The 59437-nt window shown below is 46.4% G+C and overlaps 1 protein-coding gene and 2 long non-coding RNA genes across 5 annotated transcripts; 2 read left to right on the top strand and 1 right to left on the bottom strand.

The window, feature by feature from the left end:
• Window positions 1-9732: 9732 nt before the first annotated feature.
• Window positions 9733-35277, top strand: LOC149355108 (uncharacterized). Of its 2 annotated transcripts, none has more exons than XM_089577596.1 (4): window positions 9733-9862; window positions 18269-18332; window positions 18948-19110; window positions 35095-35277. In XM_089577596.1, exons 1-4 carry the CDS (start codon window positions 9761-9763, stop codon window positions 35243-35245), a joined length of 480 nt encoding a protein of 159 aa, XP_089433722.1. In that variant the 5' UTR covers window positions 9733-9760; the 3' UTR covers window positions 35246-35277. The 2 variants fall into 2 exon arrangements, with proteins under 2 accessions (XP_089433722.1, XP_089433723.1); XM_089577597.1 differs by lacking the exon at window positions 9733-9862 and adding an exon at window positions 15313-15435.
• On the bottom strand, window positions 22861-25313 carry LOC149355109 (uncharacterized). The gene is made up of 3 exons (XR_016291445.1): window positions 24473-25313; window positions 24079-24147; window positions 22861-23568 (listed from the first exon to the last, which is right to left on the bottom strand). It is a non-coding gene; the product is annotated as an uncharacterized LOC149355109 (long non-coding RNA).
• Window positions 35278-43540: 8263 nt separating the features above from the next.
• Window positions 43541-45737, top strand: LOC149355107 (uncharacterized). 2 transcript variants are annotated; one of them, XR_016289697.1, is made up of 5 exons: window positions 43541-44357; window positions 44949-45010; window positions 45075-45149; window positions 45214-45270; window positions 45384-45737. It is a non-coding gene; the product is annotated as an uncharacterized LOC149355107 (long non-coding RNA). The 2 variants fall into 2 exon arrangements; XR_016289696.1 differs by having other exon boundaries at window positions 44949-45149; window positions 45384-45736.
• The last annotated feature ends 13700 nt before the right edge of the window (window positions 45738-59437 follow it).

Below are 59437 nucleotides of genomic sequence, written 5' to 3'. Positions count from 1 at the left end.
TGTCATGTGTCAAATTTTGTTGCTTTTGTCAAATTCAGAACAAATTACAGCAGAATCTTGAATAAAGCTGCAAGTAAAATCAAGCGCCGCGGAAAAAAAAATGTCTTCATGACGATATCTTGTCAATATCCTTTTACTGACGTTTGACCGCCGAAAGTCGTCTGGATGTTGCAAGGATATCCTCAAATGATATCAGACATTGTGATTATTTGTGGACATCATATGGATATCAGTGGTTGTCTGAGACAGTACGACGTTAATACTCACTCGAGAAACGCATTTTAGTCAAATGGGCCTCCTCATCGTCGATCGTCTGCTCCACACAGTAGACGCGACTAATCAGTTTCCCTCCTTTAATTAAGTTTGCATTGCAGTACTGCGCGTCAGTCTGAACGATCGTATTGTGGCTCATGCAGGCGACACATCGCGACAGCGCTGGCGCGCGCACGTGCAAGAAAGCGCGCGTGCAAAGAAGCGTGGTGAAAACAGCGCGAGCAGCGAGCAGCGCCCCAGTTTTTACTTTTCTCCCATAGATGGCGCTGCCCATCAGGCGCAGCAGCGCCACCCGGCGATGCTTTGGGAGCCTATAGGTGGTATGCACTGGCACGCAGCCGCGCCGCGGCGCTGCGGTGCGCCGCCGCCGGCCGCCATGTTTGAGGTGCACGTAGCAGACGAACTCCTGCTCCGCAAGCATGTTTCCTTTGGGTTTCGCGTTCAGAATGCCGTTTGGAATGCGCGTGCGTCGGAAATTCGACCGCTAAGTCGCCGAGCGCTAGAGCCGCACGAAACAACGTCGTAAACGAATGCCAATTCGATTGGAAGCTGCGCTTGTTAGCGCTGCTCGAGCCGGCCGAGAAAACAGGCGCAGCGACGAAAGTTGGTCGTGTGTTTAGTTCCCCTCGATTCCGGGATATAAGCTCGGATAGCAGTCAATGGCAGCAGCGCTTCCGTTGACTGCTATCCGAGCTTCTATCCCAGAATCGAGGAACTAAACACGCGACCAACTTTCGTCGCTGCGCCTGTTTTCTCGGCCGGCTCGAGCAGCGCTAACAAGCACAGCTTCCAATCGAATTGGCATTCGTTTACGACATAGTTTCGTGCGGCTCTAGCGCTCGGCGACTTACCGGCCGCATTTCCGATGCACGCGGATTCCAAACGGCGTTCTGAACGCGACACCCGAAGGAAACATGCTTGCGGAGCAGGAGTTTGTCTGCTACGTGCACCTCAATCATGGCGGCCGACGGCGGCGCACCGCAGCGCCGCGGCGCGGCTGTGCGCCAGTGCATACCACCTATATGAACTATCTCGTTGCAATAGCAACCATGTAGATATCGCACGGCTCATGACGTCACAAAAGCAGTTCGCATAGCATGAACTGTTCCTTGCGCTGTCAGCATTGTCGTGGCACGTTAAGCAAGCTGAGTGTGGTCCACGGTGATGCTGTTTTATGCCAGTGCTTCCCCAGCGTCACGGTGGTGGTTGGTAAACAGCAGCAATGGGCCGCAAGTGCTTTGTAGAAAAATGCAACAGTGGCTTTCAGTGCATCAACATCTTTCAGTGCAATCACGTTGTTTTATTTTCAATGTTTTGATTAAACCCACTGAAACCTATACCTACTGAGCGACAATGACGAAACGTTTTGGTAAACTGTACAATGCAACTGTTCTGATCGCAAACACATTGTTAGCAATAGCTCCTGATTACAGAAAGTCTTTCGGGGTTGCCGTTCCCAAGTATAAGCCAGTAAGATGTGAGCGATTTTATTGCCTTTGTAAGTATAAGAAAAAATACTTACATGCAGTGTGACGAGTTAGTGCCATGGGTTGGAAAGGAAAGACCAGCAAAATTCAGTAACGAAAAAGTGGTACGCAATAAAGTGTGGTACGAATTAAATGTGTAACAAATGAAATGTGTAGCAAATGAAATGTGTAGCAAAAAGTAAATAAAAATCATTACATTCATCTCGTTTCAGTGCAAACTGTGCCACAGTCAAAGTTTGAGAGCACCCTTGCAGCAGTGGTAGAAGCGAAGACCAGAATAATTTCTTATTGACGTGTTAATGCTGTGAAGGTTAATCATTCCTTACGCCTCACAGCGCAGCGAGGAGTAGTTTAATGTTGCGCTTGATGTTGCAATTTGGTGGAGTGAGGAGCACATCACCCGACAATTGAGTCATAGTTATTTTCCAGTAGGCACTCTGGAAACTTGTTGCACTTTTAGTTGAAGGGACTGCTAAAAACATACCGTAAAACATGTGCGTGCTTGATTGCGCTATCCGGAGAAAGTCGAACACATCCAAATGAGCGGACAAATCAAGAACAAGCAAATGACTGAGTAAACGGACGGTATAATAAGCAAGTGCATGGAAGTATGAACCAGTGGCATGCACGAAAGCTACAGCAAATGCTACAATGATTTAAAGAACGAACTTACTAGCGAAGAAACGTGCAGGGCGCGCAGCAGGCGACCGAATGAACGGGCCAACTAACACACAAACCAAAGAGCCAAAGGTCAAGAGAACAAAAAAGTCGAGCGATGGTTACATGCTCGGCTATCAGGGTGCCGGCATTTATTCGTGTAGCAGGTTCAAAAAACCCGCCAAAACTCATCTCCTTCTTCGCCTTCAACTAAATCAGCGCGAAGTCGCTGCTTCATAAAACTGCAGCTGGCAGCGAAGCGGAATAGAAAGAAAGTGGCAAAAGTGTTTTCTCTTTTCATCGGCAACAGGTTTTGGGAAAATGGCGTTCACAAAGCGTGCATTCCCCCTAGAAAAGCATTGCCTCTCACAACGGCCCGGGCCGCCGAGCGAACAGCCATCTCGTGGCAATTCTGGAAACTAGGGGACTTTATCTGAGAGCGGCGCGGGTCGCTGTGTACTCATTCCACCGTGAGACAGGTTCTACTGCAGTGACACCAATCTTCGAGCAGCGCAGCGCGAGAGGGCATTGGCAGCCTCAAAAAATGGTGGCACAGCACCGCTGTCATGGAAGCGCGACGGCGCAAGCAAAAGACAGGTTTGCTTTTATCATCTCCCGTCTCTCTTATCCGACTCTTCGACTCAATCCGGTTTACATGCCATCTGCCGTTGGGGTCGAGCGAGTCAACCCACCCCCTGCAACGGAGTTGACTGGACTCGCTCCCTTGACTGTCGGACCCGACTCTGCCGCGTTTACATGAACCTAGTAACCGGTTTTCAACTCAACTCTTCAACTCAACCCTGTCATGCAAACGCCACTTGTGGCGTCCTCGAGTGGAGGAAAATAGAGTGAACGAATGGAGCAAATATGGAGGGAAGAGAAGAAAAGAAAAAAGAGGAGAAGGGAGAAAATCCGGAAGAGGATACAGAGCAAACGAATAGACAGAAGAAGAGAAAAGAAAAAAGAGGATAAGAGAGAAAATCCTGAGGAGGAGTACGATGCAGATCTACACATTTTTGTTTGATCCATCCACAAGTGAATTTCAGCGAATTGAACATATGAACATGCCATTAAGTGCGTGAAATAGTTGAAGCGAATTCATTATTTCAGTAATTAATGCATTAAGAGAAGTACATACTTGTCTCCGAGCGAACTGAAACGAATGCAAATATTCTGCCAGTAGCCCTGAATTTATTCACTGAGACTATTTTTCATGTTCAAGCGTTATTCTTATTGTACTTGATGCCATTTATGCATTGTTCTTGCCCATTGCATAGATGTTAATTGCTGCTGTTGTGACCCTTATGATACCGTGGCTTATATTGTTTTCTTTCTGACCCTAGTATCTTCATTGTACATTGCATATTTTTTATAACATGGTGTAATGTGTATTTCTTTTGCCTCTAATCCTGTATATTGTGACATCGCAATATTTTAATCTACACGCATTCATGATTACTTGAAAAACCGGTTCAGCATTGTTCTTGTGTATCACTTCACAACCCCTCACTCCCCTCTCACTGCCTCTGCATGGGCCCTGAAGGAACATGAAATAAATAAATAAATAAATTTAAATAGCTAATGCAGATTTGAACCAAATAGTTTAATCTGGTTCTATCCCATTAATTAAGATTAAGATTAATGGGTAAGGGTTGCCACTTTTGTGTTGCTGATTTATTGCCACTACAGAATTTCCAAGTGCTCAATTGTTTCGCACTATATACTCAAGTTTTGATGACAGCCTCTACCACTGTCCTCGCCAGAAGCAGAAAACTTTAATGAGTACACATTTGATTTTTGTGTCCTGGACCGAAGTTCTCATTTTGGTAGATCTGCTAAACATGTTCAAAACAAGTGGTCATCAGTTTATTTTTCATGTAGCAGAGCCCCCAAAACGTACCTCCTTTATATGCCCTGAGGCAATAACATTGCTTGAAGAGTATTCTGTCTTTTTTTTCTTCTGCTTTTCTAACAAATTATCTTTAAGCAATAACAAATTCAAATTCAGTAGTATTCTCCTTTGATCACCACAAAATAAATTAAAAAATCCCCTGTGTTCCTTGGTTTCTGTGGCTATTGGCTTCTCTCTCTCTCTCTCTCTCTCTCACACACACACACACACACACACACACACACACACACACACACACACACACACACACACACACACACACACACACACACACACACACACATGCTCATAATTTAGCTCTATGCAGGTGACTACATAGGTCATTCCATGCCCAACACATCAATGTTTGCACTTGACCCTCTTTGATTTTGTTCCAAAAATTCGTCTTTTATTGAACTGTCAAAGTCAATTGCCCTTGATACCTAGCAGGAAAAAATTTTCTTGTAATCTGACAGCCCTTTCAATTTTCCAGACAGTGCAAAATTCATAATAAAATGTTTATTTCCTTTCTGGCCTCCAAATTTTTTTGAACAACATATATGAGTTGTATTTTTTTATCAGGCATAAAGACAATGCCTACACAAGGTTGTTATGTTTTTGCAGTTCATATTTTTTTACCTCAAAACGCTTCATTTTGGAACTTTTTTAAAAAGTCCAAGCGACATTCGTGAGCTATAAAAACATTTCAGTTGCTCGCCTTAATGTGTACTTCATGGAGCAATTGTTTGCACTGCAATTAAAACGAACTACTTTCAGAAAAAAAATGCCAGAGTTGTAGAAAGTGCATTGTGCTGCGCATTCAGATGAAGTTATTCTGCTGTGGTGCTCACTGCAAAATTGCAGTATCAATTCCTCTAATAGCTCCGTTTTTTGTAATTTTGCTCAGCAATTTTTTTTAGGCCTTTTTCGTTTTAGTCAAGAAAAAAAAATTTTTGAAGTTGTATGCCACAGCGCTGGTCATGGTTGCCCCGCACTGCACTTCAATGCAGTACATGATCAATACATGATCATGTACCATCTGTTGCAGAAGTTTACAGCCCACCGCGCCATTGAAATAAATGGCGCGATGGGCTGTAAACTTTTGGAACAGATGGTACATGTTTGTTCCTTGTGACAAATGAAGACGATAACTGAAAATTACTACCTCATTTCCAAGACTAGAGTCCAAGAGAAGGCAAGCGTAGCAGGGGGCGACAAAATTAGGTGGGTGAATGAGGTTAGAAAATTTGCAGAGATTAAGTTCATTCATGCATTCATTTATGTACCCTTAAAGGCCCTGTTTGCGCATTACATAAGGGGGGAACAGTTGAAATACAATGTAAAGAGAAGAACAATGTTAAGACAGTAAAATACAACTCAATGCAATGCAAAAAAACTGGAATACAGTGTGAAATATTATGATGTAGTTCTAATCAATGCATGGTGGCGGATAGGCTAAAGGAGGCAATAGTAACAAGAAAAATAAATCGTAAAAATCAAAGCATTAGGTTGATTTTCCATTTGCTGCAATGTTCAATTAGTGTGTCTCTAAATTTAGTAGTGTCACACTTGTTTACATTGTGGTCTGGTAATTGCTTCTAATTTTCTATTGCTGTAGGTAGAAATGATTTATTGAAGGCTATTGTAGAGCCATGTAAATGCTGAACACTCAGGGAATTAAAGAGGCGATGCGATATTCTGATGGGAGGTAGAAGTAATGAGTCGCAGAGGTCAGGAAATCAGAAATCAGGTCAGGTTGCAATGGGCACATGGCCAATTTGATTGGAAAGATATGGGAGAGGCCCTTGCCCTGCAGTGGTCACAGTCGGAATGGTGATAGGATATGCTTTACCCTTGAACAGAATTGTGCCAACAGACATACAGAAGGGGCTGCATTATGCTGCGCAAAAGACTGCTTTGTTTAGGTGGTCCACTGGCAACTTCTGTGATAGCACTCTCTGAACATTTTTGGAGGTGTAATTCTTCCAATGCACAAAGCACACCACACCATGTTTAAGACATTTATGGTTCTGCAGGTATAACATCATATAGTTCTTTTCTTTGGCAGATGTTTAAATCTGGAGCCAAGATCACAAAATTAAGAAACTTGTGGCAGTCGAGAGCTTTGAAGATATGAAGGAGAAGGCCACAAAGGAAGGCATATGCCCTGACATCCCAAGCAGCAATCTCAAGGCAAGTTCAAGTTTGCCTACTTTTGCTCTGGCATACAGCTTAAATCATAGCAGATAAAAGGGAAGAAAAAAGCGTATGAAGTGCGATGTTTGTTATTTGCACATCTAAAATGTGGGCAAACAAACCGGAACAGAAATTTGCATTGCAAGCAACACAGTGACAAATGTAGATGCATTCTGTGGATATCTTGTTTGATTACATTGAGGAAGTTTTGTTTTGAATGGGCTACTAACAGTGCACTGGCACTTATCATTGGACCTGCCAGTTTCATGTGCTTGTGTTTTTGGTTATCTGAACTGATATATTTTCTCCCCTCAGCATGAAGTGTGTATAGAAGGTTCTGCTTAGTTTGAACATATTTTCAGTCCCTTTCAAGTCAAAATTACTGGGAGTAAGCATTGTCTCAGTTCACAAGTGGGTGGTTTTTAATGACCTTCCTTGAAATTTGGTTGGATAAGGTGTTACGTACCAGAACCTAAAGATCTTGACTTGCTGAGTTGCCAAGTAGCCATATTAAATTTTGATGCACATCATTTTTCCTACTTCTGTGGATCAGTTTGAAGAATAAGGCTTTTTTTTCACAAGAATGTTTTTAAACTAGAATATGAGTTAATCTGCATCGAGTATGTTTGAATTAATGGTCTGGCTTGCTTCTCTATTGAGTCTCAGAACAATAAAGTTTACTCTCTCTCTGTTCAGTCTTGGGATGTGCCTTCTAATGCATTAATATGCCCCTGGAGCAAGTTCATGGGGTATTTCTTTAGCCTGCTGCCTACAGAACTCCTGATTTGCTTGGGTTGCAACCTGCTTCTGGGACATGGGATTGATTACGTATAGTAATTCCCTCTCTATATTTTGTGCCATATAATATACTGCACACAAACGGGAAGATATGCAATTGATAGGCTTTAGGAACATTGGTATAACACTGGGAGAGCAGATTTAGAAAATGCTGGAGCTCACAGCCACAACTGATGGCGTGTTTCAGGCAGGGGTTAAAATGCAGGGTATTACAAAAAAAAGTAACAATGACATGAAAGATTTGCAGGCTTTATTATCATAAGTGTAGGCTGTACATTAATAAATGCATCAGTGTGACATATTTTATTGTACGGTTGTTCTCTAATTTTTCCCATATGTAGCTTAGTTTCAGTCTTGTTTCATCTCTTGTTTGTCTCTTTAGAGGCTTGTCTGTTTGGCAAATGACTTGTTTTAATGGTAGTTTTGGGAGTTGTCAAATAACATCGCATTTTTCTCATCTAGTCTTTCTACACTTTAACTGAAGACACTTGTCTTGAAAAAATGAAAAAGATGCGAAAATTTCAATTTTTCAGAAATGGCATAATCAGGTTCAATACAGTCTAAAGTACCTACCTAGCAGGTCTCAAGGTTAATTTGGCCTTTGCTAAGATGGGTGGATGGGCTTGCTGGTAATTGATCATGACAAAACAGTGCAAACAAGACAAGACGAGCACTGACTTTCAACAAGGTTGATTGGAAAGCACATCGAAATATATACCTTGCAGCCTAAAAAAACAATGCACAAAGGACGCCTTGTCATATTCACACTGGATCTGTTGAAAATAAAAACAAAAATTGATAATGCAGTATTTAACAGCATGAACTCCTTCTTAATGAGCAATACAGAAGGTGTGCTACCACACTGATTGTGGTTTCCGTGGGCTCGGTTATCTCGAGCACTTATTTTCCCTGTGTCTGGCTACCACAATACAGCGCATGAATTCTGGTACACAGTGTTCGGGATCTGGAAAATGATAGCAATTGCAACACTGAATCATCAAATTCCCCCTGACAGTTTTGTTCACATTGTAACGGTGCTCTTTTAACCTCTCATTGGCACACCTGCCAGTTTGACCAATGTGGATATGTTTACATTGGTCAAACTGGCAGGTGTGCCAATGAGAGAGTAAAAGAGCACCATTACAATGTGAACTAAGCTGTCAGGGCAAATTTGATGATTCACTGTTGCTATTGCTATAATTTGCCAGATACTGAAGGATGTGTGCCAGAATTCATGTGCTGCATTGTGCTAAACAGACACAGAGAAAAGTTGGTGCATGAGATAATCGACGGCGCAAAAATTTCAGAAAACCACAACCATTCTGTCAGCGCACCTTCTGTATCGTTCGCCAAAAAGGACTTCATGCTGTTAAATGCTTCATAATCAATTTTTGTTTTGTTTTCAACACACCCATTGTGAATGTGACAAGGCATCCTTTGTTCGGTGGTTTTTTTCAGGCCACAATGTATATATTTTGACGCGCTTTCCAAATAACCCTTGTCGAAAGTAAGTGATTGTGCCGGCATATTCCTTTCTCGTCTTTGTCTTTCTGTGCTGTGTTATCATGATAATTTGGCCTCCAGCTACCAATCTAAAAATGATATAATTGATGCCTCCAAAACACTAAAATGGCAATTTTGGAGCAAAATGTGGTAGAACAGCATATCCATTGGCCACCATTTTGCTTTTGTTTTAAAACTGGTGCACTTCCCTAATCTGGGTATTACCCACTATCGTGAAGTTCTCTCGGAATATCTGCATTGCGCCGTTTTCTGAGGAATCTACAGAGGCCTCCAGTTGGTTGGCACACGCACACCTCAAATGCTGTTTTCTCTAATTCATGTTTTTTGGCAATACCCTTACAGAAGTTTTCATTATGTTTTTGTGGTGCAATTTCAATTAAACTTATACTGTTGAGTTGAGAAAGAACTGAACCATGGAGCTATGCTATTTTTTGGTAGCTCGGTCGAACATATCAAATTTTGTGAACAATATTGTCACCTAATATTATATCATAATTATGATGCTTTGACAAAATTGATAATTTTTATGCGACGTTGTACCTCAATAACAATATAAATAGCGTAGCTCTGCATGGCAAGCGTTTGGCTATGACTGCATTCAAATTGGAACCAAGAACTGTTGAGGGAAATTGGACAACCATAAAAAATTACCTATTTGGCTTCAGTTATTTTTCCATGATATGAGAACTGATTGAGCTATACTGAAACTAATTGTATTTTTTGAAAATAGAAGGAAGCAATACATATCCACACCTAATTTCATTATGTTGTCTCTTGTAATAAACATTTTCATTTTTAAGACCCACATCTTCCCTTGAGCCCCGAGGGGAATGATTAAACGGCTTTCTAGACTGTATTGATCCTTGCTTTAAAAATTTACATTCTAGAATGTCTTCTCTGCTCTAGATATTTCGTGTAGACAGCACAGAGGTTGATGAGGAATGCTTCAAGTACATGCAAGAGAACTTTGGTGGCAATTTGGGCTGCACACTTATACTTGACTCCAGTGTTTCCACTACAGATGCTTCCAGTGCAGGTACGATGCTTTCAGTACATTGTAGTGCTACATTAAATGCATTGTTCATTGTTCAGGCTGTTGGTATGCATGATACATGCTCACCAAAATGCATGCAACACTCTGTTGCTATTCATAAGGAGATGCACCGCCTATCTTGTGGCCAATATAAATTTCGAGCCCTGATACTCAGAGGATGCCATAGATGAGGCTGGCAACATAACATTTCTCGAGTGTGCATTGAAGTGTATTGTGATATATTGCTTTACATTCATCAAGCTGGTATGGCTTGCCATCCCGAAGCTGCACATGGGCTAAGGAAGATGTCATAGTGCAGGGCTCCTGGTTAATTTCGATCATCTGGGATTCTTTAACATGCAGGCACTGGCAGTGCACAGCATACAGGCCTTTTGCATCAGTGGAATGATGCAGAGTTATGGGTCGGACCTGACTAATGTGCATATGTGCATTCTTAATATAACCTAGTGTAGACAAAGGACAGGTATGTCAATTCCGAAGGAATTTAGATTTGCTATCAGTAATTTATAACTTGAAGCAAGCATTTGCCTGAGCATCAAGTTTAGTATATGCTAACGATGGGGTCAGGTGATCAGCAACGTTTCTTAAGTGTTAAGTGGACTACAGTGGTTTGACTGTATTTGCCATATTACATGCACAAAGTGTTCTGCTTTAATAAATCTTTTCTCGTGCCTGATAAATCTTGAAGCACACAAGCTTCATGCTAAAGATGCATTTTATTGTTCTATGCATTGCTGCAGCCACTGCACCTCGTTATACTGAGTGAGAAGATTCATGAGTTTTGATTAACAGCCCTGCTACTGCATTGTGGCACCAGGGCTCCCATGTGATGGTTGTACATTCATGTAAAAAAGTTTGCAGAATGCAGATTTGCCGAAAAAAAAAACTTTTACATTACCTCGCTAGAAAGTAAGCTATTCATTCCAGCGAATGGAGCACGCATGTGTCATCATGCATCTGTACTCTTCATTTGCCTGCTTTGCCTTACCATGCAGGAATACATTTTTTCCACAAATCTGCAACCCACAAACTTTTGTCTGTGACTGTACAGAGGGCAAAACACTTGTCTAGAACACGTTCTGGGTGTGTTTCGGGATGAACACGTGATACATAGCGATAACATTTGATTAAAAATGGTCCGGATGTAAGCATGTGCAGTTAAACTAATAGGATTTAATCGTCATTTTTTGCCATCCTGGTCGGAGCTGCTTTGGGACCTGCTAAACACACAGTTCGGTCATCCTAGGCATGTGTTTTGCCCTCCGTACTTGTGAATAGACGGTGTAAGCAAAACCAGTAAAATTATAACAGCGCTATAGTTAGGATACTGTTCTCTGGACCAAGACGTCTCGGAGAAAAGATTAAAGGTGAGAAAAAAAAGAAAGACACGACAGTTTGGCGTATTGTCATTGCAAACTTGATTGTATCCTTTTCCTACAGAAATTGTATCCTTTTCCTGCAGCGCTGCAGAAATGTCTGGAAAGCAGGCCGAATGTAACTAGAAATGTTGGTGTAGTCATGATCTTAAAAGAGACCTAGGGCAATTTCTGCCAAGCAAAACTGGTACTAGCACGATATTATTTTGGTGTGGCTGCTGTTATTAGTGCTTTTCAGGTGACTGCACCTACTTGACACTAGACACAGTTAAGCAAAAGCAGCTACAAAAAGTAGAGAAGCTACATCCTTCTCATGTTATTCACCTCTGTTGCCACTATGTTGGACGCAGCAAATCACATGTCTTTGCTGCAGCAGCTGTTCATTGCGAATATTTAAAGGTGCCAAAAAACACACACACACACAAGAGAAGACAATGGGACGGAGTGCTACTCACAACTGTGTGAGTGGCACTCCGTCCCATTGTCTTCTCTTGTGTGTGTGTGTTTTTTGGCATCTTGAAATATTTACAATGAACAGCTACCAACTCACACAACTAAAAGTCTCATAAGCAGCAGCTGTTGGCTGAAAAAATTCCGGTGTGAACAGTATGTTTTTTTCTTCAACGCTCCACTGGTGCTGCCACCACTATGCACTTCTGGGGTGGCTGGTGTCCTCCGTTTCATACATCAGGTGCAGCACTGTGAAAGGTGTGAAAGTAGTCTGCATAAGAAAATATAGGGAGGCGTGTTATTCGTGCTTGTTTTGTGGCTGAGTGTTCAAAGGCGCGAAGAAAGTGATAGCATATGTCATCAGGAGTAAGAGCGCATTTAACTGAGCTCATGACAAACGCGTCATGTAATAAGGTTGCCAGAAAATAATTTATTTTGCTCTCGACAAGGAATGCAGTACTTTTTTATTGTGGTTGCAGACAGTGCAAACAAGAGCACTAACTTTGACAGCGTTGCACTGGATGCATGAAACACAGTATATGGTCGTTTCTTTGTACATTCACATTAATTTATGGCTTTTAACAAATTAAATTGTTTTTGCTAACCCCATCTTGCAGTTTGTTTCTTCACACATCATTGTCCTATGCAAAAGTCATTTTTCATTTGTTTACCAATGTAAAAATATATATTACTTTCCATGGCAGTGCAGTGGCTATAGCATTTTGTTACTGAGAATGAGGTCAGAGGCTTGATTCCTGGCCATTGCAGTCAAATTTGAACAGGGCAAAATAGAAAACCACCTGTATATTGTGTGATGCCAATAGACATTAAAGTCTCTTAGGTGGTCAGAAATGATATGAAGCTCTCCGCCACGTTTCTCATAGTTCAGGTGTAGATTTGGAACAATAAGCCCCCAAAAAGCAACATTATGGCTCAAAGTGATTTTTGCACCACATTCAAGTTAACTCAGCCACACACACATTTCTCAAGGTTATGTTCCGTTAAAATGCACAAATGCATATGGTATCGCTTCCTCTTGGCTAAAAGCAATTTTGTGTAAATTTGCGAGCATTGGTCAGAGTAACTCATCTTGTTCAAAGTGAAATGCATAGACTTGCCCAACAGTCCATCCTGCTGCCACCCTGCTAAACTGGCAATCTTGTATATGCAATGCCTCACAACCTTAAGTGTATCAGAATCTTGGAAGAACACTAATATCACCTTACTTGATAAGGAAGGGGCCATCAAGGAATTGAAGAATTGCAGAACAATCAGCTTACTTTCTGTTGTTTACAAGGTATTGACTAAGGTGATCGCTAATGTAATTAGATCAACCTTAGACTTAAGTCAGCCAAAAGACAAGGCTGGCTTTTGTAAAGGGTACTCTACAATGGGCCATATTCACACTATCAATCAGATGACAGAAAATAGTGTAAAATATAACCAACTCCTATATTTAGTCAGTGAGAAACCATTTGACGCAGTCAAAATCTCAGCAGTCCTGCAGGCATCACAGAACCAGCTTGTTGGAGAGGCATATAAGCATACTGGAAAGTATCTGCAGCGATTGCACAGTGACCATATTCCTCCTTATGGAAAGAGACAAAACACCACTTAGTACAGGTGTCAGGCAGGGAGACACTATGCACAGCGACCATATTCCTCCATATGGAAAAACACAAAACACCACTTGGTATGGGTATCAGGCAGGGAGGCACTATCTCTGCGGTAGTATTCGCCACATGTTTACAGATGATATTCAGAGATCTAGATCAGGAATAGCTGAGTATAGGAGTAATGGAGAATAAGTTAGTAATCTGCAATTCGCTGATGACATTACTTTACTATGTAAACTCGGGGGACGAATTACAGAGCATGATCAAGACAAGCAAACAAAATGGTGGGTCTAAAAATTAATGTGCAGAATTATGGTAAGGATTGGAGCTGTAAGGAATACACCTACATGGGACAGGTAATGACTGCAGACCTGGATTACGAGAGTAAAATAACTAGGTGATTAAGAATGGGGTGGAGTGCATTTGACAGGTACTCTCAGGTGATGAATGGCAGAGTACAAGTATATAACAGCTATATCTGTACTCATTTATGGGGCAGAAACGTGGAGGCTAACAATAGAGGTCGAACATTTATGGAGAGCAATGCAGCAAGCTATGGAAAGGAAAACGATAGCTGAAACGTTAGGAGACAGAAAGAAAGCAGAGTAAGTCTCAGAATAAATGCTAGTTAATGATACTTTAATCTAAATAAAAAATAATGAGCATGAACAGGACATCTAATGGGAAGGCAAGATAACTGACGTTTATTAAGGGTAACGCTACAAGGGCAAGCATAGCAGGGGTCATCTTAGTCAGGAGGCGGATGAAGTTAGGAAGTTTTCAGGGATGAAGTGTCTGCAGATGATACAAGACAAGGGTCAATAGGAGAGATATGAAAGACGCCTTTGTCCTGCAGTGGATATAGTTCGGCTGATGATGATGATGCATCATGCTAAAGACTACCTGATGATCAAAAATCTACGGTGGCTCAGTGGTTATGGCGCATCATTGCTTACCAGAAAGACTCGGGTTTGATCCTGGCTGCAGTGGTTTAATTTTGATGGAGGTGAAATTCTAGAGGCCTGTGTACTGTGCAATGTCATTGCACGTTGTTCTCAATTTATGTTCAACCTTTATTGTTAGCCTCCATGTTTCTGCCACACAAGAACTTCAGGTGGTCGAAATTTCTGGAGCCCTTCACTATGGCATCTCTCATAGCCTGAGTCACTTTGGGACGTTCAACCCCCATAACCCATAAACCCAAAAATATAGGGCACAGGTTTAAATGACTGTAAATGCTATGAATGCCATCTCATAATTTTCTCAGCTGCTGTAAGTGCTGGTGTTGTTACCATTCTTCAACTCCTTTGCAAAGCCTGATTGCATTTGAATGTTGTTTACAGAAGAGCCTTAAACATTGTCTCCCCAGCCGTCACTGGAAGATTTTCAGTCATTGTCGATTACATGGAACTCCTTGTCTCATGAAACTCTTAATAGCTCTGAGAGCATCAAACCCACTTGAACAAAGTAAATATCAAGGAGTAGTGAGACTAATTGCAACAGCAATGTGCAAAAGTGGCTCAAGGCCAACTGCAAAGCACATCTGGTCAGTGACCAGTCATGTGGGCTAGAAATATCCGTCAGCACTCTGTGATGCACTCCTCATCTCCTCAGGGTGTAGAACGTTTCATGGACTTGCTTACAAAATTCAGTGCCGAATTGAAAACACAAGGCGCGGATGTAAACGCCTTTGTGAGGAACTGTGTGGAGAGCCTCTGAAGAGGGCAACAGCAAGGATAACTTATGGCTGCATAGAATGGCAGCCACCAGTCATTACCGTAGACTGATGATTGTTAGGAGGCAAAAAAAATTCTTGCTGAAAGCCTGAACGCTCAAGAGGAGCAAGACATTCCTCTGCAAGAAGAACTCTTGATGCATGCGTATGCAACAATTCGAGTGGCTATCAACACTCAGGGCAAGCGAGCTTGTGATATGCATAAAGAGTGGTGCTTGCTGTTCACGCAGCAACACTTCCTGGCCCATTTTACAAGGTATGTATGCAACCGTATATTAAAGCTGCATTGTCAGTAAATTGAAATGCTGTTTGTGGTTTCAGGAAAAATAATGGTTACGCAGTGTGTGTTAAAGCAATGCTGGCTGCTGTATGTGCAGGGTAAGCAATGTATTTGATTAAGGCACTTTTAGTGCCGGTTCCATGTCAAAGTTTTATTTCCAACAACTCTTAAATAATAAGTCCATGAATTACAGGCCAGTGAACATTTATTATCTTGTCAAAAAAGTGAAGAAAACTGAAAAATTGGTTTGAAGTTTTATTTAATTCGAAACTCATGGCACATTCCATTGGTAGAACGAGGAGCAGACCCAACGAGCAGTGAGCAGCAGAGCAGTAGTGCAGTGAGAGTGCAGCTGAGTGCTCTTCCATCGGAACATTTCATGCTCTCTGAGAGCAGGCATGAGGGCAAAGGTGTATCACATGATCGGATCATTTACCTTCCCAGCATCCTGTGCGATGAACGCACTTGCAATGTGCAGCCGGTACAGCGGTCAGAGTAGATATACTTGATGTTCCCTACCACAACCAGCCAAAACTATGCATATTGGTGTAAAAATAACCTCTTTAGACATTACACATCGTAACGCATTCGTGACATGGTTGGAACGCTGTCACTGCAACTGTCAGTAAGTGTCACTGCTGTTGCCATCCAGCGTCTCAAATACTTCCACAATTCAACGGGGCTAGGTTCGCCGCCGCCATTTCGTGCTCACTCAACAGCAGAGGCTGAACATCCGATGCCAAGTCATTCATGTCTTCACTGCTCTCAACGGCGACAAATTCACGCTAATTACCACATGAACTTCAGTCCAGAGCCGCCATTGCTCTTGCACACAAGTCGAGCCAAAGTGTCGAAAACATGACCAAACAAAAGTATATGATGCGCTTGCACTCAGTGACTTCCTTCGCACTCTGCCTTTTGAGTGGGAGCAGCTCCAACTGCTCTCGGCATCCCCAAACTGCTTCTGTTCTGCCATTGGATCACACTGCTCCTGTTCCTGTTCGCCCACTGGAATGCAACTACTTCTGAGAGGGCACTTTTGTGATGCTTTTGAGCTCCTGTTCTGCCAGTGGAATGCGCTATTAGTCTAACAGTAGAAGCTAATATAGTCAGGAGTAGACTGCACCTATGGGTAACAGTGGATTCCAAGAGCAGGCAAGCGTAGCAGGGGGCGACAGAAAGTTATGTGGGTGGTTGAGATTAAGAAGTTTGTGAGGATACGGTGGCTAAAGCTGGCAAAGGACGGGGTTAATTGGAGAGACATGGGAGAGGCCTTTGCCCTGCAGTGTCTGGCTGATGATGATGATGGCTGCACTTGGTGCAGTTGCCTTTGTAACTCTGTTGGGCTTCCTTCTGACAGCGTTTTAAGTTTGCCCTGCAGTACAAAATTAACTAGTTTTGCAGTTCGTTTATCCTTGTTGTTGATAGTATGTCACAGCAGGCATGGGGTATCTGTGTGGTCATACATATCAGCATATACAAGGTGTTTCAGGGAAGACCTTTTTGAGGTATGAAGGCAGCTCCTGCCGCATAGCAATACCTGTATTGGCGGACATCAGAACACAGGTAAATAATGTTAACTAGTTGGCTGCTTAACTAATTTCTAACGACTTACAATTTTACAGTTAGCACATGGTTACAATTAGAGATTTGTAGTTTTTAGAATTTTCTAAACAAGATTACCCTTGGTGCGGTGACTCGAAAAGTTTGGCTATTTTGACTAGTTATGTGCACTGGAGGGATTCCTTCGCCTGCATGCATTTCAGAAATACGGGTATTTTGGCATGATGTAGCTAAAATTTGCTGGGCTACAGCATTTAGGGTAATCATGTTTTCAAAATTATAAAAACTGATATGGCTATTACTATGACTAGCTACAAATGTTTAATTGCAGTCAATTATGTAACTGCAATAGTTATAATGTTACTTGTAAGAAATTATTTAACCAGCTTACGAGCGTACTTTGTTCACCTGTTTGCATTATTTTCTTACACTGGTATTATTCTGCTGCAGAACTCAACTCAAAAAGCCCATTTTTAAAAATTAGTGGCAGGCTTCCCTGAAACACATTGTATATGACCATCAATTTCGCACTAAGATGGCAGAGTGAAAAGTGATGGTTAGGGATAATGTATGATGCACAGTTAAGAGGGCATACTCTGTAGGTGCTGGTAAATTGATTATCACTGAATCCTTACGCTGAAAATGGTGAAAGTCTTGTGCAAGCACATAAATTACCTTTCACTCACTGTTACGTGTGTTTCTAGTGATGTCAAGCTGTCTTTACAGCCAAACGCCTCATTTTGCAGGCTAACTGACATGCAGCTGGACAGATTATTGTAAATAAAGAAATTGCAGACCTCGAGCTCTTGTACACATTCCTGTGGTAGAGCCTGAAGGGAGACGAGCCACTTGAGTGGCTTCTTGTGACAGACTAGGCAGCACAGGACATTGGTCGCCAAAAAGCACTGCCTAGTGGGGTATTCCCATTGCTGTGCATTGTCTTCAAGGAAAAGACAGAGCTCCTATTTCGTGTTTTTGAGGTGAGATTTTTGCAGAAATGGACATTCAGTTGTTAGCCTCTCAGCATTAACATAACTTCTGCTTTATGACTGTTGATGAAACTTTCACGCATCTTTGCAAAACTCTTGGGCAGTTGCTCACTGAGATTGTTGCCAGTAGCAAAGAAAAAGTGAATTAATCAACAATTAACATCCATAAGTGTTTCAATAAAAATTTCTGTGCACCACCTCAAGGTTTACCAGTGTACAAAGCTGTGAACTTTCCTTTTTGTAGTCCTGCTGCTGCAGTTAAATAGATATTCATTATCCCTGTGATTCTTCAGCAAACTTGTTACCTGTCTGCCCACACGTTGAACATGCAGTTTTCTTATATTCATCTGCTTATGATAACGGCTTCTTACCTCCACAGACATCAGCCTATGTTGCTGAACTGATTAGCGACGTGCCTCCCACACCGACGGTGGTTGTACTTGGTAAGATTTTTATGATTTTCCGGATGCTTTGAGCAGTAGTATATTCCTTCTAAAAAGCATATTTATAAAATATGAAACCTCATTAACAACAAAGAACTAGACCCTGGCAACAGGAGAATGAGGCTGTTGTGAACTACCCTCTAAGTCAGACTCATTGCAGCTTCAGGAATTTGATGAGGCATGCACAGCAAGCTAAATTTACCATGCACGTGTGCAGTCTTCTCTTACAGATGGTACCTTCTCTTAGAGATGGTAATCTGCTGCCTGAATCCTCTTTGTGAAGGTATATAATTGTGGCTTGTGGGCTATAATATTAACTTCAGAGTCATCTTTAGAAAATATCACATGCATTCCCATTCATTCATCTGCTCTTGTTCATTGCTTTATAAATAACTTGAGCATCTACCATTACCGTGTTGCATAGAGGTCCTGACAAGGTTTTTTGTGAGCTGTGCTAACATTACTAGCTATATGCGAAAGATATGTATGCCTCATGTTCATATCATGCCAGAAATTATTCCTCCGAGCTGTAGCATTAAAAAAAAAAATTGCTCCACAATTGCTAACACGTAATCTGAACTCAGCTTTTGACGCTAAAAGAGATCTTCTTTTCAGGCACAAGCATCTTTGATTGTGCATGCATTGAGACACTCGATGGAGCGAGGTGCTTTGAAGGCCTGAGCTTTTTGGGTGCCATGGAGATCGTTTTTGCTGAATACTTTTGTCTCAGGATGAAATATTGTCAGAAAGTGCAAGCCACATTGAAATTTGTTCAGAGGTAGGCACATACATTTTTCTGTTGTGTATAGACAAGTCTTTACTACGTGTATCTCTTTATGACTGTTGCAGTAGCCATGTATACTCAGTAAAATGTGAGAAAAAACCATGTAAACTGCATAAGCCTGGCATCCCTCCCAGAACATCTCTGACATTTTTGCAATTCAATGTGCATGTGCATTTTGTGCATGGTTTGACAACCTTAATAATATGAACTGATGGGCGTGTTGGTCTAACATTACGGTGAAACAACACAGTGGCACATTGTGATGGACCGGTTTCTTAAATTGGCCCTGGGTCCACACTGGGCACGAGGAGATTGATGTACAGACTCCAAGAATGATTTTAGAATATGATTTAATTAATGGATCTGGCTTGATGCCGCTTACGGGAAATGCAGTAGGGCTCGTCCACGTCGGGGCTTAGTCAGCTTGTCGTGGCACGGGCTCGACGAATGGCTGGATGTCTTCTGCGGCCGGGCTGGGGACTCTTTGCGGCTGTGCAGCTCTCGTTCTCGGCCAGGCGTTGGAGGAGCTGCTGGCGTGGAAGCGTGCTGTCGGAGGTCGAATGTGGGCGAAGGCTAGACCCCGGCTCCCTGGTCGATGCGCGGCCCCGGTCTTCTGCCTTCCTCCGACTCGTCCGCTCGTTCGACTCGTCCCTCTCTGTCTGTTCCTCCCGTCGGCTCCCCCTTTTTAAGCCTTTTGCTTCTTTCTTTCTGCAGCCTCCACCTTCGCCGTAGCCGCCGGCTGCCCCACGCCGCCCCCGCGGCGCCGCCCGCTCGCCGCTTCCTTTTGTTCCCTCCGCGCAGATCTCCCCTGGAATCTTCGTGACAGCGTCGAGCCCCCCTCCGTGGCGACACGACGCCAGCCTGCCGCTTCCCGGGAAAGTCGCTGACCGGGTCCACTCCGCGCAGCTCCTCCCTGGAATCTTCGTGGCAGGCTTAATCCCCACCGTAGGAATCGTCGGCGGCCATCCTATGAGCTATGTGGCCTTGTCCGTTCGTGGCGACACGCCGCCAGGATGGCGCGGTCTGCCGCCTCCCGGGAGTCACTGATCGTGTTTGTGCGGCCACTGGTGTACGCGCACGAATCGTCACATCCGCTCCTTCTTAAAAAGAATGTTCATCGAACATTAGGAGTTCACCGCACACACACACACACACGGGCGCGCACGCTGTTCAGGACTGCACGAAAATCACGCCCTCCTTCCCAACGAGCATCGAGCCAGACCGAAGTTTAAGAACAATTCTTTCACGTAGATACCACTCGAGTGCACACAATGAAATAATAATTAACAGTATTTACAAGATTTCAAACAAGAAAACAAACAAAACGAAACTAAGAGAATCGCACTTGTACCCCAATCAACCAGTGTACATTCACTGGACGTCCGAGGTATGTCCATTACTGGATATACGGATATCCGTGGGAGATCCGCCGACGTCCAACGGCTCTCGCACGGACCTCCGACGGAGGTACAAATATAATTATTTAGACTGCCGACAGATATCCATCTCGGATATCCGCCGGCGGATCTTTTGAGGATATTTGCAGGTAATGCATTCTTCACCATTATGAGGCAAGCCAGAACTACAACCACCAATCAGTGTACCTGCCAGGGCCACTGGGCTTATTAAAAGCCCGCAGAGTGTCTGAAATCGGACATACACCTTGCTGTATGTAATCTGCATGAATCTGTAAAGCAATCGACCAAAATGGCAAAGCATATCAGTCGGGATGATTTTATTATGACATAAATGCCGTCTTCAGTCTTCATGAGGAATTCATCAAGCCGGCCATACACAGCAGCAGGAAGGGTACTGTACAGACCATGATGAATTTGTAGACAAGCCGGGGACGTATTCTGCAGAAAACAGTAAACATTAAGTTCAGAATATGTCATTAAAGCAAGCGAATTTGACAGACACCATTCAGTTGTATGCAGTAAGTCCACCGTGCCAAGTAAATTAGTCATCTGCCGCTCCGAAAGCATGTTTACATCTTGAACAACTAGTAAGTTGTAAGCAACAGAGGTGAGAATATTTCTTGCAATACAAAATATTTTGCTTTTCCAAAAAAACTGCAAAAACAAATGCCCGACTGCAAAGCTTTGTACCAGTTCATGAAAAATGCGTGTACATTGCAAGCTTGAAGGAATTGGTGAGCGCTATAAAAACACGGAAAAGGGATAAACACACAGGACAACTGTTTAATCTCAGAAGAAACATGACTAAATACACACATTTGACTTCATATCATACACAGAAGAGGGAGGAACACACGCGCTGACAAGAATGAAGGAAAAACAGGTAAAAACTATGCGAGCTTACAACAGCCGAAGATTACTATTCTTGAGGTAGGTTAATTCTGTTCCCCCTAACATCACTGAAGGGGAGCTGACGCATTGCTTATCTGGAGCAACGTGCATTGCAAAATTTTCGATAATTTCTCGTTCCCGTCAGTTTCTAGCCCTACCTATTACTTTGGTGTTTTTTTAGCAAGGGTATGCATTTACAGTGTGCGAAATGAGGTGCCAGATTACCGGACTTTGCAAGTTGTTCACTTGATCTTTCGTGTTCCCGGAGCCTCTTGTTAAGGCACCTTCCCATTTGCCCTGCGTAAGTTTGTTGGCAGCTGAGGGGAATGCTGTAAATGACGTTTTCGTCACACTTTACATAGGTGTTTTCGTGTTTGGTTTTGCACCCAGGTTTCTTTTTGTGGTCTTCATTCTCGTTGACCTTTTTACACATTCCAATGAGCTTATTGGGAGCTGAAGAAACCACCTGGACTCCGTACTTGTTAGCTGTCCTCCTTATTCTGTGGGAGATATTGTGAACATACGGCATCACGGCAGGGCGTCCCTCGTAGCTCGTTTTCTTAGTTTTGTGGGACCCAGTAAGTTCTCTTAGTAAGCTTTCAGCAGTACAGCAAAGTAACTGCTACGGGTAACCGCTCTCCTTCAATCGGGAGACCTGTTGGTCTACGCTGTGAATTATCAGTCATTCCAGAATTGTAAAGCGAGCTGTAGCTACGTCTTGCCTGAAACCAGCTATAAGAAAATCTTGCCCCCACTCGATAATTCAGAGCGTAGACCAACAGGTCTCCCAATTGAAGGAGAGCGGTTATCCGGAGCAGTTACTTTGCGGCATTGCTGAAAGCTTACTAAGAGAAGTTACTGGGTCCCACAAAACAAAGAAAATGAGCTACGAGGGACGCCCTGCCGTGATGCCGTAGGTTCACAATATCTCCCACAGAATAAGGAGGACAGCTAACAAGTACGGAGTCCAGGTGGTTTCTTCAGCTCCCAATAAGCTCATTGGAATGTGTAAAAAGGTCAACGAGAATGAAGACCACAAAAAGAAACCTGGGTGCAACACCAAACACGAAAACACCTATGTAAAGTGTGACGAAAACGTCATTTACAGCATTCCCCTCAGCTGCCAACAAACTTACGCAGGGCAAACGGGAAGGTGCCTTAACAAGAGGCTCCGGGAACACGAAAGATCAAGTGAACAACTTGCAAAGTCCGGGAATCTGGCACCTCATTTCGCACACTGTAAATGCATACCCTTGCTAAAAATCACCAAAGTAATAGGTAGGGCTAGAAACAGACGGGAACAAGAAATTATCGAAGCTTTTGCAATGCACATTGCTCCAGATAAGCAATGCGTCAGCTCCCCTTCAGTGATGTTAAGGGGAACAGAATTAACCTCCCTCAAGAACAGTAATCTTCGGCTGTTGTAAACGCGCGTAGTTTTTACCTGTTTTTCCTTCATTCTTGTCGTCAAATGTGTGTATATAGTCATGTTTCTTCTGAGATTAAACAGTAGTTAGAAAGCGCTTCGTCCTGTGCGTTTGTCCCTTTTCAGTGTTTCTATAGCGCTCACCAATTCCTTCAAGTATGTATTTCCAACTCGCCCCAGTAGTAGCTCTTTTGTCTTTTACATTGCAAGACACCACAGCTACTCCCACAGGCAGTCACTTCCACACTGATGGTCAAAAAAATTCAAGTGCAAGAGTAGGGATCCTTACCACATCGTTGCAAGCTAGCTAATGACTTAGGTTGGGCACAAGGTACACTCATAGAGAAAAGTTTGCTGGATGTCGATTTTCCGAAAATATTTATTTTTGCATTGCCTCGCCAGGCAGTCAGCTGAAAGTTGTTCAATAAGATCGAGTATCTATGTACCCTCCTGATTCTAGGCTTTTGATTAAATTTCTCTGGCTAACAGCACAGAGAAAATGTTTCACAAAGAACTCTCATACCACAAATTTTTATCCATTATTGTACAAGTACACTGCAGTATAGCTAGATACCCTCCGCTGCACAGAGCAAACAGAAGGAAAGTATCCATTATGTGACAGGGTCAAACTTGCACTGTAGTTCAAACTTACCTGAAGGTTGCTGCTGTAAGCTGCAGGTACTATATAGCTGCTAGCTTAGGTCAGTCACATCCACACTGTATGGACAAGAAAATAAAGTATGAGAGAGCACCTTATACTGCACGTTGTCAACGATGCAGCAAAACACAATCTCTGTCGAAACTACAATGCCCACAGGGTTCACTGATGAATCACGCATCAGGGCACTGACAGCATATTTGATGATCCACAGCTGCACAGGAGTAAGGAAGAGAGGTCTGGTCACAATCCAGGAACATGTGGCTCTAGGGGTGTCATATATGGTCCTGCTATCTGGCTCAGCATTGAGCCCTGTGGGCATAACATGTTTGGCAAAGTTATACCAAAGCACTGCAAGAGCTCATTGCACTCAGTGATTGGGAAGTGAAAAATGTGACTGAAGCTCGCAAATTTAACACAACAGTTAAGCTTTCCTAAACAATGCTACTGCACAGTGCAAAGTACTGTGTAGTGAGTGGATGGTTGGAGACTTCCATTTGGCAAGCCTAATAAATAAATTAATAAGCTGTGGAAGTATGCACAACTTTTATATGACATTTTCAACCTACCTGTGCTTTCCACGGCTTGGAATAATTAATGTAGGCACCAATACACTCGGTAGCCGGGCCACATCCACACTGCAAAGGCAACAGAAAAGTAAGAAAAACTAAGTCGCGAAGCACTGAAAAACTAACACCGTCCTGGCACTATGCTTTTCGTGCATTCTGTTTTATCGTAATTATGAACCTACGCGCAATTGCCTTAAGATTCACACCATGCAACTACACACCGTCTCAACTTTTTTTCACAAACACGAGAAACACGTTTGCGGCAGCTAATGCATAGTGCTTGCAACTTCCACTCCGTGGCAAACAAGTAGCGCAACAGAGTACAACTGCGTTAATGCGGTTTAGTCATCCCACAGCAACACCCTGAAAGTAATTTTCAAGCACAGTTACTTACCTCGCAAGTGTTAACACCATGGCCGTTTCTTTCATCCAAAGCAACAAAGCATGTCTCGGCAAGGGGTCAGGCGACACCGGAGCTTTTTCACGAGAGCCTCAGAATCAAACGAACGTCTTTTCGAGCACGTAGATGACACAACACATTTGTAGCACAGCCAAGCAACCACAGAGCGAACAAACCGCACATTGCAGCAAAAGTAAAGGTCGAAAGGAGCACCACGCGACGAAAACCAACGAGACCATCGCGCCACAAATATTGGCTTGGCTGATAGATTGGATTGGCTTGACTTTTAGGCTTACCGCTCTGCCGCGGCCCCTGGTAGGAGTTTATTAGGGTTTGTTTTCATGGAAGGCAGCATGCATGGCTACATGCCTCGGTTACCTCGAAGGAGTGCTGCAGGATAAAAGGGCGTTAATTATGAGCACTGGCGCCAGAAAGCCAAGCGATTCGTTTAATTCTGGTTCTTTAACATCAACACCATAGTTGAGTGATCTTAATCAATCTGAATATTAAACTAGTTGGTGGTAGAAATGTGATTGTGTGAATTTTGGCATTGGCAAAATAGAATTTGTTTTAAAATGTTCATCTGTGGGAAAACAAATTATATATGTCATGTAAGCTCACATCCCAAGAGGGATGTTTACGGATACTCCTCGGACATCCGCCGGCGGATGTCCGCCAGCCATCCAAAAACGAACGTCCCTCGTACATACACAGAATCTCCGATGCGTATATCCGAATATGGACATACGTAGGCATGCCCTATGGACATCCCAGCCTGGCACTGGAGATTCGGACCTTACTCGGATATACCACGGATATCCGTGGTTGACTGGGAGCGTACCTAACAAAACAAAAGGGAATACAGACTTAGTGAGGCAACCCCCTGTCCACTACTCTGCTACGTTGGTAGTACCTGGCTGCTGGAATGAGAGAGGGAGCAGGAACCGGTTCAGCTGACCTAGCTTGTTCGGCTGCTGTCCGTGGAATCAGGCTGCCAGATTGGGCTGCCTCCTCCTCAAGGAGGGCGCTTCCGAGCTGCGACTTTATGAAGTGTTCCAGTTCATCACAGGGACTGAACTTTTTGTGCTGGCTGCTCTGACCGCTTTTCTGCAATGCAGGGTGGTTTACAATGGCGGGCTCCGTGCGAAGATCGTCCTCCCCCTCCTGTCCCCTTGAGGTAGCCGTTTTAGAAAGAGGCGAGCATGCTGGTGCTTCCTTTAACCTGTTAGCGTGAACTACAGCTGTCGATGCCCCTGCGATATGCCGAATCCGAAAATTAACCGGCGATAGCTGCTCTACTACGCGGTAAGGTCCTTTCCATTTGGGCGTCAACTTACGGGCGAGTCCTGCCTTGACCTGCACGCACTCAAGATATACGCTGTCTCCCACCTTGAAAGGAACCGCCCTAGCCCTAGAGTCGAACCGCCTTTTCCTTTTGTCGGCTGCATCCCGTAATGTTTCGACTGTTACGTCATGGGCCACTTGCAATGGAGACGTCAGCGGAGTTTTTCTTTCCAGGCAAGAACGGCAGTTAGCGCAGTACTCTTTAACGTCGGAACGCATGCCCTGCCAGTAATAGTAACGCTCCAACCTCCGTTGCGTCTTCATTACTCCCAGATGGCCCGCGTACGGGGCATCGTGAAAAACTCTCAAGATGTGCGTCACCATTGACCGTGGCACCACCACTCTTTCCCATACTTGGCCAGCCTGCCCTCCTGACCGCGTGGGCCGGGTGCGCTTCCGTAGTGTCCCCTCGTTGTCAACAAAGTAACAGTTGTCGGGGTCTCGGGCGATCCCCCACGAAACAGCATGAAATATTTTCTCTAGCGCCTTGTCCTTCCGCTGCTCGGTGCGGAGGTCGTCTGTATCTATAGCTGGAAGAAGCTCATTCACGGTGCGCACCAAATTAGCTCCACTTAATGCGTCCGCGTTTGTGTGCGCCCTGCCTGGCTTGTGTTCTATCTCAGACCGAGGCGGCACTACCGTTTCTCTCCTTGCCCTAACACTAACACTTGCATGTGTTGGCGAGCATTGTTCCGCGCTCTGTTCCCCACAGTCCACTCGTGCAACGTACTCAGCCCCTCGGTTTGCTAATGGGACCAAAGTTCCGCGACAGGAAAGGCAGTTTTGGCTTAGTATGACATCGATGCCATGTTGCCGCAACAGGTCCTGACCTACGAGGCCCGATATGTCATCCGGCAGCGACACCGCGTCTGAACAAATGTAGCTTGGATGGTCAAAGCTACTGTTCCCAATTGTGAAGCGCAAAAGGTACAGTCCTCCTGTGCCGAGATCAGTTCCTGTAATCCCCACGAAGCGCACTTTCGGAGGTTCTCGGGCCTCTTGCACCTGCCTGTCTCCCCTCCTTGTCAGCAAATCGAAAAACTTTTCCTTGAGGAGCGTTATCCGGGAGCCAGTGTCAACCAAAAGATTGCAAGTGACCCCGTTTACCACGAATTTGGCAATCGGACAGGACTCTCCAAAAACGCTTACAATAGCGCAACTACCGTCACCCCCCTCAACCGGCTCGGCTGCGGGGGACTCTTCGAGTTTCTTTGGAGCGGTGGCTCTTTGTTCCCTCTCCGTGTCGGTCTGTGCCCGCTGCTGCCCATTTGACACACACGATTCGCGGTTTAGCTCGGGACAAAATCTAGTAATGTGACCGTACCTTTTGCAAGCATAACAGCGAACCTGCCTCCGTTCACGGTCCCCAAAATTGCTCCTGCTATTCAGCTGTACGCTTTCAGCAAGGAGCGCCTCCAGCCGATCTAGCCTACCGGTCAACTGAATAATGCCCGCGTCGGCGCTTGCGCTTTTTGGCTCCGTTACGAGCCGCACACTTTCCTCGCTAGAGACCAGCAGCTCATTACGCTCCTCTTCTACGGCTGCCTCTATCGCTCCCTCAAGAGTCGATGGTGCTCTAGACAAGACAAACCTGCGCACTGGATCCCTCAGGCCAATGAGGAACTGTGACTTCATTTGCTCCAGCAGCAGCTCTTTAGCGTACTTTTGCCTCGCACTATCAGGTCCCGGTTCTCGCGCTAGGGTTTCATTCCCCAGGAAGCGAAGGCGGGAGGCAAACGCGCGTGCGTCTTCCTTTGGCCCCTGTCGAGCGTCGAGGAACCGCCTGAGTTTTACACTGGAAGGTTTTCTGTCGAAATATTTGAACGCCAGGGTTTTGAACTCAGTCACCGTGCCAGCCTTCCTGACTTCCTCATCTCTCCAGGCAAAGTTATGTGCTGCTCCAGACATGCGACATTTCGCCATTCCCAGCTGCTGTGCATCATTTAAACCGCCCATTTTGCACACCTGCTCTAACATGTCAAAATATTCAACAATAGACGGCCCCTGACCGTCGCCAGTGAATTTCTCCACCATGCTTGACAAAGCAAATACGCTTGCCCCAAAGGGCTGTGCACTCGAGTGGGCCGCATCCATTTTAGACCGAATAGTCAGTGCCTCAAGCTCCTCTCGCTGGGGGTGCAATCCAGCTTTTGCCCAATGATTTAAGTGTGGACCCCACTTCTGACACCAATGTGATGGACCGGTTTCTTAAATTGGCCCTGGGTCCACACTGGGCACGAGGAGATTGATGCACAGACTCCAAGAATGATTTTAGAATATGATTTAATTAATGGATCTGGCTTGATGCCGCTTACGGGAAATGCAGTAGGGCTCGTCCACGTCGGGGCTTAGTCAGCTTGTCGTGGCACGGGCTCGACGAATGGCTGGATGTCTTCTGCGGCCGGGCTGGGGACTCTTTGCGGCTGTGCAGCTCTCGTTCTCGGCCAGGCGTTGGAGGAGCTGCTGGCGTGGAAGCGTGCTGTCGGAGGTCGAATGTGGGCGAAGGCTAGACCCCGGCTCCCTGGTCGATGCGCGGCCCCGGTCTTCTGCCTTCCTCCGACTCGTCCGCTCGTTCGACTCGTCCCTCTCTGTCTGTTCCTCCCGTCGGCTCCCCCTTTTTAAGCCTTTTGCTTCTTTCTTTCTGCAGCCTCCACCTTCGCCGTAGCCGCCGGCTGCCCCACGCCGCCCCCGCGGCGCCGCCCGCTCGCCGCTTCCTTTTGTTCCCTCCGCGCAGATCTCCCCTGGAATCTTCGTGACAGCGTCGAGCCCCCCTCCGTGGCGACACGACGCCAGCCTGCCGCTTCCCGGGAAAGTCGCTGACCGGGTCCACTCCGCGCAGCTCCTCCCTGGAATCTTCGTGGCAGGCTTAATCCCCACCGTAGGAATCGTCGGCGGCCATCCTATGAGCTATGTGGCCTTGTCCGTTCGTGGCGACACGCCGCCAGGATGGCGCGGTCTGCCGCCTCCCGGGAGTCACTGATCGTGTTTGTGCGGCCACTGGTGTACGCGCACGAATCGTCACAACATGGACAAAGAAAGGACGCAACTACTTAACTGTGTGGTTGGATGGCACATTGTCTCATCCAAGCTGAGCATGTGTGAAGCCGCTAGGACCTGGAAGGCTTGTGTCGGAAGTCGGGAGTCTGCTGTACTTTTCAGTGCATGCAACCATGGCTTTCATATTTTTGTTATAGTTTTTTTTATGCCATTCTCGGGTGGCAACTGCTGTTGTATCAAAGAAATAAGAAATATGAACGCAAGAAATGCGAGCAATGCTTGGTGAACCATGCAGTTTCAGGGGAGGCCAGGAAAATAGCAGGCAGGGTTTAATTAAACCCGCAGTCTGACAAGGCAGCTAGTAAAGAATATTTATTTTTATATTCTAAACATCCTTGAGCCCTCCTCCAGAGATGAGTTTTAACTGAATGGGCTGTAGTTGGAATATAAGTCCTGTGAAAGATGCTAGTCTCTTTGTATTCTCCAAAACCACAAGGAGTTGTGCTAAAGGATGACATGCACACACGTGTGCTCAACCTGTCTGCTTAATGTGTATCGTACTTTTGGGCAGTTCTTCATGGCTTTACAGAAGTCTTGAAGGCTGGAGTTTATGTGACTATGGCTCAGTTAATAACTTTCTTCAGCTATTTCAATCATTCGGCTGAGTTACAAAATCTGAGCTTGACTGCATCGGCTAGTCATGTGTAAGATCCCTAGTTTTTCACAAAAAAACCAATTGCAGCATTTTTGTGCATGGTGTGCTAGCAGCCATATAGTTGAGATTCTCTCTCTTGGATCTCATATAGGGAATTGCGTTGAAGATGATTGTTGTAGGATGCTTGTCGTCTTGCAGATTCAAATTGTTCAATCACATTACAAGAGGGCACTTCTGGAGAGGTTATAACTTTTTATAACAATTAAAAGCACAAAGGAAGATACAAGCAAGGAGAAAACATGTTTACACTTGACTGACTCGACGTGACGAAACCAGCCCTCGGTCCTGCCGAAACAGCTGGTTTTAAACCCTTTGTCCCCGCCCTCGGTGGTGAGAATAACCAATCAGGTACTGTACAGACATCCACCCAATAACTTATTGGGGAAAGGAAAACATCACCAATCAGAAATTTGGAAAGGACAGCACAACCAATCAATGATTGGGGAAAGAAGGTAACTCATTGCGACACTGTACACATGTACACTTTCTACCATCACGATTTCGGATAATTATGCTTTCCTGCTGCGAGCTTCGTGAACACTCACTTTCCCAACGTCTGGTTGCCCCAAGTTCAAGGAAAGCCTCTTCCACCCATCTGTTCCGCATCGTCGCTCCTCATGCCTGTAGCTAGCGTGGCAATATCCTGTTGACCGCGCTTCAAGCTGTCAAAGCACGCCGCTGCAGACATGGTACCAAAGCCACGCACTGTGACGCGGATCCGCCTCGCCGCAAGCACGTGCACACAGGATGCGACCTAATGAATCTGTCCCTGTCGGCAGTTTGACCTTTCCCGTAATCCTCCGCTATCCGGCGCCCCCCGTATCCCGCTGGGTTGAGCTCACCTCCTTCTGTGCAGTGTTGCGGAGGGCCCAAGAGAAAGAACGTAATGGGCATTCCACTAACATGAACCGGATGCGGCAAACGATGTACAGCACCGCGAACTTCACTCCTCCCAACCAAGAATGTCACACGGACACTTGTTGTCAGTGGGACATTAAAGTTCAGCCAAGGTGTCCGACAACAAAAGTACATACACACGCACGCACACGTATGCTGGCTGTCCATCAGTGCACCAACACGCACACATGCACGCACACAGCAGTCATTTCAACCTGCACACACAAGGCTGGAAACTAATCTGCACATTCCACAATCCACCATGTCAGACCTGTATGCCAAATTTGGCCAGTTGGCTCCCAACCATCTGAACCCCGAAATGAATGTCGCAGGGTTTACGAATCAGAGTATCACCTCCAAACAAGTACATACAACCACTATCGGTTACTCTGTGCTGCGGTCGCTAGAAGAGCAACAAAATGATTGCTCATGCCTGATAATTACAGCTCTTCCTCGCATTCTAGGTGAGGGACTGCATCAGCACATTTGTTTAGGGAACCCTTGATGTGTACAACCTCCAAGTCGTACTCTTGCAAAGCTCGTGACAATCGTATCAACCGCACACTAGTGGACGCTGAGCGGATGAGATCGGTGAGTGGGTTGTGGTCTGTTGCGACCCTCACTTTCACCCCGAATAGCCATGTATCTAGTTTTGCCAGTGCCCACACGACTGCAAAAGCTTCTCTTTCAATTTCTCATAAGAAAAGAAAATGATAAGCACAAGTTCCCTCTCTTTTGTGCTCAGGGATTAACTTTTCAGCTGCGCCCTTCTGGGTCACGTTCGTTTGACCTTCCCTTCAGCTGCGGAAGCGTGACGAATGCAGTTGCCTCTCGCGTTATTCACTCCCTGTCCCCTGTCTCCATTTCTGTGCTCCGTCCAGACACTGTGAAAGCCTCGGAAGCGCGTGCAGTGGCAAATCGTACTACACAACAATGGGCTGCGAGCAAGATGATTGCCCGCCCCCCCTTCACATTTTGAGCTGGCTGCACTGTCCCCCTTCTGACCCGTCTGCTGACACCGCAGACGCAAACAAGTTTCCCGTGCCCTTGCCTGTAGCCTGGCGCCACAAACTTGCCGTGGTGGATCTACGTCGTTTTTTTCGGGGGATCGTCCCACACATTTCGAAGAATCTCGCAGTTGAGTGCATGTGCAGCCAGAATTCTTTTTTACTTTTACTCTACTTATTTGAGAACTGACTGCATTTGTCTTAAGATAAAACGACTCTGCTATTTTTTCGCGTCGTGGCCCTTTTGTTGACTTACCACCACTTTTGCCCTTAGACGATGACTTCCTAGCAATTTTGTGGGGTTTGTTCTCTGACCTGCCCGCAAGCTTCGCACTATCAGAATCTACACTCTGATACGCTATGTGGTTCCTTTCTTTAGGCTCCAGCAGTGGTGCGCTCTTTTCTGCTTGCTGCGACCCTCCCGCGTGCACCTCGGGGTCAACAACCATCTCTTTAGGTTTCCCCCACTTTTCTCCGGGTTGGCTACGCACTGACTCCACGCAACCGACCTGCGGACATTTCACTGCCTCTGGGTTGTGCGACTTATAACTCTGAGGAAATTCCTGTCGCGTTTGCACGTCTTCCTGACTGCCTTCGAGCTCGCCTAGCTCATCTTTGAAACCAGGAGAAGAGGATGCATCTTGCGACATTGCCGGTTCCTGAGCTATGGCGAAGGCTGCGGCTACTGTTGGCTCCGCATTCTCTTCTTCCTCAAACTCTACTCTGGCCTTATCAACAATCATCTCTGATTGAGAACATCGCTTATCAGACACCAGCATCTCCACATGGGCTACTCTTTTCCACTCGTCTCTCCCCACCACAGAAACATATTGTTCTTGCTTCGAGTTCGGACAGTTAATCATTAAATGCCCGAATTTCATGCAGTGAAAACATTGAACTGCAGCAAATAACACCTCGCTATCAGCTTTCGTTCCCTGTCCTACTTTCAACTGCATCTGTGCAAGCTTTGTCTTTTCTTGCTCAGTTAGAAGTTTCAACTTCTCAGTCTCCAAATGTTGTATCATGCCCTCCTGATTGTACCGTACGGCAGCCATCTCCGTTTTCCGTGCTATCATCTCTAGTACGTAAACACTACATCGACGTGGTGAATTCGGAGGAAGCAGAAAGGTCTCCTACCTCGCTGGTTGCCCTCCAATGCCACGGAGATCTCGTTGCCCTGAATGACGACAGCGGGCTCCTCGATGCGGATGAGTTGAGCCCCAGCTCACACGGCAGCTCGCTGACTTGAACCTTCCTGATAATGTCGCCTTGCAGTTTGCAGTTTCTTGATGCGACAGCCCGGTTCATAGAGCAGCTTACTGATGTCTGCCTCGTTTGACTCGCTAGTTGCCTGGTTCTTGTCTTGAACCTCAACGTGGATGCCTGGTTCCTTCTGCAGCTCACGGACTTGGCACCTCCACGACACGTCGGTCGCCTGGCTCCTTCAGCTCCTCGCTGACTTGAGCCTCCTACGTCCCGTTGACATTGACCAGCAGTCCCGAAGCTTCCGTCACTCTATGACGCTGACTCACGGTCCTCCTTTAGGATGTACCGCTCTGCAGCTTGTCCACCGACTTGATCTTCTGCCCCTCCGTCAGATACCTCGAGCAGAAAGACGTAGCAAATCCTGCCGACTATGCCAGTTAAGATTCCCTCTCTTGGATCTCGTATAGGGAATTGCGTTGAAGATGATTGTTGTAGGATGCTTGTTGTCTTGCAGATTCGAATTGCTCAATCACATTGCAAGAGGGCACTTCTAGAGAGGTTATAACTTTTTATAACAATTAAAAGCACAAAGGAAGATACAAACAAGGAGAAACCATATTTACACTTTACTGACTCGACATGACGAAACCAGCCCTCGGTCCTGCCGAAACAGCTGGTTTTAAACCCTATGTCCCCGCCCTCGGTGGGTAGAATAACCAATCAGGTACTGTACAAACATCCACCCAATAACTTATTGGGGAAAGGAAAACATCACCAATCAGCAATTTGGAAAGGATAACACAACCAATCAATGATTGGGGAAAGAAGGTAACTCATCGCGACACCGTACACATATGTACACTTTCTACCATCACGATTTTAGATAATTATGCTTTCCTGCTGCGAGCTTCGCGAACACTCACTTTCCCAACGTCCGGTTGCCCCAACTTCAAGGAAAGCCACTTCCACCCATCTGTTCCGCATCGTAGCTCCTCATGCCTGCAGCTAGCGTGGCAATATCCTGTTGACCGCGCTTCAAGCTGTCAAAGCACGCCGCTGCAGACATGGTACCAAAGCCACGCACTGTGACGCAGGTCTGCCTCGCCGCAAGCATGTACACACAGGATGCGACCTAATGAGTCCGTCCCTGAAGGGAGTTTGACCTTTCCCGTAATCCTCCACTATCCGGCGCCCCCCGTATCTCGCTGGGTTGAGCTCACCTCCTTCTGTGCAGTGTTGCGAAGGGTCCAAGAAAGAACGTAATGGGCATTCCACTAACATGAACCGGATGTGACAAACGATGTACAGCACCGCGAACTTCACTCACATTATCTTTTTTTGGACTATAATGTGTCTGTAGAAATCAGTGTGATGACAGAACAATATGAATGTGATTGTTTTTCATGTGAATTTTCAGGAAGGGTACAGCCTGGTAATGAACAAATTTCTGCTGATGCCTTGATATGTTTGCGACTCTTCTGCTCATGCAAGCCAGCACAAGTGCTGTGGCTCTGGCAGTAACACTCTAACACGTTTGTATGAGAAATTTACAGTACGGGCACCTGCCTAAAGGAGTACTACCATATATGGATGAATGTAGGATGAGTTTTTTTTAAATATCGAATGCTTCGGAAAGCACCTCGCATTGTATTTGAACCAAGGTACAAATACAGTGCAATTTCTTTTTCTCACTTCGGTACTCCCACAGTGAGCTCACACGACAGGCTCATTAGCTGCCAGAGAAAGCCAACTTTTTGATGGCCAGAAATGCGGAAAGAAGGCTGTGCAGACTATTGAGAAAGAAGTGAAGGGACTGAAAGAGCCTTGAGTAGCAGGGAAGAGAAAAATTGGTGAATAAGCACAGGACTGTGCTGTATGAACCACGAAGCATTAAGACGGGAAGCGATGGCATGCGAGCCATTGCTGTGTGTAAGGCCATGATTGTGTGGGAGCCTTCCTCCAGAATATTGCAGAATCTTCATGTGAAAGTGACAGAATTGAAAATTTTTTTGTGAAAATTAGAAGTGAAGGCATATGGCAGTAACAGTGCTATGGCTCATTCACAAGGCATATCTCTCGTAACTGAAATCGGTTGTGAAAAGAATTCCAAATCAAAATGCACTGAGTAACTGCAGTGTCTGGAGCAAGTTACTGTTGCCTGCCTATTACTGGAGTCATTTGCTTTCTTGGCATCACAGTGTGACTCACTGTGTGTGCTTTTATTGCTTTGTGTTGCTTTGTTTTGCTTGAAAAGCTAGTATAACCATGCAAATGATGTTCATAGAAACCGTTATTTCCACAGAAGTGGCGCTAAGAGCACTGAACTGCTGGGAATCCAACTCAACCTAACAGCAGTACTAACAAAGGCAGCTCTGCATTTAGACTGACCCTAAAATTTTGCAGGTCTAAGCAGGATGATCTAGCTTCTGAATGTGTCTTTTTCTTTTCAGGCAACTGGTGGGCATGAACCCAGAGGAAGGGAGCTGGCAGTTGTCCCGGAGGATAGCCTCAGTCCATCCAAAAGTGCACAGCACCCTTCAGCAGCTTGACAAGTTCAAAAAAGTGGCAAGATTACCTGGCTCAGATTTAGTGTGCTTGTGAACTCTGATATTAGAACTTAGATATTGGATTATTGCGCAGCTCAGATTTACTGTGTTCATGAGCATGATATATGAGATTTAGTAACTTTTGCAGATAACTGTTTAATTTATATCATTCACTGTACATTCTCTGTATAGCCTTATTTTGTTATTTTTTGTATATTTTATGTTCTTAATTAAAACTTTCTCAAACTATTTCATTTCTATTCAACATTGATTCCTAGATTGTATTTCTACCTGAACATTTTTGAAGGAGATACAAAATACTACATATAGGCAAACTATTTACTTTCAAAGTGTGTTCATTTTCATATGTAATCTTTGTGCACAAGAAATATGTATGCATGCCAGGATGTGAATTTTAGCTCGTAGACTCCTCAGATACCCATATTTTTTCTTTTCCATTTATATGTATGTAATACTAGGAACAAACAAGTTATTGTGCATAGAAGACACGACATTTTTCTGCCAAAGATTTTTAGGCTTGTGTGCATTCTGTGCACTAAGACCAATTTTATTCAGTGTAAACTTTGAGAGCCACGTGAATCATATTTAGTTGGGTACCTGGCCATGAGAGTATTGTGCAATTTTAAATATGGTAATCTTGCTCTTTCATTTCTCTGCATGATTTCAGTGGAAAACCTCAGGTGGCAGTTGTTATTAACTAACTGAAAGCACATTCTTCAGATCCTTTAGATGATAGTGAATTATGTATGCTTTTTCTCTGCCAATGCTTAATACTGGATATACTGGGTTATTTTTTTTAAACTTGGTAGATTTTCATTTTAGAAACAGTGAGAGGTATGTCCGCACACATGGATTGTATGCCTCTATGTACGTGATAGAGCTCAGTTAAAATACAAATAGCACAAATTAACTAATCATCTTATTAATATTTGGTTTTAGGGTGGAAGATAATATTTAAAAATTGAAGGCTGTCATTATCACAAGTGAGGTGTTTTTAAATTTTCTGAATCAGCATTGGGGATTGAAATCTCGAGTGAAAAATGCACCTCTGAAGTCTTGTTAAGTTGGCTTTCCCACGCTGTGAATTGTTAACTTTGCACTGCTTGCATTTCTAATCCATCAAATAAGCTAATGTGTTTTCAACAATGGCACCACCCACATTGATGCCTTTTTATCAATATACTGCATGGGAAAGAACTCAGGTTTCAAAAGCCTATATTTTCGACATTCGATATTTCAAACCCACATGCCAAATCAGCAAGTTTAAAAACTGGGTTCATTTTTTATGCTGATGGCTTTTAATCTCAATCTTGTTCCCCATGATAGAAGTTTTAAAGTTTTGTACTTCGGTTGACCCTGCCGCATCTCTTGGTTTTTAAAATAAAAATTTGTTAAGGCTAAAAATTGCCCTGTACGATGCGTGCCTTGGCAACCTGTGGTCGTACATGACTTGTATAGGCACATGTGTATGTACAAATTTTGTGGCTTTTCTAGCTTTGTACACACAGATGTGTCATTGCGTCAACTAAAAGCGACAGGCTACAGACATGACACATTTATTACCATGCATAGCATGCTTCGGACCTGAATGTGGGCCTGGCCCCGATCAGAAAATACGGGAGTGTAACATTGCGTATTATGTGCCATAAAGCATTGAACAGCATATGTTCAGTCAACTTTCAAAACTGGCCATAGGCTTCTCATAAATGCTACGCGACATGCATATGTTAGCACTTTTGCTCTGTGATGTACAGTGCAGCATAAGGACTGAATACGGGATGTAGTCGTATAAACAGATAATGTCATGTTAACTCACTTGCAGCACATATGCTTTACATTATTATGATGATTGATATAACGTTAGCATAAAAACAGCACATACAGTGTGGTAGACAGAAAATTTGATGTCTTAATAGAGCATGTAGCATGTGTGCACTAACCAGGGTGTCAAACTGGAATTTTTTTGTGTTGTGTTCAGGTTCACACCTTTCAGGTTCAGTTCCGGGTCCAGCTCTGGAGCGACATTCCGTTCCAGTTTGAACCAGTTCTGATCGTGTCGAACTGGTTCAAACGGGCTCAGGCTATAAAAAATTTCTGAACACAGACAGCTCTTATTCAACCTTAATTTGCTGTTTACTTTTATGTGTGATAGCAGTGCATAATATAAAAACTGCAAAATTTGCTCAGTGCCATATGTTTCGACTTTACACATTGTAATTAGCTGTCCGTAGGAAATAAGATATAAACTTACGGCAACAGCCGCGATATAAAATGAACTCAAAATTAGTGTACATCGGCTATGTATATGCTAGAATCTATGTGATGAGGTACATAAGAAGAAAGGCTGATGGATTTTGCACCTACTAAATCCTTCAGCTTCAGCAGTTTTGGACATCCTTTCACGGCAGTAATAGCTCTCTCCTAAAGCTCGTGTAAGTCGGGAATTTCTCCGAGGCAGAGTACTTAAGCAGGCACCGTCAGGACCGTCGCATGCGCCCACTATGAGAAAAAGCTGTCCTGTATCGGCAGGTATATACAGACAAGACATCCTTCCGTCACCCTAAAACTGACTTGCCTGTCACCCCTCCCCCCTGCACACCTCCAGCATGCATCTCTAGAGCTTGCCAAAATTATTTCATTTAGATGACCTCTTCTACACCACCTTTGTAAGCCCTGTGATATATCTCCACCACCTGTAGCATAGTTTCTTCTAAAACACGGCTAATCGTGGCTTCTTGCAAGTACAGTGTAAGATTAAGACTGGACTATGCTGACATCGTTGCCATCTTTTGCTCTGATAAAAATAATGTGATAAAAAAGCAGGCTTTGATTAGGTGAGAGCACTTCGTGTCTGTAGGGACACAAATCTACATCTTCGTTGCGACGTCGCGTTGTGACACTTGCAAATGCTGCATTGTGCGAGGAAGGATGTAAATGCGCTACATAGAATTTTTGTGCCTTTTATGGGGCGCTTTCAATAGGAGCTATCTGCTAAATGCGACTAAATGCTCATTTGTCTTTTCTGTAGATAATCATGAGAAAATTTCGTGCTGATAGAATCGATTTCCTCAGTTTGCTTTGCCTAGAATACCTTACGATCTCTCCAAAAGCCTGCTGACGAAGGTTCTGACCGGTCATTACTTCCTCTATCCATACACCTGCAGCCTTACGTAGCCTTTCTTGACGCCAGTGTATTAAAGCGAGTTCAGCAGATTTAGATTCAATAGACCCCAAAACCCTTCCTTAGACTTCAAACATTAACCTTACGAGTTAGGACGTGTCATCTAGCCAGTGGGACGTTTGTGCCATGATCAGTAAATTGGTACATGTGCGAGCAACGAGAAACTTTTGAACAACGCAATTTTAATGCACAAGCATTTCTAGGCTATGTCCGCGGGGTCGTGTCTGCAAAACGTGTCCGCAGCAGTTGTGACATTCTCAAAAGAGGTAGCATGAAACGAGTGGCTGTAATTGAAAAACAATGATGTGAGGATGCTGCGAAAAAAGAAATTATATCAATAGGATGATTAGGTAATTAATTTAGAGCAAAAAATATTGAAAGAACATCGAAATAGCGCAGACGTCGGTATAGTAAGTGAACGGGAAAACAGTGCAGATGGCAAAATAGTTGGAAAATAGGCAAAATATTGAAAATAAAGTTTGAAATGAATTGAAATGTATTTGAGTGATAATTAATTGGACATAAAGTTTCATTGGCATAGATTAAATAGTTTAATTCATTATCAGCGAAAACCATTGGACGGTTGAATAGCCTGGGCGGGGAGAGTACGTGGACGAGAAAGCAACCAAAGCGCCAAATTTCAAAAACTAAAATGTTTGAGATAAAAGAAGTTATAGTTAGAGTAAATAAATCAATGTTTAATTAAAACATGCGATAATTACACTAACTCAGTAGATAAATTAACAAACAAAAAGAAAATGATAGATAGGCGATGAGTGCCAAAGAGGCGTCGATGCTTTCACATTCGACCAATGTGGGTCGCCGCAGTGATCTCTAATTTCTTGTGTTTTGTTATGACGCCATGTTCGTTTGGCACACAGCCTACATCAGCAGTCACTTAAAAAGGACATTGAGATCGCACCTTACGTTATAAGATTTCTGCCTGTGATGAAACACCTCGGAATTGAGTGTGAACTTTTCCTGTTAATAAGACTCTTTAGGAGGTTGGAAAGCCGCATGGTCGATAAACACGTCCAATAGCCGCTTTCAGCGAGGTCGCTGTTTAGGGAACAGTGCATTTTAGCTCAGAATAGATATCCTGTGCAAGTTCGACCTCCTGACTGCTTGTCCTTTCTTGACTTGTGTGCCGTCTGGAATTTTTATGTGCAGGTGGAGTAAGAGACTGATGGTGGTGTGGGGCCATATGCCGAGATCGCTGAATTCGGCCCTCTCAAGTAAGGCAGGAGGGGGTCAGGGAGGTTCCTGATACTCTATGCGACAACAATAAAAAGAACCTTCGAATGTGACCGAGTAGCCTAAGACATCAGTAGATGAAGCTTCTCTGTTGCAAGTGCCACCACTGCTCGATTGCCACTTGGGTGTAGAGTATGGTAGGTGTTTTCTTTACTGAGTTAGCAGTTTAACCTCCTTTCACAGCAATTCAAAACCTACCGTGGGGTGTGTGTGCACGTGTGCGTGTGTGTTTGTGTGTGTATGTGCGTGTGCGCAAAGCACATATGTTAGGACTCCGTCAGGATGGCCCCATGCACCTAGAGCATGTTCTTGGACCCTGCAGTGATGTGGCTTTGCTGCGCAAGGGACAAAAGCGTTATTAGTTTTTCTTAGGGATATGGGTTTGGTGGACACCCTTTGATAATTATGTGTGTTTGTGAGTGCATGAGTGTTGAGCAAGCTTGACTTAAACTTTCACCCTTTATTTTTTCCCTTTTCCTCTCTTTTTCACCCTCTTCTCTTCTTTCACCCTCACCTGGAGTCGCTTGCTAGGAAAACAACCAAGCAGACCTCTCCTGTATTCATTAGTCTCCCTCTCTTCAGCAAAGCAAGGGTCCCATGCAGCACATAAAATACTCTGTGTCAATTCTAAAGGATCACTAGGTATTTGGTTTCAGAGAAAAAGAAGTAAATAATATTAATAATAATACACTTACAGCCCTGTCCTCACCATCTGACTCCCCACTCCGCAAAAAGAAAAAGCCCTGTGGCCGTCTTCAGATCCCCAACCCCGAAGACACATCAGACTATGACACGCCCCCATTCCATAGCTTTCTCCAGTGGAACTGCTGATGCATTCGCACTGCACGTATGCCCCTTTCCCAACATGTCCTCACCCTCCCCCCTCCCCCCCCCGTCTTGTCTCCTACTCTAGAAAACCAGAGGCGAACACACCCTCCCGGGATACAGAGCGATTCATCCGAGTTCTACGGATCGAACACCACTGGTCTTAACATATATCCGACGAGACCTCAAATTCTCAGTCCTCCAAATTCCTGCTATACTCACACAGCATCCAGTTGCCATCGAGATCTTCCTTGCACCTACATCCCCTTCCACCATTCTTGTTAACTTCTACAACCCCTCCCCAAACAACTTTCTCTCCTACCCCACCTTTTCGACTTCCTCCAAACCATCACTTCCCGCTCCTTGTGGCAGGCGACTTCAACGCACCGCACACACAGTGGAGCTACAACCACACACAAAGCAGGGCGATTACTCCACAATCACATATCCTCTCGACACTACTCCTTGCTGAATGACTTTTTAGGCCCCACTAGGCAGGGTTCCTTCTATCACAGAGACACCACACCCGACGTGACCTTCGCTCTACACATTCCACATGTGACTTGGCACAATACTGACACATACCTACTTAGTGACCATTCCATCCTTGTTATCAACATACCCATAAAACATCCCCCACCGCAGGGCGAAGGTGCGAAAAAATTCGTGGTCAGACTTTCGCCGGTTCTTACCCCACCCCTGTCTCATCCCTCCGACCACACTTCATGGGTCGTTGATCTGAGAAACACCCAGTCGCAGGCCACACGTGAAATTTCCAATCCTACCTCCCGTGACAACACTGATCCTCACCTTCTACGACTGTGGAAGTGGAGAAAACATCTCCAACGTGCATTAGCTACACAACCAAACAACACACAGCTCCGCGACAGAATACAAGCACTCCGCAACAACATTATCTCCCACTGCAAGACCTCGACACTGAACACTGGACACGAACATGCGACCGCTTAGACGGAACTTTACATAAAAAATCATCATGGTACCTCCTCCGATCCCTTCTCGGATCTTACTCATCCCACAGCAACTCTCGAACGCCTCTTCGCATCCCATACTCCAACAAAGGTTTTCACTAACCTCCAACAACTTTATTTCCCACCCTCACAATCCTCTTTAAACTCACCATATCATGGCTCAGCCCTTCCCACACTAGACGTCCCCTTCGCACACACAGAACTTGACACAGCACTCACACGTTGTAACAAACACTCTGCCCCCGTTGCAGACAAAATCACATACACAACTCTCAAGAACCTTCCCCCCGAAGCCCAAACATTTCTTCTTACTGTCATCAATGACGCCTGGACTTCTGACACCCTTCCAGTGGACTGCACATTGTCCGTGGTCTCATTCATACCGAAACCCAATAAACCCTCCTCCATCAATAACCTCCGTCCTATTTCCCTCACTTCCTGCTCGGGCAAGCTCATGGAGCACATGGTGCTTGTCCGCCTCACTTCCCGTCTTCAGGCCACCGACTATCTCCCCCCCACCCTCATTGGCTTTGGTCGAGCACTATCCACCCAAGACCTTTTCCTTCTCCTTCAACACACCTTCTTTAACACAAATGCTCCAGACGCTGCGCAGGTCAAAGCCTTAATAACAGTTGACATATGCAAGGCTTTCGACTACATATCACCCGACCACATCCTCACCATACTAGCTGTCACGCAATAGAGACACAACATGTATATACAACTACATAAGAGCTTTCCTCTCCCACCGCTCCGCTCGTATCCCCTATCTACAAACTGTCTCACCCCATTCCACTCACTCGTGGCACTCCACATGCAGGGTGCCGTCCTCTCTCCCATTCTGTTCAACCTAGGCATGGTCCCTCTCGCCTGGGCCCTAGCCGATATTCCCGACATCCATTTCCTCTTCTATGCAGACGATCTCACCTTGTGGGTCACCACTGGCTCACCGGGAGAGGTCCAAACTACACTCCAACAGGCACTTAACACCATTTCCTCACACCTCTCCCAATCGGGCCTGCAACCCGCTCCGGAGAAATCTGAACTTCTACTCATAACACGCAGTAAATATCAACGTACGATGAACCCCTCCATCTCCCTCACCCTAGCCGGACAACGCATCCCCCGTGTCGACTCTTGTTGCCACTGACCTCCAACACTTTCACCTCTGCCATCAATCAGTCCATACGCACATGCCACTCAATTACACATCTTACTCCGCCGCGTAGTCTTCAAACATGCCGGCCTCTCTTAGACACATACCAGCCGCCTTGCTCAAGCGCTGGCCCTGAACAAATTTCTATATTATATCCCTTACTGCCTCCTTACAAGTACACAACAAGACAAACTAATCCGAGCCCTCAATACACTATACAAAGCAACACTAGGACTCCCCCCTCAAGCTTCTACAGACACCCTGTACAGAACAGGCCTTTTCCATCTCCTTCCAGCCCTCCTTAACCTCCACCGGGAGAGACAAATCATCCGCCTGTCCAGTTCATCAGTTGGGCGGTGGACACTATCCCAGACTCCCTACACACCCATATCTTTCCCAGACCCACCGCAGTCTCCGATCTACCCCCCTAACCTCCGCCTCGCACCCATTCCACGCAACATGTCCGCGCACAGACACGCAGGCCGCTGCCAAGCATACGCATACAACCACAAGCCACCTTTGGACACTGCGGCGGTGGCCTACACAGACGCCTGTCTCACCGAAACGGCGGGCTCCACAACAGCCTTCTTCCTCCACCCTTTCCTCTCTACAACCACCACTCACACAACCGGTCCATACACCTCCCCACCCTCCACGCTCGCCCTAGAAATCCACGGGATCGCCGATGCCATTACACACTTTACCACCCTAGCCCCTGCACCGCAATACGTTGTCTATATACAGACTCGCAGGCAGCTCTGCGTGCCTTCTATGAAAGAGCCCCCCCTTTCCCTAGCTGATCGGCCTTAGATGCCGCCCTGTTAGCATTAAGCCCACGACCGGTGACCCTTCGGTGGATCCCTGGTAATATGGGCATCCCCGGCAATGATCTGGCTCACCAGCTTGCCTTCGATACTACCCAGTCAACCACGGATATCCGTAGTACGTACGATTAAGATCCGAATCTCCAGTGCCAGGTGGGGATGTCCGTAGGGCATGCCTACGGACGTCCATATCCGGACATACGCATCGGAGATTCGGAGTATGTCCGAAGGACGTTCGTTATCGGATGGCTGGCGGATATCCGCGGACGGATGTCCGACGGGTATCCGTGAATATGCCTGTAGGGATGTGAACTTACGACGTCACATGCATATTTTGTTTTTCGTCACATAAAAAAATGAAAAGAAATTCTATTTTGCAAACGACAAATTCAGCCGATCAAATTTTTATACCGGCAATTAGTTGCATATTCGGATTAATCAATTAACATCACTCGAATATGGTGCTGATATGAAAGAACCTGAATTAAACTAATTGCGTGACTTTCTGCTATCAATGCCCTTTTCTCTTCCAGCATTCCGCCGAGGTAACCGAGGCATGCTGCCTTCCATGAAAACTAAACTCCTGCCAGAAGCCGCGGCAGGACGACACTACTTAAAGTCGATCCAATCCAATCCGTCAGCCACCAGTTCCGGCGCGGGCGGCACGGTGCACAACGGTGCGATCTTTGCGTAGTTTTTCGTGGCATCGTGCTTCTTTCGACCTTTATTTTTGCTACAGTATGCGGTTTGTTTGTTCTGCGGTTGCTTGGCTGTGCTATAAATGTGATCAATAACCTATGTGCTCGACAAGACCTTCTTCTGCACCAGAAGCTTTCGTGAAATAGCCCTGACGTCGTACTGCACCCGACTCTTTGTTGCCTCGGATGAAAGAAGCGGCGTGTTATAACTTGCAAGTAAGTAACTGTGCTTGAAGATTACTTTGATGATGTTGCCGTGGGATGAGCAAAATGCTGTAGCATATTATGCTCACTTGCACAACTTAATTGTTTGCACTGGAGTGGAAGTTACAAGTACGATGCGGTAGCTGCCGCAAACGTGTTTGCCCGCGTTCGCGAGCCTGTCGCGAAGCTCCGTAAGCCAGTGCATCGCGCCTCTCTCGTTCTACACTACGAAAAAAATTGAGACGAGGTGTACACATGCATGGTGTGAATCTTAAGGCAGTTGTACGTAAGTTCTTAATAGCGATAAAACAGAACGCACGAAAAGGATAATGTCGGGGCTGTGTGTGTTTTGCGGTGCTTCGCGACTGATTTCTTATTTTCTTACTGTCTTTGCGGTGTGTATGTGGCCCGCCTGCGGAGTGTATTGGTGCCTAAATTATGTCATGCCATGGAAAGTGCAGGTAGGTTGAAAATAATGTAAAATTCGTCTACCTTCACAGCTTATCAACTTGTTTCAACACTAGGCTTGTCAAATGGATGTTTCCAGCCATCTACAGCACAGTAATTTGCGTTTAAATTAATTTTTCATCCTTTTCCTTGCAGCGTGTATGTGGACAACTCGTGCAATTGATTGTTGCAAATGTGCCACATCGTAGTGTCAACAGGTATGTATAAGTTGCAGTGTAAGTGCATGTTGCCCACTCACAACCTGTCCACTTGTTCCCTCAGGGTTGCTGCACGGACGTGACCAGCCCATTCAGAGCAACCGTGTTGTAGCTTGCGCTGCAGAGCATTGGTCTACATGTAAGTTCAAAGTGTGTTGAAATTATCAGCTCCCTTCATGCACTCTTCATCTTTTCCTTTGCAGCACGTGTGTGGACATTTCGTGCAATTGATGGTTGCGAATGTGTGACATAGTCAGCAGGTATGTTTTAGCTATGGTATTTTTTATTATGATCTTCAGTGGCAGTATCTTGAATTGCAAAAATCATGTACCCTTTCAGTGACAGTATTTTTGCATTTTTGTTTGTTTTCCAGGGAAAAACTTTTTTACAACAGATTCAACATGAGAATACAACCTGCATACAGTAACCCGTCCTATTGCATGGGACCTCTTCCAGTGTCAAGCGTGAAGAATGCTTCTTGAAGGTTGAAAGCATGCGTTGAAGCCTTTAATAAAATTGTTTGATTTTAAGACAACTTGCTTTGTGTTTGGTTGCTTCCTATAGGCATATGCATTTGATCTACGATGAGGCCTGTGCCTGATATAAAACACTTTGTGGGCTTGTATATAAACTCATTTAGTATATGACAGTTATATTAGTGGCTGCAGTCACCAAGGCCTGCAACATGCCAATGTCCTCTTTAGGTCCGCGGCGGATATCCGCGGATATCCGTATAGGATGTCCGTGGGAGATCTTTCCAGTTACAAATGTACCTCCGTCGGACGTCCCTCGGAGATCCGTCGGAGGTCGGCGGATCTCCCACGGATATCCGTACATCCGTTAAGGGACGTACATAGTACGTCCGCTGGACGTACAGTGGTTGATTGGGTATACACCTGGCGCCGGGGATCCCACGGACGAGCCCACCGACGGAGCAGGCGCTCAGGGCTTACATACACACTGTCGATGAATACTACATGGAGCAAAAATTGGACTTAGCTGATTTAGCACCACCACACCCATCCTTATAGCTCCGTGAAGCTCGGATTCTTCGCCGAATACAGTTTAATCTCCTACATACACCAGCTAAACTTTATCTGTACCGGCACACTTCCACACCTCAGTGCCCAAACTGTCCACACACATATGCAGACATAGAACACTGCCTTACACAGTGCTACGTAGCCTTCTAGTCCCCCACCTATCCTTTTCCGCCACCCCCACCATGGCCCATCTGGCTTGCCTCCCGGGACCTGAACTTGCAACGTGCCCTCGTCACCTTGGCCCAGAACCTATTGAACGCCTATAATACAGGCTGTTAATAAAAAGTGCCACACCCCCACACCATCATCCCCACAAAGCCAGCGCTCAGACAAATGAGTTCGTGTGATGTCGTTCATGACATCCATGTACCTGAAAAACACTGCCATGGACTAACTCTGTAGCCCATAACTTTCATCGCCACGTAAAACACATGTTCCGGAGTAGCACCTCGACGCATCCGTACGCCTACATTCACGGCACGGCATAGTTAATAGTTAAAGGGGCCCAGAAACACAAACTTAGTTGACTGTTTTGCCTGTTGATCGCATACAGTGAGTTACAAAGATGCTATTTGCGTCGGTAATACCGCGTATATTCCGTTTTTTAATATTTTAATGTCCTCTCAAAAACAAATTCATGCTTCTGATGGTGTCCCCACACAGTGGCGGGTTTTAGCAGCGGATATGACATCACCTGGCGTGAGCTGATGATTGGACAAACAGTAAATTTACTGCAAAATGTGTGAATAAATAGACACACATTTTGTCGCCTGTCGGTGTTTTATATTAGATCAACAAAAACAACTTTTTTGTCTTGGATAGAAGCCCTGCAAAGCAAGTAGAGTAAAAATACACCACCAGGGGCTCTGGCATGGAAACGACGCTGCCAGTCTCAGCAAGAACGAGTTACAGAGAGTAGGCAACCATGGAGTGCAAACTTCCGCGACGTGCTCTGGCAGGCTGTTTTGATTGGTTGCGCCAGGTGCCGTCATTGGGAGAGCGAAATAGGAGTGGGTAGCCCCGCCAAAATCGAGTTGAGGGCAGCGTTTTGTTTGCTTGTATTTTGAAATTTCTTCATTGAATAACTCCCGTTCCTGTGCATCGATTCCTGTCATTCTTTTTAAGTCACCATCTGTGTGACATGAAGAATCCACCTGAAGTATAGCCAGTATCCCCTCAAGCAGTGCTTCGCAGCCCCTTTAAGGCCTCTACTCCATTCATGTTATGTGGCTCCCCAAGGTAAATTTGTGGGAACGAAAGTTCCGGTATTCACGTCGTAGAGGATGCGGCAGCCATACGACATTGCCGTTCTTCGTCAGTTTGCACCGCACACCTGTCGCGAGGGGCTTTAGCCTTGTTGCGTCGTCGATCTTCTCCTACATCGGTTGAAGTACAAGGAACCGGCTCCATCTATGTCGCACATCCAAGTCAAGGCACGAGAGGCGAACGACGCGCCTGCTCGCGCCGTGCCTCCCTCACCTTTTTTTCTTCTTTCTTCCTGATCTTACCTCCCAACTCTCCCATTTCTGTCTCCTTTACACGTGCGCAGAGCTCCTCCGCATACCATCGCCCGTCTTCATGCCTTTCTCTGACTCCCTCCATCTTTCTCCTCCCTTGCGTAGCACCCTTCCTCGCCCGCTGGCTGCCGCTTTTCCTCCCGTCCACTAGGCTGCATTTTGCATATCGACGGCTCTCGCCACATTCCTCCACAGCAACCATTGTAATGCTATAGAGCATTATTAATTAAGGTGGTCCGATTTGTACGGGCTAAGTTCGAAGCGGCGCCGGTGGTCTTCCTCTAGCTGTGTGCGAGCGGCCTATACATAGAGGGTAAGGTTCCTTGTGCTGAATATCCGGGCGTCAATGCGTACGGAGACCTGGGAGGTCTCATGCAGGTAGTTCGACGCGGTGTGCTTGTGAAGGCTCGGAAGAACGGGCGTTGAGCAACCATATTTCCTTTGACTGTCGACGTATATGTGGTTGGTAGTATCGGTTGTGTGCTGCATAGGGTGCAAGGGTCTGGTCGAAGGTAAAGCGCGCTGAGACGGCGGCAAAGTAGACCGCCGTCTCAGCGCGCTTGTGCGTGCGCAGCAGACAATGCAGCAGACGACGCCGCTGCTCCCGGCGTTACTATTGGCTGCGCCGTGGGCTGAAGATTCCCAGTATTCCTTGCGAAAGCGCGGGACTTCCGGCACACTTTTTGGCGTGCAGCTCGGATAACGAGCGCGCCTCTTGTGTTTTCCTTCCTCCATGTCGCTGGTCTACCTGTGTGTGCGACCATTGTGGCTAGTGACGTTCAGTGGAAAGCCCTCCCGATATAAGGCTGTAGCTGCAAACATAGAGCCAGTGCTATCGTCCTGGTGTAGGGCAGCGCCGATATGAATGCGCGGACCGATGCGTTGTTCCTTGGTGGCGCGTACCTGAAGGTGAAGGTGCCCTCTGCCAAGCCCTTTGGTGTTGGTTGGAAAGTGTTTGGTATCAGTTACCCGGGTATGTCCCCACTGAGATAGTGGTGACTACTGGCTGCCAACAGATGGTGCTAGATTGTGATACATGAGTCAACATCGTAGCCTGTGCTGAGGTTGTTGATTGTTTTGTGTATTGATTTGTTGGTACCGATTACATTTTGTTTTCGGCCGAGGTAGCTTGAGCGAGACGCCTAATATAAAGCGTTGGTCTAGGCATTATAGTTATCATCATCATCATTGTGATTCAAAACTTGAGTCAAGAAAACTATTCATTCAGCATCATGATCAGCATCTGATGGAAAGCAGGGCTTGTAATTAACTGCGTTTATATACCATAAAATGCTGCATTACGCGACATTACACAAAACTTCAAAGAAGGCGCGCAGTTCAAACTGTGCATCACGTAAAAGGAGAAACTCCTAGCATGGCTTTGGAACCAATGGTATCGGAGCGAAAAATGACATGCATATGCAAAGACGTCTCCACTAATGAAAAGTCGCCAGGTAAACAGTAAATGTGTTTTAGTTATGTCATTGCTACTTCGTTAATATAACACAGTTACAAAGCATTTCTGCTCAGAAATGTCACTGCACGGCAACCACTGTTAATTCAAAGAAAAAAAGAGGCATTGGGCGAGGTCGTTAAAAACTAAAACGCCGCACTTCGCCTTCTGAGACCACTGGTTCCTCCGATTACAGCCCCTCTATTCGCCGCCGTTCTCCATCTCAGCGTCGCCGCTCGGCTTCCCCGATGCGCCGTCGTCCCTCTTCCCCTTCGGAAAACTAGTGCCCGCAGTTCCGGAGGCAAGAACTGCGTGCTCGTCGCCAAGCTCAAGACCTCGACTTTCTCCGGCCAATCTGATCACCGTTTCTGTGGAAGGCACCGATGCTTTCGCGCTTATTGACACCGGTGCTGCTGTATCTGTACTCAGTGCAAAATTTTGCCGCCAGTTACGAAAAGTGATGACTCCGCTATCTGGTTTTATGCTTCGCGCCGCTAATTCGCAAATTATCGCGCCTTTGGGGGCCTGTACAGCTCGAGTTACTATTCAGGACGTTCTGTACGTTGTTGAATTCATCGTCTTCGCATCGCCGTCTCACGACGTCATCTTAGGGTAGGACTTTCTCTCGCAACATGAAGCTGTCATCGACTGCACTCGTTCCGAAGTCGCCCTTCTTCCCTTCGGCGACGCCTCGGTGAGCGCTTCCACTAACCCGTGCTCCAAGTTGACTGTGGCTGATGACGTCGTGATCCCGCCGTGCTCTGCTGTGCTCGTCTGTGTTCATTGCGACTCTGCATCCAACGGCCCTGTCATCTTTATCGCGTCCGACTCCTTCGCTTCTCGCCATTGTCTACCCCTGCCATTCGCCGTGCTTACCGTCTCAGCCGGCTGCAGCGCCTTGCCTCTGTAGAATCCATTCCTGTGCCCCTCTACTCTTCTTCGCGGTGAATGCCTGGGACGTGTCCAGCCTTTCGCCTCCATCATCGCCTGGGACCCTTATGATGATGACCCCTGCCGCATGCAAGTGTCTTCACTTACTTCTTCCCCACCGTCTCCTGATCCCGCTCCCGAAGCCGTCTACGAGCGCCCAATCGATGCGAATCTTTCGCGACCGCAGAAGACCCAGCTTGCGGCCCTGCTAAATAAGTTTCGGTCATCGTTTGACTTCTCCCACCATCATTTGGGCCGCACCTCAGCTGTTACCCATCGGATCGACACTGGCGCCCATTCGACGTTGCGCCAACGCCCATATCGCGCCTCGGCCACCGAACGCCAAGTTATCGACGCCCAGGTACATGGCATGCTAAAAAGGGGCGTCATACAACCATCGCACAGTCCTTGGGCTTCCCCCGTCGTCCCTGTCACCAAAAAAGATGGCTATATCCGCTTTTGCATTGACTACCGGCGCCTGAACAAAATCACCCGCAAAGACGTCTATCCGCTGCCCCGCATTGATGACGCACTTGACTGCTTGCAGGGAGCTGAATTCTTTTCTTCTTTAGATCTACGTTCGGGTTATTGGCAAGTCCCGATGGCCGACGCTGACCGCTCCAAGACAGCCTTTGTGACGCCTGACGGGCTGTATGAATTCAACGTCATGCCCTTCGGACTATGCAATGCCCCTGCCACTTTTGAGCGGATGATGGACACGATACTGCGTGGCCTGAAATGGAAAACATGCTTATGTTACTTGGACGATATCGTTGTTCCCAGATTTCCAGACGCACCTCGTTCGCCTGGAGCAAGTTTTGGGATGCCTCGCGGCAGCCGGGCTTCAACTCAATTTAAAGAAATGTCGCTTCGCTGCTCGTCAGTTGACGATTTTGGGCCACGTCGTGTCGAAACAGGGTGTCCTTCCAGACCCAGCAAAGCTTCGTGCTGTCTCTGAGTTTCCGAAGCCCTCTACGATGAAGGAACTTCGCAGTTTCATCGGCTTACGTTCTTACTCGTGTGTGGGAAAGCTCATGGAGACGATGGTTCGGGATCGCCTCTCTCCATACATGGAGGGTAAGGGCCTCTTTGCAGACACTATGTTCGGGTTCCGCCCGCACATGTCTGCACAGGATGTCCTACTCCAACTACACAGGGACATAATACGACCCACAGCCATGCAACAAAACGACAAGGCCATTCTCGCCCTCGATCTTAAGGGGGCGTTTGACAATGTTAAACATGGCACCATACTCTCTAACTTGAACGCCACTAACTGCGGGGCGAAGGTCTTCGCCTATGTCAGAGACTTCCTCTCTGCGCGTCAGGCACTCCTCCGGATCGAGGACGAGGAATACGGCCCGTACTCTATGGGTACACGAGGTACACCACAGGGGGCGGTGTTATCACCGCTCCTTTTCAACATCGCCATGATGCACCTGCCCGGCCGACTGGCTCAGGTGGATGGCATAAAACAGGCACTCTACGCAGACGACATTACAATCTGGACCACCGAGGGGAGCCTTGGGGAGATGGAGGACCGCCTTCAGCAGGCCGCCTCCATAGTCGAAGCATATGCTGCCGACTGTGGTCTCCAATGTGCTCCCGCCAAATCAGAGCTTCTACACGTCAGGACAAACCACAAGGACAACACGTCTCTACACATATCTCTGTCGGGCGGTCCCATCAGAGAAGTGGCGGAGCTCCGGATCCTGGGTCTGTTCATCAATAACAAACTTAGGCCGGACTCTACTATAGCGAAACTCAAGAGCATAGGTGAACAGGTAGGGCGCATGATCCGCCGTGTTTCCAACAAGCGGGGTGGTCTGCGGGGCAGGGACGCGCTACGGCTCGCCTATACCTACGTGACCAGCCGGATCCTCTACGCCGTGCCGTACCTACGCACCACCAAACAACAAGACGAGCGCATTGACGCCACCATCAGGAAGGCAACAAAACGAGCACTGGACCTCCCGGTGGCTACCTCCAACGCCAAACTGAAGGCGTTGGGAGTGGTAAACTCCTATCAGGAGTTGCGGGAGGCTCACCTCGTGAACCAATATACGCGGCTATCGCAGACGGTGCCTGGGCGCCGCCTGCTAAACCGCTTACACATCCAACACACATGCATACCAGAGGGGACGGAGAACATCCAGGTGCTGTGGCGCCACATGCTCTTGGTTGCTCCGCTCCCGCGTAACATGGACATGGCTTCACATGAAGGCAGACGACAAGCGCGGGTTCGCACGCTTGAGAGGCAATATGGCTATAAAGAGGGCGTCTATTACGTGGACATCACAGGGCCGTCGCCCGCGGGATTCTTCACGGCTGCCGTAGTCCACCGGGGAATGAATGTCGATGGGCTATCTTTTCGGGCCCCAAATTCAACACGAGCGGAGGAAGTCGCAATAGCTCTCGCTGCCGCCGATCCAAAATCGAAAACGGTTATCACAGACTCTCGCCGGGCCTGTGAACCTTATCTTGCAGGCGAAATATCACCTCTTGCCTCGCAAATTCTAAGACGCGCTCTCGCCGATCCAAATCGCACAAAAGTGATCTGGGCTCCTGGCCACCAGGGTCTACGAGGCAACGAGGCCGCTGATGCGGCCGCCCGAGCGCTCACACACCGGGCTCCTCATCCTAGCTCTCATGGCTCAGAAGCTCATAAACTGCTTCTGCGGTTCCGCGAAATCCTAATTTATTATTGCGACAGCCACCGTCTCTACCCGGCACCTGCCAAGGGGCTGAGTAAGGCGGAGGAGCGAACTCTGCGGCGCCTGCAGACAGGAACCCTTCTCTGTCCTGCAATAGCAAAACACTTAGATCCGAATACAGATGGGCGCTGCCCGCACTGTGGAGAGATCTGCGATATCTTTCACATGGTGTGGGCATGTACTCAGAATCCTCACCTTCCCCCCTCCCCCACCCCCACCCGAGAGGCATGGGAGACTGCCCTCCTCAACTGCTCCACACTGGAGTCCCAAAGGGCTCTGGTCAAGCGGGCGCGAGACGGGACCTCGTCATGCGGTGTCCCGGACTAAGGATACCGACCATGCAGCAGGGTTTTTTTTTACCCTCAAGCTCTCTTTGATTAAAGTTTTTCACCACCACCACCACTTCTCTTACTGAAATCCACACAGATGCCAGTGGCGTTGGTATCGGTGCTGTTCTTGCTCAACGCAAACCGGGGTATGCGGAGTATGTTGTTGCATACGCGAGTCGCACCCAGACGAAGCCAGAGCAAAACTACTCAGTAACTGAAAAAAGAGTGCTTGGCAATCGTTTGGGCGATGGGGAAATTTCGGCCTTACGTGTACGGGCGGCCTTAATTCGCGGTCGTCACGGACCACCATTCCCTATGCTGGCTGTCCTCCCTAAAAGACCCAAATGACCGCCTCGCCCGATGGGCCTTAGCCTTCAAGAGTACGATATTCGTGTGATCTATCGCTCTGGCAGGAAGCATAACGACGCCGACTCTTTGTCTCGTTCACCTCTAGCCAATGAAAGTGCCTCTCCTCCCGCCATCGACTGCGCCTCCTTGTCATTGGACGATATGCCCAACGAGCAGTCCAAGGACCCTTGGATCACTTCTCTTGTACGCTATCTTTCAGACCGTTATGTCGTGCCGGTACCGCGCGCAATCCGCCGTCAGGCTGCCCACTTCACTATTCATGATGGGATTTTGTACCGCCGAAATTATCTCTCTGATGGCCGCAAATCGCTCCTAGTGATCCCTGGACATTTACGCTCAGAAATATGCGCAGCCTTTCATAGCGACCCGCAAGCTGGTCACGGCGGTGGTTTTAAGACCTACAACCGGCTTCGCCTCCGCTATTACTGGCGCGGCATGTATAACTACGTACGAAAATTCGTCCGTTCCTGCCCCGATTGCCAGCGCCGCAAGCTCGGTCATCACCATTCGACCGGCCCTATGCAGCCTTTGCCTTGCCCATACAGACCATTTGACCGAGTTGGCATTGACCTGTATGGACCACTTCCCTACACTGCTGCAGGAAACCACTGGGTCATCGTCGCTGTAGACCACCTGACACGGTACGCCGAAACAGCCGCCCTCCCAGCTGCTACGGCGCGGGATGTTGCAGCCTTCCTCTTGCACCATTTCATACTTCGGCACGGAGCCCCGCGTGAACTGTTGAGCGACCGTGGGCGGGTGTTTCTGTCAGACGTAGTTTCATCTCTTCTGCAGCAATGCAACATTACTCGCCCCACCACTACTGCCTATCATCCCCAGACGAACGGCTTCACAGAACGTTTCAATCGAACATTAGGTGACATGTTGTCAATGTACGTGGCGGCAGACCATTCTAACTGGGACGTCGTCCTCCCCTTTGTCACATATGCCTACAACACCGCTGCGCAGAACACTACTGGTTTCTCACCATTCTTCCTTCTATACGGCCGTGAACCATCCTCGCCGCTCGACACTATTCTTCCGTACCATCCTGATTCGTCGGCATCCACAACCGTATCTGAAGCCTCCAGACACGCTGAAGAGTGCCGCCAGCTCGCCCGGTCATTCACGTCTGACGACCAAGGGCGCCAGAAATACCGCTTCGACCACTCACTAGCACAGACACTTTTCAGCCGCAATCCCTTGTTTGGCTCCGTGTGCCTTCTGCTGCACCAGGTCTCTCTACCAAGTTGCTGGCAAACTACCACGGACCCTACCGTGTCCTTGAGCGCATTTCTCCCGTCTTAAATCGTTGAGCCCGTGACGCCATCATCCGATCTCCGACGACGTGGGCGCGAGACCGTTCACGTTTCGTGTTTGAAGCCGTATTACGACCCCTGCGTCCTGTGGACTCCCTAAATCGCCAGGCTCTTTTTCCCCCGGGGGCAAATGCTTACGCTTAGCAGACGGAGCAACAGAACTGATGCGCGGCGCGAGGCGAGAAGACGACGATCGGCAGCTGAAGCAGCAGAACCGACGCGCGGCAAAAGCATCAACTGTTCTGGGACCGGACCTGCCCTTGCCCGCTCTAACCGGCCTTAACAACCAGTCATCTCTTGTAAATAAAGGCCGCTACAGTGTGCAGGGTGATTTTTCGCTGTCTTTACACAGATTTACTTTAAAAACCGTGAGAGATAGGTGGGTGTGGTCTGCGCAGTTGGATTTCACAGCATAGCAGAAGTGACTCGTGAAACCTGAACTGAGAAATCTAAATTAATAGACAAATAGTTATTCATAATCAAATACGCAAATTTTAAATTCTGCTTCTTTTGTAGAAGATTATATTGACGGCCGTGAACTGAAGGCCGTCTACATCGAAGGGTGTCCACTTTATAAATTTTCTGAATCGGCATTCTGGTTCGAGATATCGAGCGTCAAAAGTACTCTTTTCAACTGCGATTGAGTTGGCTTTCCGGTGTTTCACATCTGTAAAGTGGCATTGCTGGAATTTCTAATCGGGCAAGTACCAACATAGTACGCATTTTTCTAATTTTGAGTAATTTCACGTGAGTTTGGCGATGGTGAGTTTGGTACATGTCCAAAGCAAAAACGAAACTGAACTAGCTTTAAAAAGCTTATTTTTGACGGTCAATTTTTTGACGCTCACCGTCAGTTTGACGGCTTCCAGTTTCGCAGTATAATCTTGCTCCCTAGAACTAAAAATTATAAACGTTGATTACTTATCTTACTTATTTAGACGTCTCTTAATTGCATTAATTGCATAATGCTCCCTTTTTTGTACAATCCACATGCACATATTACGCCAAAGTGTCTCTCGTGATTTTGAAAATAAAGTTTGCAAAGAATAAAAAAAGCGCTCAGTATAACAAGCGCTCACTAAGAAAAAAAAATGGTACTCCAAGACCTCCTGTCTTCAGACGAGAGGGGCAAGTGAAAGCAATAGGTAAATTTCAAGGATATTCAATAAGTTCGTAGAGTACACGTATCCTTTGTGAACGGAATAAAATTTCTTGAGTATATTTTATTAAATTCAGTAACTTTTATTTTTTTCTCGCACCCAACTTTGATTGAATAATGTTTAGACCGTTCTAGTGTTCTACGCTGTAGCTTACCTGATACCATTGAACTTTGGGCCATCTCTCCGTGCTTCGACCACCTTTTGGCAAAATGAGCGGAGGCGCGAGAACTCGTCCCACGACTACGAAGAGGTCGCGCGTGCTGAGGGCTGCCACGACTAGCTCGCGCTGCGACCTTAGCCTGCTGCTTGCGTCTGCGCTCTTGCTGGCTCCGCCGCTACAGAACGGCCCTTGCTGTCCAAACGCAGGACTGCCGTTTTTTCATCGCAGTTTCGGCCTAGCCCGCGGTGCACACCACGCTTCCGGCGCTCTCCCTGGACGGGGAGCACACCACTCTGTCTTCGGCCCCCGCTGCCTGGCACCATCGCGCCACACTAAGCCTGCCGGCTGTGAGGACCACGGACACGGTGGCTTTAGCGTCCTCTGCTCTCCCTAATTGCCAGTTGACGGCATTCTGCTCGATCTGCCATCGCCTTTAGCAGGTATGGCCGACGCCGCGCCCAGTTGTGGTCTACTGCCAATACGGCAAGCCTTATGCTGCTTTTTTTTCCAGGCCGTGACAGTAAAACATGGTCTCGCTGCTTGGAATTCGGATCTTCTCCTGCCACACGCGGCGGGAACAGGAGTCGCTACCCCGCGGGCTTCAGCGGCGGCCATGTGACGTGCCTCGGGATGATCCTGACGGGGTCGTTGCGGCGGTCGGCCCTTTCTTGGAGCATCAGCAGCTGCGTGCTGCCCTTACTGCCGCTGCCAGGGGTGGCACGCAATGGCTCATGCTACCCGGTGACCGCACGGTTGACTGCCAGCTGGAAGACCGCGGAGGACACGGGTGCAGCTTGCGTAGCGATGACACAGGTAAGCAACCTCTGGGCAGCTGCTCAGAGTTAGTCTTCACTAAATGCACTGCTGATGTCTTTCAACGAATAATTTTTCACTCATAAACGAGGCAGTGCGCTATTTTTTTTTCTTTCTGCTAGGAAGCGCCACATAGCACTCCCTACATCTCTTTGGTATTGGGAAAAAGGGTGCGTCGTTTTATTCAATGTGGAACTGTCGGAAACAAATAAAGAGTTAGGTCAAAAAAGGCTATCAATTATTGTCCAAATATATGCGTGAACGAGGTATCCGCTTAGCCAGATAAACAACTAAATGCGCTGATCTCTTGAAAAAGTGGTATTTTGTGAAGAAAAAAATGCTCACAATCAATTGAAACATTCACTGCAGTGACTGGTTGGGCCAAGTGCGAAAAGAAATACCTACACGACTGACCTTAACCAGAGCATCCTACAGTTCTTCGAATGTAACGGCGCTTCAGAGAAGGCTTTTCAAGTATGTTTTAACTGATCGTGAGTGCCTTTTTTGCCAGGAGTAGGGCGCGATAAATTAACTGTTGTGCAGGGAAATAAGGTGAGATTTTCCAAGGTTACATATTATGTGGGAGCGCCCTGTAGTCGTATCTGTACTGTGTGCTGACTGATGATGACAGTAGGTCTCATTTGCAAGCAGGAGCCTGAATGTAAGGTTTTTATTTGTGGAAAATTCGATGGCGATTTTGCGATATTTAGTTCAGAACAAAACTCTTTCTTTTAGGCAAGATTGTTTGTCATGAAAGAATTACCGTATTTTTTTCTGATATGTGGCGGCCTGTGAGCTCAAAATAGCGCATAGCTTACTTTGGCTTGTTTCTTGGCAAAGGCAATACATGAACAAGTAATTAACCCTTTATGGGATAACGGGACACATGGGTCCCACTTTTTACTCTCACGAAAAACCTCCGTACGCGGCAGCGGGTGAATTTCTGGGCAACAGTCTCGTCGCGCCATCTATCTTGAGCCTTTGACAACGCTTGTGCGACTAAGTTTTAGGATTTCCTGTAGATGGCACCACCAGCATACACAGCTGAACTTTTTGCTTTGTGAAGATTCGTGCCGGAAAAATTGCTCCCGCTTGTTCGCGCCCAAAAAAGATTTCGAGATGAATGGTAAGTTTTTCCTTTTCTGTCCTTCAAGGGAAATACTTGGTGCATGCCCTAAACGATTTATTAGGTAGTCAGAATCGCAGAGTGCCCGAAAAAGAGGTCTCTATGAGCGCCAGAGCCGGATTGACGCGATCGAAAACACTAAGCGAACGTGAAGGGCGCGCTCCAGGGGGCATAATTTTTGCACACAGTATGCTGAAAGTATGCTACGACTAACAAAGTAAGCTGTCGATGTTGATAATTCTAAGTTTCGTTTCGTTTACGAATTCGCAGGGGGCTCGCTTACGCGGGATGAAGCGCTGGCGCTCTACTTCAGTTTGCCTGACGAGTCTGAGACTAGTGAAGACGAGGCCCAAAGCAGCGAGGACGACTTTGTCCCTGAGCTAGCGCCGTCGGATTTGAGCTTTGAAGACGACGAAATCGAAGCTGGTCCATCAAAGAGCAAGCGCCAACGGCGGTCTACTCCTTCAAAAAAAGGTTTCAGGAGGAAACGGAATGCGCTCCTGCTGGATCAAGGTGGAGAAAGTGCGCCAGAAGAGGAGGAGGTCGGCAGTGCATGGACTGCAAATGAACCACTAAGTACAGTTCAAAGCCCAAAGACATGGGATTCTCAAACCTCCCAAAAGGCGCCAGCACGTGCAGTTGATGCATTCGCGCTCTATTTTGATGATGAGATGATTGAATTCATAGGTGAGCAGACCAACCTCTTCGGTGCAAAGAAGTACCCAAGGAAGTGGCAAATTTTGACAAAGGAAGAGTTGCGAGCGTATTTTGGTGTACTGCTGTTGATGAGCGTGTGCCCAAGGCACCACCTGTATCAGTATTGGAGCCGTGACCCTCTCTTTCATTGTGAAGAAATTTCAAAGCTGATGTCCTTCAAACGATTTCAGCAAATTATGAACTCGCTTCGTGTGAATGACACAACGAAAGAAAAAAAGAGAGGAGAAGAGGGATATGACCGTCTGGCCAAGGTGCGCCCTCTTATTACAAAGCTGAACCAAAAGTTTCAAGAAGAATACACTCCTTCCTGTCATCAATCAATTGATGAAAGCATGATCGCTTTCAAAGGAAGGTCAAGCATGAAGCAGTACCTTCCTTTGAAACCGATCAAACGTGGGTACAAAGTGTGGTGCAGGGCAGACGCACAGACTGGTTACCTGCTCCAGTTCCAGGTATACGAGGGAAGAAATGAGCAGCGGCCCGCAGGCCAAAGCTTAGGCGAGTATGTCGTCCTTTCCCTTTCTGAAAGCGTAGAGCCTGGCACACAGCTCTACTTCGATAACTATTTCACGTCTACACCGCTCATGCAAACGCTTGCCCAGAAGGGTATCTTGGCCGCGGGTACCGTCCGTATCAACAGGAAGGACCTTCCTGACGATCTAAAGAAAAACAACAAGCTTCAGAAGGGAGAGTACCTGTGGCGCAGCAAAGGCAATGTCTCAGCATACCAATGGCATGATTCAAAGAACGTTCATGTCCTATCTAATTTTCACGACC

This window comes from Amblyomma mixtum, chromosome 3 (assembly GCF_055824585.1).
Source record: "Amblyomma mixtum isolate Tamu chromosome 3, ASM5582458v1, whole genome shotgun sequence".
Taxonomy (NCBI): Eukaryota; Metazoa; Arthropoda; class Arachnida; order Ixodida; family Ixodidae; genus Amblyomma; species Amblyomma mixtum.
The sequence above is the reverse complement of the archived record's forward strand: the minus strand, read 5'-3'. Positions and strand labels throughout refer to the sequence as shown.

What these genes read in the sequence shown, in the direction of transcription:
- LOC149355108 (XM_089577596.1), top strand. Translation starts at nt 9,761, where the DNA reads ATGAGGAATGCTTCAAGTACATGCAAGAGAACTTTGGTGGCAATTTGG. An exon ending in ACCGACGGTGGTTGTACTTG is followed by an intron (nt 18,333 to 18,947) that starts GTAAGATTTTTA and finishes TCTTCTTTTCAG; the next exon opens with GCACAAGCATCTTTGATTGT. An exon ending in ACATTGAAATTTGTTCAGAG is followed by an intron (nt 19,111 to 35,094) that starts GTAGGCACATAC and finishes TTTTCTTTTCAG; the next exon opens with GCAACTGGTGGGCATGAACC.